This window comes from Melospiza georgiana, chromosome 26, assembly GCF_028018845.1.
Source record: "Melospiza georgiana isolate bMelGeo1 chromosome 26, bMelGeo1.pri, whole genome shotgun sequence".
NCBI classification, from domain to species: domain Eukaryota; kingdom Metazoa; phylum Chordata; class Aves; order Passeriformes; family Passerellidae; genus Melospiza; species Melospiza georgiana.
In genome coordinates, this window is record NC_080455.1 from 3142943 (window position 1) to 3203890 (window position 60948).

General features: G+C 48.0%; 2 protein-coding genes across 3 annotated transcripts in view; both read right to left on the reverse strand.

Annotated features, from left to right (window-relative positions):
- MOB3A (MOB kinase activator 3A) overlaps positions 1-7691 on the reverse strand; it is a 13490-nt gene extending 5799 nt beyond the window's left edge. Inside the window, exon 1 of one of the 2 annotated variants that reach the window (XM_058040662.1) lies at positions 7604-7691. The gene's annotated coding sequence lies outside the window, so the exon portion shown is untranslated. Of the gene's footprint in view, positions 1-2881; positions 3173-7603 lie in introns of those variants that run through there. The other variant, XM_058040663.1, reaches the window with a different exon arrangement.
- A 2970-nt stretch (positions 7692-10661) lies between these two features.
- AP3D1 (adaptor related protein complex 3 subunit delta 1) lies at positions 10662-57030 on the reverse strand. The gene is made up of 32 exons (XM_058040666.1): positions 56890-57030; positions 41476-41571; positions 40589-40669; positions 39909-39989; positions 37988-38095; positions 37513-37642; positions 35697-35836; positions 35363-35436; positions 33655-33704; positions 32151-32200; positions 31704-31752; positions 31119-31264; positions 30278-30426; positions 28274-28504; positions 26604-26835; positions 26071-26216; positions 25805-25946; positions 24979-25050; positions 24065-24140; positions 23135-23334; positions 22415-22488; positions 20039-20249; positions 18784-18846; positions 18073-18168; positions 17192-17341; positions 17022-17069; positions 16521-16710; positions 15387-15475; positions 14390-14475; positions 13933-14054; positions 13124-13203; positions 10662-12964 (listed from the first exon to the last, which is right to left on the reverse strand). The coding sequence occupies exons 1-32, from the start codon at positions 56983-56985 to the stop codon at positions 12869-12871; spliced, it is 3654 nt and encodes a 1217-aa protein (XP_057896649.1). The 5' UTR covers positions 56986-57030; the 3' UTR covers positions 10662-12868.
- Between the last annotated feature and the right edge of the window lie 3918 nt (positions 57031-60948).

The window sequence follows — 60948 nt, forward strand, 5'->3', positions numbered from 1 at the left end:
AAACAAACACCAACCATTTTCCTCATATGAGTGGGATGGAGAGACTTTTCACAGAATTCCAGAATATTCTGAGTGGGAAGGGACCCTCAGGGATGATCAGTGCAGCCCCTGTCCCTGCACAGCCACCCCAACACCCCCACCCTGAGCAGCCCTGGGAGCTCCTGCAGCTCTGGCAGCCTTGGCACCATTCCCTGGGCAGCCTGGGCAGTGCCCAGCAGCCTCGGGGGGCAGAACCTTGCCCTGAGCTCCATGCCAAGGCCTGGCACAGCTGCAGCCCTTGCTGGGCTCCTGTCCCTGTGCCAGAGCAGAGCTCAGCCCCTGCCCCTGTGCCTGCCCTGGGGAGGAGCTGCAGCCCCCGAGGAGCCTCCCCTCAGTCTCCTGGGCTGCAGCTGAACGAGCCAAGTGCCCTCAGCTGCTCCTCAGCCCTTCCCCAGCTCCGTGTCCCTCCTCTGGGCACTCTCCAACAGCTCTGGGTCCTTCTGATCTCGTGGTGCCCAGAGTGCCCCCAGCACTGGAGCTGAGGCTGCCCCAGGGCAGAGCAGAGTGGGACAATCCCTCCCTGGGCCTGGTGCCCCCAGCACAGGGTGGCCCTTGGGGCTGCCAGGACCCAGCAGTGACTCAGATCCAACTTGCACTGACCAGGACCCCCAGGGCCCTTCCCAGGGCGCTGCTCTCCAGCCTCTCATCCCCAGTCTGCCCCTGCACCCAGGGCTGCCCCATCCCAGGGCAGGATCTGACACTTGCTCTTGTCACTTGTCCAGCCCCCATATTGGTCAGGGTCTCTGTGCAGGGCAGGTTACTCGGTGTTGAGGCAGTACTTGTCCTACAAACAAATCCCTGATCCTATGGAGACATCATCCCTGAGAACTGGGGAGCTCAACACAGAGCAATTGTCTCTCAGACGATTCAGCATCTGTGTGAAGCATTAGCAAAATGAGTAGCTGAGACATCAAGCAGATGCAGCCTATTTAATTATGGTCTCTGACTGCAATGAGCTAAAAGAAACATTTAGCTCTAGGAAAAAAATAAAAATAAAGAGGCACAGAGACCAAAGCATCCCTGACATTGCTCAGAGATGATATCATCTGTACAACACCTACTTCCACAGGCAGGAGTCACAGCTGACACCGCCCCCGCACACGAGGGAAAGGAAAGGTTAGAGACAATTGGGAAATGGGACATGCAAAGCACCTGGATGCTATCTGCAAGCTTTAAAGGTGGGGGGAAAAACCACTCCCCCCCTAAACAAACCACCTCAGTACATTTTGTTGCCTCCTCCTTTGAGCCAGCCAAGATCACAGCAGACGTCACTGGTGCTCTGAGAGGACCTTGGCCAGCGCTCAGGATCAGAGCCCTGACCCCCGTGGGCTGCCCAGGGCACAAACACACCTCCAGCTTATCCCAAGGACACGGAGGAGCAGCCCCTGCTGGGCTGGACCTGCCTGCCCAGGGGGCTCAAGGCCTGGCCCTCCCTTCCCCTCCCCTCCCATCCCAAAAGCTCCTTTTCCTCCTTTTCTCTGACTCCCTGCTTGTGCAGCTCCAGTGCTGGGCTGGTTTTGCTGCCAGGGCTGTTGCCATTCCTCCTCCTCCCTCACCAGGATCACGAGGAGCTGCCTTGGTCTAACAGCAGGCTCTGGGCAGAGGAAGGAAGCCCAGGCAGCAGCTTCCCAACTCTTGGTCACTTGCAAAAGCAGCTGAGAGTCTGGAAAAGGGAAGAGTCAGCTCCTCCAAAACACCAGGAAACTGCCTCCCCCTGCACCCTGCTGAGCCATCCCGAGGTTTTCCAGGAGCCAGCAGAGTTCCCGACAGAGGCAGAACGGCCCAAAAAGGACTCCAGGAGTCCCATGACTGCTCCATCAGTGCCAGCCCCAGCAGCACTCCTTGCTCCCCTCTGCTGCCAACACTGCACAGGGGTTTAACAACAGCCAGGAAAACCAGCAAGGCAGCAGTGAGCAAGCTCCCACCTGTGCTCCTGGCCTCAGCAGTCGCTCCTGCAGAGGGTTCAGCCCTGCTCTGCACTCTCTGTAGCACTGGCAGGCGCTGAGTCCAAGCTTCCTTTTTCAAAAGAAGGGAAGAAACCTCCCTGTTGGTTCCATGGGCGGCACAGCCCGGCGGCTCCGCGGCTGGGGAGGGGTCAGACACGAGGCCGCCTCCCTCTCCCTCCTCCATAACCCCAGCGCTGGGCCGGCCACATCCTGCTGCCTCTGCTGGAACAGCCCTTCAGCACAGCCAGGCAGCTCCTCAGATCAGGGATTGTCCACTTTCCTGTCCGGGAAGCCAGGCTGCTGTCCTAGCATCGCCTGTAACCCTTGGGTGGGCAGCCTGTGACAGCCACTGTGTCCCCAGAGATCCCCAGGAGAGGAGAACCACGATCCTGCTTCCCCTGAGCCATTCCCAGGGCCCTCAATGTCAGGCCAGAGTTCCCAACACAGGACACAACCCCCCCCCGCCCCGACTGATAAAGCAGCCCTGATAAAGGTATTTTGCATGCAATGAGCATTTAAAGTAAAATCTTGAATTTACAGAGGAAAAGCAGCTTCAAATAGGCAGCTTGCACAAAACAGCCAAGAGGGAGCACACGCACATTTTTTCCACAATTCCACCCCCTCCTCCTTTCCCAAATCCCCTCCCATGGCCACTGTGCACCAGCTCAGTGTCTCAGGACAGGACGATCCTGGTTTGCTCCATCAAAGGAGAGATTTCACTCCAGAGAGCAGGGAGCAGAACAATCCTGGCAGCCACACCACACTAATGGCAGCCAGTTCCTGCGCCTCCAGAGCCAGTCTGGCAACAACCCAGGGCTTCTCTTCCTGGGACGAGACTCCCAGCTGCTCTTTCAATGGATCTGTGATAAGAGGAGCAAAGGCTGCCCCGTGCTTACCTCGGGCAGGGCAGGGCAGGGCTCAGAGGGCTCGGGGTGGCTGGAGGCACCTCTGGCCATTCATAACCCCGGCCAGCCGGCACTTCCACGTCAGCCGCTTCCTGTCTGGCACTGCCTCCAGCCTCCCGGCCCCGGGAGCTGCCAATGTTTTCCCAAAATTAATCCTTCCCCTCTGCAGGCTCTGCCTTTCCTCCTGCAGATCACTCCATGCTGCTGCAGCAGAGCTGAGCTGTTCCCTTCGTTGCCTTCCCTGCTCAGCCCCTGCAGCTGAGGCTGCCCAGAAGTTTCTGGAAAAGGAGCAGCTCGACCCAGCCCAGCTGCACCCCCAACCCCACTTCATTCTGCTGCTCTGCACGACAACATCCACGTTTTTCTTTTAGCAGCAGCCTTCGCAAGCAAATCTGAACAGGGCACACTGGAAATGCTGAATTCCCAAGGTTTGGGCAAACAAAGAGCCTTTTGTCTTTCACCAGAGTCAGCTTTAAGAAGGTTCTGCCTGTTGCCAGCCACCCCCAGGCCTCGCTATTCCAATCTGCTGCACAATTTGGAAATTCCCGAGTAAGAAATGGCACAGCTCTCCTGGGACTTCCCACGTCTCCAGGCCCTTCCTGGAAACAGGGTGGCTTAGGGGAAGAGGTTGGTTTAGGAGCAGGACAAGGCTATTTGCATGAGAAAAAAGCATAATAAAAGGCCAAAAATAGTTATTCTGGGCTTTAACTGGCATCTCCTTTGCTCCTGCGAGGCCAAGCATTCCAAAGTTGAGTTAGTTCATGGAATAAAGGGAAAAGCCCTGTTAAATTAAGCAGTATCTGGGATAGCAGAGGACCCACCCGAGGTGAGGGGAGCTCTGGCAGAGCCCACCAAGAGCTGCAGGTGGGAATGCTGCTGCTGCTTGGAGCAGAGCCCAGGTCAGCCAGCAGTGAGACACCAGCATCCATCCCGGGCAGATGGATGAACAGGGAGTTTATTGCTTGGCTCCCAGATCAGGATTGACATTCAGGAGGGATGTCATGGGTGACACTGCTCACACTGCACAGGGATGCTGAGGCAGCGAGTGCTGGGGAGGCTGGAAAACCCAGCCTGGCAAGGGAGAGGGAAGGCAAGAAACCCAAATTTCCAGCGTGGTTTGTCCCCCTGGCCCTTCCTCCCCACAGCCACAGAGGGAGAGAAGCCACAGGAGAAAGTAAGTTCTGCAAAAGGTCCCCTCGTGCTTCCCTGCCCAGAGGGAAAGGTCAGGCAGCAGATGCTGCAATCCCCAACTGCTCCCAGTGACTGCAGGGAGCCCCACGGAGCCCCAGGTGTCACTGACTCAGGGCCAGCCCTGCTGCTCTTACGTGACAGCTGCAGCCACTGCAATGTCAGAGCCCTGCAGAGCTGCTGGAAGGTGTCCACGGAGCCTGCAGGGCTGGGGCTGCGTGTGGAGGCAGAGCTAATCCTCCGTGGCTCTGCAGGGCTGGGCTAAGCCGACAGGCTGGGTCACGACTCCAGCACAGGTTAACTGCACCCACAGGAATTCCCAGGGAAGAGCCAGTGATGGAACAGCAGAAGCAGCTCCCACTTTTCCAGGAGCCTCTTGCTGTCCCCACTACAGGGTGGTGTTTATGAAGTCCCAGCTGAGCTGCTCACCTCTCCCTGTTTGTGCAGGCTCTGTCCTGTCCTCAGTGGACACGGATATTTCTGGCCCCACAGCAGTTCCACTTCCTCGAACTTTGGGATCTGCCCCCACCCAAGTCAAAGCTAACATCAGTTTGGAGCATGAAATTTGCATTAGGATGATAAAAAGACCATGGCACCATTGTAACAGCGGGCTGGGATCCCAGGAAGTGTGGGATCACACCCCAGGGCTGAGCTGGAGCACGAGCTGGCCACACAACCAGCCTTTCCCAGAGCATGGATAATCCCAGGGACAAACATCCCTTTTCCCTATGCTCATGTCACACGTTGGGATGAATGGCAGGATTGTTTCTTGCTGATAGCAGAGGCCCACGAGGCCTCTCCTGCCCTGGCAGGAGATACAGGAATAACTCAACCCCTCAGCACAGCTCCAGGCACAGAACAAGCCCACGGACGTGGAGCTGGAGACCACCTCAGCACCAACCACATCACACAGGCAGAGGAAAGGGAGCAGGAAGCAAAGGCAGCCAGACAACAGCCCCAAGAGAGGCCTGCAGAAAATACAGAGCCTTTCAGAGCAGCCACAGGCCCAGCTCAGCTCCTGCTGCAACCTCAGCCACAGCCTGGGTGGCTCCAGCTCACCTTCTGTCCCATGAGCTCCCTGGAGCAGCACAGGGTGACACATGGCAGTGTCTGCAGCACCACCACGGTGGCCTCGTCTCACTCACTCTGAGCCAGCACCAGCAGCAGCCCTTTGGGAGCTCAGCCAGGTTTTCTGGAGGAAGTCAGAGCTGTCAGATGTGATGGATTGTTTTGCTCTGGCTTTGCCCACTTGCAAATGTTGTTGTTTTGCTGGAGTTTTTTTTTCTGACTTCCACTGCCTCCATCCCTTCCTCTGCCCTCCCTTCTGCAAAAACCCACCCCATTACACCAGGAGCAGAGCAGCAGCACCTCCACCACACCACCAGCTCCAAGGGAAGCAGGCAGCAGAGCAAACCAGGCCCCAGGGACACCTCTGCCTCTGGAAAAAGGAGGATAAAGGTGCAGCCTAAGGTGCACTCTTTATTGACAGCATTAGCTGGTATTACATATTCCTAAAGATAAGCTGATAAACCTCCAGTAAAGCTGGTTCTGGATCCACTTACAGCAGCATTTATGGCTCAAGAATCAGAAGATACTTCCCTGTCTTACTAGAAATTAAAATTCAGAAATTGAAAGCAATTCCCTTCCCAGCCCTGTGGACAGGGCTGGAAAGGTTTTGCAATCTCTGTGCTCTGACCCCAGATACTTTCACCACTCACATGGGACATTTTCTCTTTCATTAAGTGGCCATGGAGATCCCTGGCCCGCACAGAGGAGGAAGTGACCAAGCACAGCAGAGATCTGGAGAGCCCAACCTCCAAAATGGGATTAAATCCCCCCATTCCAGTGTGGGAGAACTTTTCACCCCATCAGCAGAAGGGCCATGTTAGAGGTGGACAAGGAAGCAGCTCCAGAGGCAGCTGAAAGAAGCAGGACAACTTTGCTCAGGATGCTGAGTCTACTCTGAGCTTCCCAAGCCTTGGCCAAGCACAAGGGAGAGCCCATTTCCATCTCTGATGATGGCACAGGTGACAGAACAACAGAGCTGCCAGGTGAGCCAGGCACAGGGAGCCAGCTCCCTGCTCAGCTCCTCGCTACAAACCAACAGCTCCAGGTTGGAAAGAATTCCCACCCTGCTCTCCCTCTTTTTGGGGATTCTGAGGATTCACAAGCTCACCCCAGGTTCACCTCACAGGAAGTGACTAAGACAGAAAGTGAATCTGAAACATGGGAGACACAGTGCAGGGGACAGTGACAAACAGGGAGCTGGAAGTGAGCCTGAGGTTGGGAAAGGAAGCAGAGAGCAAGGACAAAGCCCTGGGGACTGTGATAAACAGGTGGCTGGGGAAGTTTCACATCTCCCAGCAAAATCCCTCCCTGCCATGCAGCTTGGCAGAAGATTTCCAGTCCGGAAAGGGACTTTTAACAAAGGGATGGAAATCTAGAAAGTGTGGCCACTCCAAGCTCTAAGAGGAGGGAATCCTGCCTTTCAGTAGCACTGACACAAAAGCTTTTCCCAAACATCTGTGCTGGACACTGGACAACTCCAGATCCCCTGTCCTTTCCCTCCAGAGGACTTCCTGCCCTTTCCTTTTGCCTGTCCTTCTCACACAGGTTTCTTTGAAGGAGCTGAGCTCACTGTGCCCAGATCAGAGCAGAGGCAGATCTGTAAGATCAGGATTCCTGAGCCTGCAGCAAGAGACAGAAGCAGAGCAAGAGTTTGCTTTCAAGTTCTCCTGACACGTTCTCCCTCATGACAGCTGAGCCGTGGCTCACCATGACCTGAAAAAAATGGAAAATTCCCCATTCCCCGACCAGTTTAGAGACTGAAAGGTTGGCACTTCAGGGCTATGCCTTTAGCTATAGCAGCTAGGCTGCAGAAAGTCGAGAAGGAGAGGTGGGATAAAATAGGGAAGTTGAAAGCTGTAACTCCACAGTTGTGCCACCAACCCCCTTACTCTCTGCGGTATTTTTTTTTTCCTCATTATGAATTTCCCGGTTGCTCATGAATCCTGCAGCAGGTCCGATCCCTCTGAAGGGAGGGGGCTGTGCCCAGCAGCCAGGGGACGTCCCATGCAGGCGGTTTCTCCTCCGGGCCGGGCCAGCACAGGCAGATCCATACCCTGATCCATACCCGGATCCCTGCCCGGATCCGTGCCCCGGTCCCCGCCCTGCCCGCCCGGGGGGCTCCGGGCCCTCCTGAGGGGGCTCAGGCCGGGCCGCGGCCGCCATCGCCCCCGCTCAAGCAAACACAAACAGCTCACGAACGCCCAGAGCGGGGATGCGGTGGCTGCGGCTCAACAGGTCCCGTCCTGTCCCGCCAAGGCCGGGGAGAGCCCGGCCCGGCCCCGCCGGGGGACCGCGGCCACCGGGGCTGAGGGGACACGTGGGCAGGGCTGGGGACACGCGGCCCCCTCCCGGCCCCTTTTCCCCGGAGGCCCCTCCGAGCCCGTCCCGCAGGGCCCTCCGCCCTCACAGCCTCTCCCGTGTCCCCCCACACCCCCGAGCCCCTCACAGCCCCCGCACCTGCCGGACGCGCTCCCTCGCCGGCGGACGCGCACCGCTCCCCGGGCCGCAGCACTCCCTCGCCGCGGGCCGCAGCACGCCCCGCGCGCCCGCCGCGCTCCCGCCGCTCCCGCGCCCTCCCGCGCGCCGCTCGCGGCCGGCGCTACTTCCTCTTAAAGGGGCCGCCCCCGCCTGAGCCGGCCCCGCCCACGGGAGGAGGGGGAAGGGGCGAGGCACAGTGGCTGTAGGGGGGCGCCGTTCTTGTTTTATCGTATTTTAAAAATTTTATTCTAGGTTATTTAACTCTATGTTCTTTTATTCTATTTCAATATTTTATTCTACTCATCAGAATAAGTAGAATAAAATATATTTTACTTTCTTTTATTTTCTTCTATTTTCTTTCATTTTCTATTTTATTTTATTTTCTACTTTACTTTGTATTGTTATCTTTATTTTATTTTCTAGTCTATCTTAATTTTATTTTGTTTTATTTTCTATTTCATCTTTTTATTTTCTCTTTTATTTTTATTCTATTTTAATTTTCTATGTGCATTTCTTTTCAATTTTGTTTTCCTCTGTTTATTTTATTATTTTCTTTAATTCTATTTTCTTCAATTCTATTATTAATACATAATTCTATGTATTTATTTGTGCAACTGTATTTATTTTTTCATTTATTCCATTCCAGTTATATCCCTCTCTTCCCTTTTATTTATTTTCTTCTATTCTGCTTTATTTTATTTTTTAAAAAATTATTTCCCCATTTTATTCTGTTCTCTTTGTTTTCCTTTATTCCCATTTATTCAGTGTTTGTGTTTTTGGGAGCAGGGACAAGGCAGGGGGGTCCAAGAAGGGCATTGGTCCAATGGGGGCAGCTGCAGGGACCTGCCCAGACCTCAACTTTAAGGTCATAAAAAGGAGAAGTGGCCGGAACCAGCCCCTGGTTCAAAGGGAACTGCTCACAAACGTCAGGATAGGGAAACTCAAACCCCGCTGGGAAATCCCTGGGAAGCCCAAAACCAAAGGTGCCAAAAGCTGAACCAGGGCTGGGAGCTCCTGCCCGTGAGGGGTTTTCCAACACTCCTGGCTGGAGCCGGCAGTTCTCCAGCCCAGGTGCCCCAAAACCTCCGCAGAGCCCAGTTCAGTCCCTGAGGCGTTCACAGCCCCCAGCCCACACCCAAACTCACAGAATTCAGAGAAGGAGCTCAGCTCACTGTGAATCACTGGGTTGTCAGAGACCTCCAAGGTCATCGAGTCCAACCCAGCCTCAACACCTCAGCTGAACCCTGGCACCCAGTGCCACATCCAGGCTCTGTTAAACACACCCAGGGATGGTGACTGCACCACCTCCCCGGGCAGCCATTGCAGAACTTTATCACCCTTTCTGTAAAAAACCTTTTCCTGATATCCAAGCTAAGTTTTTTTCCTAATATTCCTATATTTCCCCTGGTGCAGCTTGAGGCTGTGTGCTCTGGTTCTGTCAGTGCTGCTGCAGACAGAGCCCAGCCCCAGCTGAGCACAGGCACCTTTCAGGAGCTGCAGAGAGCGATGGGGGCAGCCCTGAGTCTCCTTTTCTCCAGGCTGAGCACCCCCAGTGTGTTCTCAGCCCTTCCCAGCCCAGCTGAGCAGCAGAACCTGGGCTGAAGCCTCAGCTCCTCGGGGGTCTCTGGCTGCCCGAGCTGGCCCCGGCTCACGGCAGCTCCTGCAGAGCAGCTGATCCCGGTGCTGCTCCGGGAAATGGCCGGGCCCGGCTCCAGCAGCCCATCCCCTCCTGCTCCGGCAGCCCAACCCCTCCTGCTCATCCCCTCCTGCTCCCGGGAACAGCCGGGCCCGGCTCCAGCAGCCGCGGGGCCCCTCTGGCTGGATTCCTCCATGAGCAGATGATGCTGTGCCCCAGGGCAGGAGCCTGAGTGCCAGGCTCGTGGGCAACTCCCGGGCACAGAACCGAGCTTGGGAGGCACCACTGGAGCTCACCTGGCTCAGCAGGGGCCCCTGAGCACATCAGGATTGTGGCCAGATGGCTCTTGAGGATCTCCAGGGAAGGTGACTCCACCATCTCTGGGCAGCTCTGCCACACACAGGGCAAAGTCCTTCCCCTGCTCAGGTGGAATTTCCTGTGTTCAGTTTCCTCCCATGACCTCTGCTCCTGTTGCTTGGCCCCAGCCTCATATATCCATATATATAATATAGATATCTATGTTGTCTATATCTATATTCATCTCTGCTCTTCCCCCTGCCCCAGCTCCCACAGCCTTTCCCCACAGGACATCGTCCATCCCCCCATCATCCTCATCCCAGAGGAGTCCAGAACTGGACAGAGCACTGCAGGGCTGAGGGAGGGGCAGGATCAGCTCCTGGTCCCCCAGTTCAGCTCCTATGGCTCATTTCACACTCCCTAGATTGGGGTTTGTTTTGGTTTCCATCCCATTTGTTCAGTCCCAGCCCATGGCAGGTCCATGTGGGATTGCAGTTCTGGGAAGAGGACCTGGATCCTTCATGCAGCAATGAGGCCAAGAAGCTACTGGGCAATTCCCAGGGCAGAACTGGTGGCTCCTGACTCTCAGCCCCAGGGATTTTCTGTCCCAAGATGATTCTCACAGGTTCTGGTGTGACTGGAAACCACTGGGGCTTCAGCCAAGCCCAGGCCTCATTCCTGCTGTGGCAGGACAGGGCTTTATCCTCACATCAATGTCACCACGTTTGTCACAAATCTCACTGGAGGCCAAGAGGAAGAAACAGCAGGGGCTGATTCCGGCCTCACTCACACCAGAGCTCCCATTCTTCCAAGAGTTGAATTTCAGCTGCAATCATGATCCAAAACATAAAACAATTAATGGAGATTTAACAGAGATAGTCTGAATTATTTTTTCCTGTAATTTCAGTGTTAGTGACAGCTGCTGTTGCAGAGCTGCCTTTCAAGAGGGGGGCACTAGGAATTCCCTACCTCCTTTAGGAAGGAGATTCCTCTTACGTCCACTGAAGATCCATTATTCAGCCCTGGGGTAAATCCATGCCTTGGTTTTGGGTCCATCCAAACTGGAACAGTCTTATGAAAGGACCATTTATAAAGCCAAAAATTTAACTTTGTTTTGAAAGTTTATTGGATCATCTTGACACAAAATCATTACAGCAGCTTGTGGTATGTTGTTTTCTTTTTCTTTTCTTTTTTTTTTTTTTTCCAGGGAATGTTGATAGCAAATAAATTTGTGAATGTAACACATCATACAGTTTCAAAATTCTAGAATCACTGCACAGGATTCTGTAAGAGACTCTACATGCTAAAGTGACAGTTTTCATCCATGAATTAAAAAACCCAAACACTAATTGAGGAACATTATCCTTTAAGACAATTTTAATATGTTCAGTTTCTAATACACAACTGGCTAACCAAGGGAGGCTGACCAAAACCAAACCCTCCACGTCGTGGCAGCGCGGTCGGACACGGAGCTGGGCCTGGCAAAAGGAACCCAGAGCACCAGAGCAGAGCCTTTGCCAAAATACCTCCTGTGGGAAGAGTGTAAAGAGCACGAGACACGCATAAAGTACAGGACATCACCCAACAAAGAAGATCAACACTTTATCCTGCTCCCTGCATGGGGGTTTGGTGTTTCAGGAGTGGTGGTGGTGCTGGAGACATGCAGACCCAGGCAGCTCCTCCCTGGGCACCTTTTTGGAGCAATCAACTGCTCCTGACCTGTGCCTTGAAGCAAAACCCTTCCATGGAGTTTTGCTCACTGGGTGTGGAACTGCGAGGAAAGAAACAGAGCTGGGGAATAAAAAATAAGTTGAAAGCAAGGGATGTTGGAGAAGGACATCAACTGAGCATCTCTGCAGGACACTGTGACATCCCTTTCCTGTCAGTGACTCCACAAGGTTCCAATAGTGCAGAATGGGCACTTCCCACACTCTCCCTTCTTCCCCCTAAAGCGACTGCTACAGTCCCAAATCTGCAGCTCCTCAGCCCCCTCCCCATCCTGCACCCAGCAGGGAGAGCAGCTCCTCATGGCCCCTCTCCTGTACCCTGGCAGGGAGAGGGGATCATCATCATCCTCCTCCTCCTTCCTGCACCTGGGACAGGGGCTCCCCATCCATCCTTCTCTCCTGCACCCTGGCAGGGAGAGGGGATCATCATCATCCTCCTCCTCCTTCCTGCACCTGGGACAGGGGCTCCCCATCCATCCTTCTCTCCCTGGCAGGGAGGGCTCTGCCACAGGGACCCAGGAGCACTTGTGCTGCCAAATCTGCTCTCAGTGCTGCAAGGGCAGGGCTGGGGGACACTGAGGGGACACACAGAATGACCCTGCTGGTTTCAGAGCCCAGAGGGAGGACATGGACCTGCACACAAGGGGCTGCACCCATGGCTGTTTCTCTAACCTGGTAATGGTCAACCTCAGCTGGTGAGCGAAAGAATAAAAAAGCAGGAACAGACCCCTTTGGATTTCCAGTTTCTTGCTACAGCTTAACTGTTCAGGAATGTGAAATTGAAGTGGACTCATAAAACACATCAGCAGAGACAGCTCAGAGGGGAGAGGCCTGACAGACTCCATGTGTGGGGCAGTCGAGGGGAGCACAGACCCAAACAATAACACTTCCAGCCCGTTTCATGCTTCCACACTCGACTCTTCCAGCTGTCACTAAAAGAAGGTTAAGGCTCAAGGCAACTACTATAAACAGAAACTCAAACATCCCAGTTCCCACAGGGCTCCTTTGGATTAGCTCAAGGAGATGGAGGATATTTATATGCTGATCACAATAGATCTTGAGATAATAATAAATCATATATATATATAAAAAAAAAAAAACCAAAAAGAGGCCTTCTGGTCCAGCACCAGCCTCTGCTAGAAATATACATCAACTACAGCAGCCCTGAAGACATATTTCATGGCTAAGGATTAAGTCAACCTTCCCTGGCATAAGCACAAGCAACAAACTGTGCTACTGTTGATAAAGTCCTGCTCAGTCGCCGTCCCACACAGATGAAGGTCATGGGATCATCATGAGCTGCTGAATAAATAGTGCCCACCCCTCCCTCCCTCCCTCCTCCAGTCATGTCACCAGGATCTCTTTGGGCTAGAAAGGGTTAACACCACAGTTTGTAAAAAGTTCTGGAAATAAAAAGGTAACATACAGCCTTAAAATGTCTAAACTGCAACCAATGGTGGAGTGAACTGAAAGCACGTGCCCCAGGGTAGTACATGCGTACGAGGGAGAAACTTAACACTTGGGTCTGCTCGTCTTTACACGTTGGGTGTGTTTCTGCTCATTGGAATATTGTATAAGGAATATTCAGCACTTGGACAATGTCTCTTTCATCTCATCCAACAAGTTGCTAAGCAGGGTAGAATCATTACATTTCCCATCTATGGATACAGAGTTCTCTCCCTTGGAAAGGAAAAAAAAAAAAAAAAGAAAAAAAATAATTAGCTTCTCTTCCAAGTGGGGATAAATGTGTTCCCAGCCAAACTCAGGGGCTGGGAAGAGGCAGAGGAAGGCAAGGAAGGCTCCAGGTTTAGCTTCTCTCAGGGGTTACAGTGCTCTCACCTTTTTTACCAGTAGGCAGACGTGATGGCCTTGGATAGAACGGCTGTACATGGATGCACACGAATCAACGCGTTCCACAACTGCAGAGAAACAGCAATTTCATTTCATTCCAGTCCATTTTAATTCACCCCTGCTTCCCCTGGAGAGCAGCCCTTGCTCTGCCTGGCCTTGAGGAACAGAGGCTTCTACAGAGGGGAGGAGGAAGTCAGGGTTAAGATGTGCCTGGCTCCTCGTGGCTTCTCTCTGGGACGTTTCACAATAATGAGGTGAGTCATTTGTCTGCTAAGCCACAAATGTTCTGTGGCAAAAACACTGCTCAGAATGTAGATTTCTTCCCCAGAAATACTTCCAGTGAGGCAATGTCTAATGCAAACACCAGAGCATGATGAAACAGCCAGTTGTTTTGCTTCAGCCAGCGCTTGTGTTTTAATTAATAAACCCAAAGCTGAATAGCTGGGGCTCTCCCTCACTGAAAGGAGGCACTGGGGAAGGAGTCTGAAGCCCTGCAGATCAAACCCACCCTCCAGAGAACAGTTACAGCCTGAACTCCACAGCAGCTGCTCCCATGAGAGCTGTCACATGCCTCACTGGGCTGCAGGAATTCCACAGGGACACAAGGAGAATTCATTTTGAAGAACACTGCATGCTTTGAGTGTTGCAAAACTGGAGAAAACTCTCCCAAATGTATTTAATCTGGACATCACCTGCTCCTGTGGTTGCTGAGCCCATGGAGTGTTATGCCCACTAAGCACAGCAGAGATTTTAGAATACAGAATTCTGCAGAAGGTTCTGCATCAAGGCAGACTCACCTGAAAAATGATGATGAAAACAGATCTTTGCCAGTAGATGTTGGAAAGAAATGCTAATTCCATCTACTTTAATAGAACTCATGTGCAGATCTCCAGACTCTAGGAGCTTGGCAAAAGCATCACTGCAGAGCAGGAAGGAAAGTAAATGTTTTATTAGAAATGCAAGTGAAATCTGTCCCATCAGCTCCATGAAACATGCCAGGATACAGAAGCTTAAGTGCTACCAAGCTTGAGGAAAATAGGTTTACAACAAATACAGAAACCACACTCCAGAGCCCAATGGAGCAACTTGTGCCCTCTTGCTGCCAGAGCTGCCTCTGCCAGCCTGCAGGGCACAGAGCTCCCCCTGCAGAGCCACTTGAAATCAGTCAGTGGATACATCTGAGCAGCCTCCCCTTACAGAGACACTGCCCAAGCCCTCAGGAGCAGCAGGGCTCAGCCTGCCAGGGGCACTCACCTGTAGCAAGGCGTCGTGATCAAGTATGAAGCACAACTGAAGTGCAATTTGAAATCTAGTTTTTCATGGGTTGAACCTTCATCATCCTGCAACAGAGCAAAGGAGAGCAGGTGAGTGGGAACCACCCACCACAGAGACACCAGTGAGGAGCTGAGGGCTGAGTTCCCCCTGAAGGATCAGTGTGATCCCACCACAAGACCAGCCCACTCAAAGATTTGGCCAGCTGGGTTGATAACTGCACCCACAACAGGTAAGGGACACTCTGGGCTGCAGTTCTGCCTGCACTCTGCTGAAATGGACTGAGCAGACTGAGTTTAAACTAACACTTGGAGATGTGGTCTTACAGTTCATTATTTCCTGAGCAAAATAAGAAATTAATAGTTCCCAGATTCTTAGGTACTAAAATAGGACTAGCATGCTATTTTTAGGAAACTCTTAAAATAGAGATAATGGCTGATTCAGGAGTAGCCACAACTGTCTCCGTTCATTTCCTCTGAGCATCTCTTTCATTAATAACTGTACTGAAATAACATCAGAGACCCACACAGTCTTATCCAGTCAATACCTATTAAACAATGCCTTCCTCTGACCTCACTCTTGGTCTGGGTTTCCACTCTTAATGACTGCACCTAATTCTCATTTTAGTTTTGCAGCCTTGTAGCAGGCTGCAGTGTCCAAGTGAGATGAGAAGGAGCAGAGCCTGGTCCCCTCTGTCCCCTCCCCAGCAGATCAGGGTGATTTCCTAGCTGACAATGTGGCACATGTTCCAGGCTGCCTTGCTCACACGCTGACAGCAGTGACAATCCAGGACGTGCTGACGCAGGGCTGGGGGCACTCTTTGCACACGATGTCATGTGAAAATGTTCCTCACAGAATGGGCTGCTGCAGCAGGGATGAAATGATGTCTAAAAAAAGCTCCAGAGCAGAGCTTCCCACCCAAGCCCGGCTCCCTGACGCAGTTCCCAAGGAAGCAGAGGCAGTTGAGAGCTGCACTTACTTTGACTATAAAGGACAGTGTTCCTTTTAACTTCTGAGCCATAACAATACTCTGAAGTGTAAACACAAACTGGGCTTCATTAGAGATTCCTAGTGTGAAGAGAGGAGAGGGAAAAGTCAGGTCAGAACATGGTTTCCAGATCTAAATAACGGTTACAATAAACTGACTGATGTGCAGACTATTTTTGAACCAAATCTGAAATTCTCTGAGTTGGAATAGCTCTACAACTGCTGTGATGAGTCAACAATGTTACAGCACTTGGGTCTCTCAGTGGCAGCAATGGCAGCTGGCATTTGATGGAGGTTATTGAGCAAGTGCCTGGGCAAAGTGTCACAGTGTCACAGATTTAAACTATTTGCATAACTGGAATTATATCATAAACATTTCAGAGTAGCTTTCAGAGCTAATTTGAATTCTAATGTTTCTATGTTTTGCTTTTAATATACAAGTCTCTGTCAAGAACTGCCACATAGAGATTTAAAACAAATCAAATACCCCACTGCTTTCCATGGGGGATTGAAAAGCTCCCTGAGGCCACTTCAGCCCTCTGTGAGCTGTTCCAGGATTCAAATTAAGTCCTTGGTGAAGGAAGGGAAATTCAGGGAAGTTCATGGATTTGACTGTACTACTGTGCTCTGTACAAAACCAATATCATTCATTTCTGTGCTTAATACTTCAGCTGCCCTCCTTGCACATCCTTATCACAAACCTTCACTGCAAAAGGCCTCTGCCATTCAAACAGTGGGACAAGAGCTCCAGAATAAATCCAGAGTGGATTCTAATGCTTCACAAACCTCCTATCTTGTTTTATTTTAAATCTCATAGCAAACACATCATGAATTTTGCATTCCTGTAGTCAAAGGTGTGCCAGCCTGCAGGCACGTGGAAAAGGAACTCAGACATTTGGACTCCCAGCCCTAGATAAAGGCTTTGCTCTTGCTGTGCAGAACCACCTGCATTAGAGCCACACTGGGAGAAGGCTTATCCTCTCCAGGGAACTGTGGGAAAGCCCAGCAACAGCCAGGCAGAGATGTTTTTTTCTGGAAAACAGCAAGAAGTTCAAGCAGCTCTTTCCACAGGAGGGCAGTGCAGGGCCAGCCACACTCCAAGAGCCCTGTGCAAAGCTGTGCATACCAGGGGGGAGCTGGAAGGGCACAGGGATCCCATCGTGTACTGATGATCCTTCTGGTCGGAGCATTTTAGTGTTGAGAGAGTCCAGGACATTCAGTTCCATGCTCTTAAGGAAGCTAGTGCTTTTGTTCTCAAAGATAACAGACACTGTAACTTGGCTGTCATACTGGAGGTTTCCTTGGATATCATAGGTCTGCAAATGAAGGGAAAAATATCACAGGAAAGAGTCAAACTTCAAGAAACAGAACACAGAACACATTTATCCCCATTTTACCCAGGGATAAAACCAGGTTCAAAAGGGAGGTAATTTGATATGGCTAGAAGATTATGGAAGCACACTGGGATTGGGAAAATATCAACTTAGAAATTAAAGTGGGCCACCCAAAGGAAAGGAAATAGAGCTTGGGACTGAAACAGTCCTTCAGTTGTGTGATGGCTACATGAAGTCACTCCCCATCCCCAGGACACCCCTCTCTCAGAGCACACAGAGCAGCCCAAACTCACCATTTTAATGTAGGGGTTTTCAGCGAGAAGGCGATAACTGGACATGGGCTGCAAAACAAGAGAGAGCTCACAGTGACACCAGAACTGCTGACTCTGGGAAGAGCTGTCACTGCCCTCCCTCCCAAACAGCTGAGCTCTCCCTGTCCCCAGGCCTGGGCACAGCTACTCACTGGTAGTGGCTCATCCTCTAGTGTCCCGTTCTGCACCGACTCCGGGGGCTCCTCCTCGCTGTGATGACTCTTCTTCTTGGATTTCTTTTTATCCTTTGATTTCTCTTCTTTCTCTTTCTTGTGCTTTTTCTTCTTATGCTTGGAGGATTTCTACCAAGAAGAACAAGAAACTACAACAACCCTTAAAGAAACCCTTGATTTCTAGCAATGACTCCTCCACCACACTTCCATCTCTAGACTCTCACTCTCTACATTTCCTGGACTGTGCAGAGTTTCCTTTTACAGCAGAACCCAAAACAGAGCTACCATTCCTTAAATCCCAAAAGTAACTCCATGTAACTTAAATCCTTAAATCCCAAAAGTAACTCCCAGTAAACCCTGCTCCCCACACCTTATCCCAAAGTAACCTGGGAACAGCACAGGGCAGAACCTCTCCAAGTGTTTGGAAACTTTAACTGGGACCTGTCCCTTGGCTCAGGGACATGAGGTGGTCACAGCTCCCCAAGGATGTAACATTTGCAGGCAGTCACTGCACTGAACTGATGCTGTTGGTAAATCCTTTGGGCTGCTTTTTAAGGAGTTTAAGACAGCAGAAGAATATGGCTGAAAGGTGACAGCAACTTCATAGAACCAGAGAATTGTGAAGGTTGAAAAAGATCTTTGAGATGATCAGGTCCAGCCATCAGCCCAGTGCCACCACATCCACAGGTTTTCTGAACATTTCCAGGGACAGTGACTCCACCACTGCCCTGGGCAGCCTGTCCCAATGCCTGACAATCCTTTCCATTAAAAAACAATAACAACAAAATCTTTTCTAATACCTAATTTAAGCCTCCCCTGGTGTAACTTGAGGCAATTGCCTCTTAACTTGAACCACTTACCTTTCCTTCATCCTCCTCCTCCTCATGTTCTTCCCTTTCTTCCTTTTTTACCACTTGGGGTTCAGCCACCACAGCAGTGCCCACTGCAGGCTCGCTCTGAGGAGAGGAGCATAAGGATTCTGACACTCATGGAAAGCAGCTGGAACAACCCAATCCCACAGCAAAAGAAACTCAACAGTGACAACTCCCCACAAGTGTTATTTCAGAAATGACATTAGGCTAACATGGCTTTCATTTTATGCCTCAGAAACCCAGCAAATATGATCACCTGAGGACTTGATTCAGAGGATTTCCTCCAAGGAATCCATCCCCTTCTATCTTGGTCTCTTCCTCTAAAATTTCCCATCAAAATTCATGAGAATTTTTCTTTCACACTCTGTCTCTCATGTCTATTAATATTGCCAGAGTCTACCTCATACTGGGAAATAAAACCATACAACTGTATAACATTACACTCATCAATAACAGAATCAACCAAGGCTGGAGCTGCATCTATATTTCTATTTCTATTCCTTGATCTGCACAGAATGAGCCTCAAGTCTCCCATTTCAGCTCCTGTGAACTGGGCAGACAGTATCTCTGCTTCCCAGCAGGAAGGTGAGGAGATGGAGCTGATGTTCCCCTCAGTGCTGCAGCATGACACAGCACTCCTGCACAGCTCAAGGCAAGGAATAACCACAGAAGTTTCTTCTGATGGGAGAACATTCCTACCTGTGGCTGGGGTGTGGGAGCAGCTGGTGGAGCAGTGGAGAGCCAGAAATCCAAGTCTTCCCCCTTAATTTCAGGAGAAAAAAAAAAACATTATCATTGTTTTTAGATATTTCTTAAAAATCAAATTAAAAATCCAACAACAGCAACAAAAGAAAACCAAAACAAAAAGATCACAAGGATGGAACATCTGCCTTATGAGGAAGTGCTGGGAGAGCTGGGGGTGCTCACCTGGACAGAAGAAGGCTCCAGGGACACCTCAGAGCCCCTTTTGGGGCCTGAAGGGGCTCCAGGAGAGCTGCAGAGGGACTGGGGACAAGGCCTGCAGGGACAGGACACAGGGAATGGCTCCCACTGCCACAGGGCAGGGCTGGGTGGGAGATTGGGAATCAGGAATTGTGGAATCCATCCCTGGAATGGATTTCCCAGAGCAGCTGTGGCTGCCCCTGGATCCCTGGCAGTGCCCAAGGCCAGGCTGGACAGGGTTGGAGCAGCCTGGGACAGTGGGAGGTGTCCCTGCCATGGCAGGGGTGGCACTGGATGGGCTTTAAGGTTCCTTTGAACCCAAACCAATCTGGGATTCTGTGAGTCTATAACAATTAAATTAAAATTTGAAGTTCCCATGGAAATGCAGCACTGCAGAGTGCTCCTCATGCTCAGATGCTGTGACACATTCAGGACCAAACACACCAAGAAGTTTCACTTCAGTTTTTGAGCACTTGCAAAGGCAGGCCCAGCTGACCTGCCCAGCACCCCCACAGCAGGGCAGGGCACCCCTGGCATTCCAAGGGCTGCAGGGCAGAGGGAATGAGCAGCTCTGCAGGGGATTAACAGGAGGATGCTTCAAATCCTGACAGCAACTGGCAGCCATGGGCAGGGTTTATAACTGAAAGGTTCTGGAGCACATGGGAGTCAGGATGCACCACAAATGACACAAAACCAGTTCCAGATATTTTGTTAAGGAGTTCCCCACTTGGAGAACAGACAAAATATCAGCAAACTCAGCTCCACGTGAGCTCTGGCAGATCTGCTGTGTAGGCTGCAGTAAGCTGAATTCTGCTAGCTAAGGAGGCTCAGTGTTATTTTTATTAACAGAAATCTTTAAATACCTGCTGCTACAGTAGTAAAAATTGAAGGAAATAGAGGGTGAATGCATTGAGCTGTTTGAACTGTTAAATGCAACTGTTCCTAGGCAACAAAATGAACTCAGCAATAAATAACAGCAGGAGCTAAAATAATGCAAATCTTGGAGAATTACCTTTTTTACTTCTTCCTCCTCCTCCTCTACCACCTTTTTCTCTTTCTCTTTCTTCTTTCCTTTATCTCTCTCTTTATCTTTATGTTTCTTTTCCTTCTTTTTGGGTTTCTTACTCTTCTTCTCTACTAGGGGAACTTCTGAGTCTGGTGACTTCAGGGTCTCCACATTCCTGTGTCTCTGCACTGGCAGCTTCTCACTGTCTGCTAAAGGCCTTGAAAAGAAAGAGCCCATTACCTGCTGCACACAGCTCCCTCAGCCACATAACCTGGCCAAGACAAGCTCTGCTTTGTTCTTAGGAGCTGGGCCCCCAAGCCTAAAATCAGTGTATATTTTCATACCTGGAGTTTACTTATGCACTGCAGACATTGCCCTTGTGGGTTAGGAGTCAGAGGAAACAATCAGAAGGTGACTGAGAGCCAAGGTTTTGCTGTTTAACCCTTAGAGGTGCCACCAGAGGCTGAGGAACACCCCCAGAGGAACAGCTCCATGTTCCACTGTGTTTCCATGGAATCCCTCTCCAGGGAAAAGCAAGGATGTGGAACAGCATTTCCAGCAGAGTGGAAATTTCAGCAGTGGAATGTCAGCATGGCTCCAGCAGCCCTTGAAGGGTGTGGGGTTTGTTGTTCTTGATGAATAGATCAGCCTAATTGGGAATTATTCTAAGTAATTTTTATTTTGGAAGTTTGCACTAGGAATTTCTACTCCACTATCACATTTTGTAAGTTAAATGTAACTTCAAACACCTGTTTGCAAAAAGCACCAACAGCAGGTGATATTTACACTGTATCCTAAATGCATTACTTAGGAAAAAAAAAAAAACCACAAAAATTTCTCTCATTCTTGTCAAACATTTCCAGAAACCAGCAAGAATTTCATCAACTGCATATTTTTCTATTTATTAGCTTTTATTTAATGTTAATTTTCACACTGGCACAGCAAACATTACTTCAGGAAGATTTCTAATGGCCTTAACTGCCTCATTTTTTTTGCTTATATTGCAATAAGAACCAGAACCAAATAATTTTTCACTTTCAGGGAAGATTGAACAACAAACAGGCCTCATCTTTTACTATTTCATATATATCTGTACAGGAACAGCAATGGTGCTGAAAGCCAGGGACAAAACAGACTCACAAATGTCAGAGTCTCTGAGTTAACAGTTCCACCACCCTTCAAGGACTTGCCCTGTCCAAAATCAACCAACCTGACAAAGGTCAACACTCAGGAGATATTCTTACCTGGGAGGCTTCCCTGAAACCAGACTGCGTGTGAGCGTGACAGACAGAGCAGTGCAAGCACAGAAAGAAAGAGAGAGGACACAGACATGAGAAACCATGACAGGAGAGCACAGCACTCATGGCACAGGGAGGGAATGGATGGAACAATCCAGCAGCCCTGGATGCCTCCTGAGCACAGCCCCCAGGACCTGCTCTGCTGGGTGTGCCCAGTGCTGCTGAGAATCACCATGCAAATACAGGGGCTACAGGCAGAAATTAATTTCCTTTTATATATTTGTCACTGCAGACTTTGGCCTTCCAAAATAGGAGTTCCTCAGAAAGTGTTTTATTCATTTTTCACAAGGTACTGAGAGGCCAAAGCCCTATAAATTTGGCACTGCAAAGAAAGGCACAGACCCAAGTATCAGAGGAAGAGAGAGATCCCACACACACCCACATGGGCCTGCACAGTCTTCAAAAATTTACAGGAGGCATCCCTGGACCATAAATCAGCAATTATTTTTAGCATGGTGATTTTGTAGAAAATTCCAACCCAATCTCCCTGTGCAACACTGCACAGCCCAGGGCTCATGGGCATGAAGGTGCAGGGGCTCAGTGCTGGCACTGGCACAGCCCCAGAGCTGGGCACAGGGGTGACACACAGCTCAGTCACAGCAGACAACTTCACAACAGTGGGACACACTGCAGGGCCACAGGGCAGTGGGGTGGGACAGCCTGGGTGTTTCTGGGCAGTGACACAACACAGGCTTGCCATGGACACAGAGCTTCTGAGGGGGACAGATGGACACAGCTCACACTCAGTGCCAACACAGGTGACAGCAGAGAGACAGTGGGACACCCAACCCTCAGAGTGATCCCCACCTGATCCAGTGACACTGTCTGTGCTTCCAGACTCCTTCAGTCACATCACACTACATTTAGTGACTCCCCAGCCCCTCCCAAACCTCTCCTACTCAGGAGTTGAGATTTTATCATCCAGGCTGCAGTGGGAGCCAAAGCTGGATGAGCACCTGTGGTCTCAAAGCCATGGGGAGAGCCTTCAGCCTCTTCCCCTCATGGCCTGCTGTGCTTTGCCTGCTCAGCCCCAGCCCTGCCCTCAGGCACTCCCTCAGTGAGCTCACACACAAACTGCACTTACTTATCCAGGTCTATGTCAAGTGCTTTGTAGGGATCATTGGGATCTTTGTCATCTTCATCACTGGGCAAAGCATTCTGCAGGAGAGTAAAGAGACACCCACTGAGGCAGCAAACTACTGCAATTTTCAAACTCAAGCTTAACACCACCCAAATTAAAATTTTTTTGAGCCTGTGAACCCTGCAGAGGCCAGCTGCAGTCAGGCTCAGTAAGTTATGGGAACAATGCACTTCAATGCAGCAGCCAGTTTCAAGATTAATTTGGAACAGAAACCCCTTCTTCATAAACAGCAGGACTTGAATTGCTGCTGCTCAGTTTTGATTAAAGGAAATTTTAGCAACAAATACAGATTACATCATTAGCATCTGCAATTAATTATCATCAGCTGCAAAGCTGCTGACTAGACAGCAAGTTACTGTCAAAGTGAAGCAGCAGAGCATAATAAATGCTATTTGGGCAGTGTTACTTTTAGAGCAGGGATGAACATTATTTGGTTGGCTTTGACTTTTTTAATAGCTTCAGTGGCAATTTTTGTCTTTTTGTTAAAAAAAAAAAAAAAAAGACAGTAATTTCTTCCCCTGCAAAGAACAGCCTGGGATCATCTCAGTCACTTCTGAAACAGCTCTGGAACTGCCACATCACAGACTGGTTGCAGCTGTGGGGGCAAAAACCTCTCAAGAGCTGCACACAGATAAATCCCAGAGCCCAAGCACAGGAGCTGACCTCTGGCATCTCCTCTGTGATGATGTCAACGTGGTGAGCTGGAGCAATGTCCTCCTCACTCTCTGTGTGCAGGGAGTTGTGCCGATGGTGTTTCCCTCTCTTCTCCTTTTTCTGCTTTTTCTTTTTCTTGTCTTTCTCCAGTTTCTGTTTATGCCTTCTCTCTTCTTCCAGTTTCACATACTGGTCTGACATGGGCATTCCTGGGGGAAGCCAAGCTGCTTTCAGGTACAGAGCACATGGACTGAGCACTGACACACCACAAGAGGAGTGTGCCCTGCTGCTGCTTCCAGCTTCTCAGAACCAGCTGGATCCACATCTCTGTGCTTCCACACCACCTCACACAGCCCCCCAAGCACCAGCTTTGCTGTGCACTGCATCTCTCCAGAAACAGGACAGAGCTCAACCCTGCTCTCTCATTCTTGGCTGCGTTACTGCATTACAAGGAGCACCCAAACATTGAGATTTTAAGGAGAATTGGTGACATTGCTGCTGTACTTGTAATGTAAAGAACTTTATCAACAGCTTTTCAGTGCTGTATCCAACCACTCCTTAGATACACAATCACTTTTGATAACTGAAACAAGATATTCAAACAGTATCTCTACCATTAGATTCTATTTCATGTCTCCTCCATCAGACCTCCAAGATATTTTCAAGGTGACTGCTCCCACACAGAACAGTGGTTCCTCTACATGCTACAGACCTGGCTGCATGACATTCCTAATCACAGAACTACTTCTAATATTATCTTGAAAGGAACTCAGACTGCAAAGTACTATTTTCAAATGTAAATTAAGGAGATACTTTTAAGACTCTAATGGAAGTGTGTTCCTTGCCCTTCAGAACCTCATGTGGAAGACCCAAGAAAGAATTATAACTTTTGTTAAACTGAATTTCTTTAATTAATTGTAAAAGATTAGCTGTGCTTACCTGGAACTTTTAATGGGACAGAAAGGTCAATCTGGACCACAGGAATGTGTTCCACCCCTGGAGTGTCTTGGTATCGCTGGCAAAAGAAAGATTTGTTACTTTCTGAGCACTGCCAGCACAAATTTCTGTAAATAGAAATATTACAAAACATCAAGCAGCTCAATCCCTTAAGTGAACATTTTCAAAGATAGGAATGGAACAACTTGTTAATAATTCTGTGTGGTAGCAGAGGGTGTTTTAAAGCCAGTTGATAACTATTATAAAGGACCCTACTCTTAGCTAGTTTGTTAACCCCACTACTGCCCTGAAGAATTACTGCAGCTCCCAGAATGAAGAATTACTGCAGCTCTCAGAAGAATTTTTGGTTTGTTTTATTGCTAATAAACAATATCAGCAATACTGTTTGTTAGCAATAAAACAGACCAAAAAGGAGCCCAGGAGCCCTTGCCACTTGAGAAGATAAATTTGGAGATTGGAGTTGAGCAATATGGGGCAGTCCTTCAGATATAGAGAGTTATAGAGGGAATAAAGGAAGTTCTTTCCCTGAAAAAGGTGTTCAGAGAACACAACAACTTCCTGATCCACAAAATAAAGTGTGAGTTCCAGGGTCACCCTCTGCAGGGCTCTGAGTGAGGTGCCTGGGGATGTGAATGCTGCCATCACCCAGGGCTGGGACAAACTGCACAGACTCTCACAGGCTGCCCTGGGGGTACCAGGTCACTCAGGAGATTCTCAGCACAAACAGGAGTTATAAAAACAGTTGTAGGCAGCCACTCCAGTCCATGCATTATAAAATGGGAAGGGGAAAGTGCAGGGGAAATATCAGAATGTGCCAGAGGAGGCTGCAGCTCTGATATTCAGGGATCCTTCACAATGACAGCAGAGTCCAGTGAGATATTGCAATTCAGACTCACCTTCTGAGGGGAAGGAGAGCTTTTAATATAAAATGGGTTGTTGGCCTGTTCTTGTTTCCGGGCTTCTCGACGCTAAAAGCAAAAGAGAATTTGCAGTTACAATGTTTGTTTGTAAGCAAAGAGATAAAAGACACTAAAGTGCAAAACAAAGGCTTCCTGCATTTTTGGAACAATACATAACTACTGTGAAAAGACAAGAGCAGAACAGCTTGTGTGTGATAAAGCAGTTCTGAGTTACCTGACATGCTAGGATAGAACTGCAGGCACCATTAATAATTCCCAGCCCTTGAGGAGTTCAAGGCCAGGCTGGAAAGGGCTTGGAGCAGCCTGGGATGGTGGAAGGTGTCCCTGCCCTGGGCAGGGGGTGGGATGGGATGAGATTTAAGATCCCTCCTGTCCCAAGCCATTGTATATGATACTATGACTAATATTCCTTAGAACACCATTCTTGGCTTTTTAATTATAGACTAGAGATAATAACTTCCCAGACTTCAATTTTTTATGGCAATTGGAATGTTGCTGCTTTCATTTCTGCAAGGAGAGGAAGAAGTGAAGATTCATATAACTACAAGCTCTCTCTGTGAAAGCAGAGAGGTCAGAGGCAGGAAAGGTGGGATCACTGCTGAGCACAATCATGTTTCAGTCATTCACAGAAGCTGCTCAGGCCAATAAACATCAGCTCACATCAGAGAACAGCTTTCCTGAGCTGTGGAGAGCATCAGGGCTCCCTGGCTACATGGAGAATCCACAGCAGCCCCCACTGCTCCAGCACCACTTAGATTACTACTGAAATTATGTAGGGAAAGGCATTTTAACATTCACTCACTCTGGCCAGTTCCTCTTCATCTATTTCTGGCTGTCTGTGTCTGGAATGCCTTTGTTCCTCCTCATGAAATATTGTTTTGGGCTTTTCATCTTCAGACTCGCTGTCTGATGGAGGCTCATTGATCCAGGCATCAAGGTCCAGGCTGGGAAGAATTGCAGCAAACAAACAGCTTGACTCAGTACACTGAATATTTCATTGTCTCGTCATATACTTTGTTTTATTATTCAAAGTTTAAATAAAGGTTTGGGAGAGAGAAGGAACTTTACCCCTCTGGAACAGGGACTTTCTTCTGTGCTTTAGGAGCCACAGGGTTCAGCTCACCAGCAAACAGGGCTATCACTTCCTCAGCTACAGGAACTTCTTTTGCTTGTAGCTTCTGAATGTATTTTATTAGCTGCAAGATGCAAGAAGCCTAAAAACAAATAAAGTAGTGGTTTCAGAGTAATATTTAACAAGTTGAACCAACAAATCAACTGAAGTCAACAGAAGGTGTTTTATTTCATTAAGGAACTTAAGAGAAGCAGCATAAACTGCAGGTTTATAGCAAATGTAAAAAGTCCATATTAAGCTTCTCTTTTAGCTGGATCCTTGTTGCGCCCTTAAGTGCCTGAATAATTTTAAAATTAAATTGTTTTGAGTGAAGATCTTGCTGGCAGCCTTCAGAGATGGCACCAAACTGCAGTAAGATCTGGCCTTTGTCATTGATAACAGCTGATAGAAAATGTGCACAGCCACAGAGAACCAGAGACCTGCTCCAAGGCTTCCTATGATAAATCCCGAAGTCATTTCATCCTCTTACCCTCTCCTGAACCTCCAGATCTGCACTCTGCACAAACTGAGGCAGGCGTTCGATCATCAGCTGTGTGATTTCCTGAGCTGCCTCCTTTTCCCCAGCCTGCTCCTTCTGCTGCAGGATGGATGCATAGAGCTTCACCATGTTCTGCACATAAACAGCCTGGATGTGGCCTGGCAGGGTGGTCACTTTGGGCCTCAGCATTGCTTCCAGGGTTTGGTTTGCTTCCTCCAGGTGTCTGTAAGGACAGAATACACAGATGAAAGGCAAGCAAAAATAAAATCCAACAGGCAGTGCTTAATACAAAAAAGAACAGAGATCACAGCACTTCAACAGACCTCATGCTCTTACTCAAAATTATCTGCTCACAACTAAATAGAAGATGCACAAAAAAGTATTACAATAATAAAAGTTGTAAATAAAGCCAAGTTGTTTCTAAGTAAAAATGTGATAACACTGGAAAAAGAGTATATTTTCTTACTTCTTCAGCTGCAGTTTTCTTTGTACAACTTTTTTTTTTTTTTAAAGAAAGTGAAGATCTGAGCTGTACCAGCATTCCCCCAATATCACACCTACACTGTGAACTTAAACTGGAGCCAGTGTTCAGAGAGGCAATTCGAAGGAGACACAAAATTAGCTGGTAAGAGGAGATTCCAGTACCACACCCGTCCAATCTACCAGAATAAAAGCTGGGTAACAGCTATATCTGCACAAGCAAGAGATAAAATCACCTGCAGAAGCTAAAAAAACATACTGGTACAAGAACACTGAAAATTGTAGTACTGTGGGCATTGAAAAATTTTGAGCAAAAAGACGACAACTTTTAATTCCCAGGAAGGTGGGGCTCTGCAAAAACCCTTTAACAAAAGCAAAATAGGGAGGAGAGAAAGAACTAATTCAAACATAGTGAGTGCACATGTTCCCTATAATATAAATGGGAGTAGACCTTAATGATTAAGGAGTTCCTTCAACATCTTAAGATCTAAAAGCTTATACCTACAATACCAGAATGATCCAAAGCTGTTGGAGAGGGCCCAAAGGAGGGACACGGAGCTGTGGAAGGGCTGAGGAGCAGCTGAGGGCACTTGGCTCGTTCAGCTGCAGCCCAGGAGACTGAGGGGAGGCTCCTCGGGGGCTGCAGCTCCTCCCCAGGGCAGGCACAGGGGCAGGGGCTGAGCTCTGCTCTGGCACAGGGACAGGAGCCCAGCAAGGGCTGCAGCTGTGCCAGGCCTTGGCATGGAGCTCAGGGCAAGGTTCTGCCCCCCGAGGCTGCTGGGCACTGCCCAGGCTGCCCAGGGAATGGTGCCAAGGCTGCCAGAGCTGCAGGAGCTCCCAGGGGTGCTCAGGGTGGGGCGGCTGTGTAGGGATAGGGGTTAAACTCAATGATCCCTGTGGGTCCCTTTTGACTCAGGATATTCCAGGATTCTATGATTCACTACTATGGCTTCCTGCATGAGTGGGCAAGGCTGGAGAGACAGGAAAAATGATCATCTAGTTAAAAATGTCTTGGCTAGAAAGAGCTGAGGAGTCAATAGTGTGAGGGAACAAGAGAAAAACAACCACTTCGGTGGCATTAAGGCACATACTCTGAACCTCTCATAAAAACATTTCAGTGACCAAAAGCTTTAACCAGCAGCTGCCCCTCAGAGCACACACCAGGCCGTGCCTGCACTTACTCAGAGAACTCCCCGCAGATCCAGGCAGCAGCATAGAGCACCTCGCAGATGCCGTTCCTCTGGGTGTTGCTGGCGATGAGGTGGGCGTTGTCCAGCAGCATGGCCATCTGCGACACCGCGAACTTGCGGATGGCCTTCACCCTGATGGCCACGTCCAGCATCTGCGCCGCGATCAGGTGCCCGTGCCTCGTGCCCTCCAGCCGGGTCAGCTCCACCAGGATGCTTATGTACCTGTGGGAAAGGGGAAGGGATGGGTGGGTGTTGTGGTGTGCTGTAATGTCCCATTTTGGCCTTCCAGGTCACTTCCCCAGGTGTGCCTATACCTCTCTCCCTTCCCCCTTGCCCCCATGCTGAGTGAGTCCTGTCAATCAGGTTTAACATTCCAGCAAGGCGTCGAGTGGTTGGTCAAGTTCAAAGGATGCCCCTATGCCCAGAGGTCATTGGCCTGTCTGGGTGTCACCTTCCCCTGAGACCCTGCCCCTCTCACCTGGTTGGTGGCCACCTGTACCTCCCCTCCCCCTGTCCCTGAGCTTAAAAAGTGATCAGACCATGCGGGGGGGATTCTGTTGGAGCAGTTGCTCACATTCAGACCTCTGTAACCATGGAATAAACCTCTGGACATTAAACCCTCCAGCAGAATCCTCTCCTTTTTCTCTTCACCATCGCCTGAAGCCATTCCTCCTGAGGTAACGGGGTTCCTAACAAGCCTGGACTTGTTCAGTGCCCAGCTGCAATCTCCAGCAAGCCAAGGTATCTCTGGGGTGACACACCGCAGTTGCTGCCTTTGGCCCAGCAGCGAGGGTCAGACTGGCCCAGGCACAATCTAACTGGAAATATTGGGAGCCTTTTTCCAATAGGTGGGCATCAGAGAACAACCCTGCAAAAGCCTAAATGGGGGATGTGGGACTCCAGGCAGCTCTCCAAAATGCAGTTTATTACATCCAAGAGGTTAGAGCAGTCCAGGGTGGTGGGCAACAGAGCCTGTGCCTACAGCTGTGAGCTCCAGCTGCAGGCAGGCCTGGAGGCCCACATCCCTCATTCAGGCTCTTACTAATGGTGCCCCACATTGGGCGCCACTTCAGAGCCTAAATGTGGGATGTGGGACTCCAGGGGCTCTTCAAAATGCAGTTTATTGTATCTAAGCTGTTACAGTAGTCCAGGGTCATGGGTAACAGAGCTGTGCCTACAGCTGTCAGCTCCAGCTGCAGGCAGGCCTGGAGACCTGCATCCCTCATTCAGGCTCTTCCTAATCGTGCCCCACATTGGGCGCCACTGTAGCAGCCTAAATGAGGGATGTGAGACTCCAGGCAGCTCCCCAAAATGCACTTTATTCCATCCAAGACGTTCCACCAGTCCAGGGTGGTGGGTGACAGAGCTGTGCCTACAGCTGTCAGCTCCAGCTGCAGGCAGGCCTGGAGACCTTTTGGTTTTGGTTACATTGCATGATATACTTTTCTTTTGGTTAAATTGCATTATAGACTTTTCTTTGCTGAGCATCTTCATACAGTAGAACCAATCTATACCTTAACTATTACCTATAGCCTATCATAACTACTTTAATTACCATATTCATGTTACTGTTCTCCTATCACTAAAAGTTAGTGCATTACAGTTTAAGCTAGAAGTTGCTTTTCAGTTTTCTTGCAGTAGAAAATTCTGAGACCTTTTTTCTACTTGCAACTTTGCTGACTTGTTTGCCTGTGCTATCTTTCTGCTTGGTAAAAACATCTTCCTGTTTGAGGTGGGTTTACCCTTTGCTGTAAGTCAGAAAAACCCCTTCTAACTAACACACCCTTTGCCTCCATGGTTATCCACTAAGGCTGGCTCTGCAATTCTTTTCTTCTATATCAAAACTTGCTTCCAACTCTATTCCTTCATCAGACTCCACATTCAAAATCTTTCTGCTAAGCACACATATCTGTGAGACTTTCTTGTCAAACTTTCATCCTTCCCAACACAACCCTGCACTGCCTTTGTGATGAGCTCCAAGCTGGCAGCACTGACCATTCAAAGTTGGTGATGTACTGGTAATTGGACTGGCTGCAGATGTCAATGATTTTGGTCAGCAGCTCATCGCGGTACGTCGTCCCTTCGGCTTTATCCACATGAATCATCAGCTTCTTCACAATCTCCATCAAGTTCTTCTTGGAGACCTGTTAAAGAGGTGGTGAAGGGTTCAACCACTTTCCTACACAGCCAAGTCCTTGCAGTTAAACAGCTGCTGGCTCTTTGCTGGACCCATATAATGTTCACAAGAAACCAGAACCATCTCTGTGGGTCCCAATCCAAAAATCAATCTGTCTCATATTTTTCAGTGTTTTTGTTAAAGAAGATCCAGCATAAGTTACAAGGTGTTTAAGAAAAGACTGGATGTGTCATTTAGTGCCATGGCCTGGCTGACAATAGGTCATAAGGTGGATTTGATGATCTCCAAGGCTTTTTCCAACCAGCTAATTCTGTGAAGACCTTGCTGTGAGAGAGCTGAGGATCAGAATTACTATCAGCAATACAGAAATCCAAGAGAAAGTGACTCTTCTACATCCAGATTATAAAGTTTAAAACATTTTTGCTTATAAAGGAAACAAATTTAAGAGTCATTAACATCCAATGGAATTGATTTCAAAATGGGTGATTTCTAACAGGGCCTGAACTGAGAAACTCCATCCAGTCTGAATCAGAATTTTTAAAGCCAGATATTTTACTTGTCCTAAGTGCCAGAAAAGATATAGAAGTTGTTATTAAAAGTCTTGCTGTGGAGTGGGCAGAGAAAGTTGCATGTTTTCCTTAAACATCACCTTCCTACAGGGTCAGTGGGGCTGCTGAGGAAATAAATGCAGGAACATACCATGCCATAGAGGAGATCTAAAGCTCTGAGTCGGATGGACTCATCTTTGTCATCCAAACATTGGAGAATGAGATCCTTGTGAGACTGGACTGACTTGGGGTGCGTTTTCAGGATTTTGGACATAGCTAACAGGCCCAGGTACTTCACTGTGAAAGACAAAATAAAACTTCTTTCCAAATATAGAAACACTGTTTTGGGCTGAGTATGAAATGTTAAAGTTAAAAATTTCCCAGTATTCTTTGCAGTCACTAAAGTAAGTCAACACTCTTGCATTTTACTATTATGCTCACTCTGCTGAAAATAGCTGGCACTGCTTTCCAAGCAACCAGTCTATAAAAAAAGAAATCCCAGAGCATGGAAAGAACTGGTTTAGATTTACAAGACCACAAACAGCAGTAACAACTGCTGTCATTTGTTTTTAAAAATATTATTATAAAGAAGTGCTCACCATCAAAAATTATTTCCACATTAAACCCCCCAGCAACTGTTTACAGCACACCAGGCACTACAACCCCTCTGAGGCTGCTGCAGCATCTCCCCAGGGCTTGGGGGCCAACAGCTCCATGAAGAAAGCACCATACTTACAGTTCTGGTCAGAATCTTCTATCAATATCCTCAACTTCTGCACACAAAGCTGGAAAAAAAGAGCACACTGTGTTTATTACAGCTCTTAATTAAAGTAAGTCTTTGTGAAGTTTACTCAATACACAAGGAAGTATCTGACCAAGACCTGAGGCCTCCAGGTGAGAGGGTTTTGTTGCATTAACAGATTTCCAAACACAAGGAACCTCTGTATGACTGTATTGATAACAGGATATGAATAAACATTTGGGAAAACTCTGAAACTCTGCATTTTGGAGTGAATTAAGTAGGAAAATTTATATAGGGAATGCTTCAATCTGCAGGATTGTACAGAGAAGAGCACTTCAGGGAGCTGCTGCTGTAACTGCTGGCAGAGGAACACAATCCCATTTTCCCTGGCCCTTGGAATCCCCCAGCAGAGCAGAACAAGCCCCAAACCCAGGGTCCCACCTGGATGCTGGCGCTGTGGTTGGGCATCCCCGAGGACAGAGAGATCAGAACTGAAACAGAAGCACAAATTCCAGTCAGAATTTCTGTGCTGGAATGACTGCAACAACACCACCCAACAGCCCTCACCCAGCTCAGGGAAAGACTGTTTGTTTGTTTGTTTATTGCTAAATTATTGTTTGTCTATTTGTCTGGACTTTTGAGGTCTGGAGGAAGAATAGAAGGTTGTGACATAAACTTGTAATGTCATATACCATAACAGTAATAATAAGAGGGCAGGAAAAAAAAGTGTAGAAAAGGTAGAAAAAGCTGCAACAGCCAGGTCAAACTGCTCTTTTTTGCTCTCACTAGGGTTTATTTCACTGACATCACATAGCAGTCAAGGCTATTAATATATCAGCAGCTACTGTACAGCTGAATTTTTAATTGTGCACTTTCCTAATGCAATGGGATGCAGCAATGGATCCTGGAGTTTAATGTGATTAGATTGGAGCTTTAACCAAGCCAGCCATTGTTGATTATTTGGGACACTTGCAAGCTCTGGCAGCACACAGCCCCACTGCAGGAAAGGTGGGCTCACCCTGGTAACTGCTGCTGGCACTGAGCAGGTGCCATGGGCACTGTCACCTCCAGAGCTGGCAGGTGCCAGGGGCTCCTCTGTTGTTTCAGGGCTCATTTGCTGGCTCTGAGTTTGACATCAGCATCCCTGAGGTGTCCTGGGTGGGTGAATTCCCCCTTACCCACAGGATGACCCCACTGGATCTCAGTGGAGGGCACTCTCACCCACAATGGAACTCCCCTCTGTGTTATTTTCCCTCCCATCACGACACCTCCTTCCCTGAAGGAATAACAGTGAGTGACAGATCTCTCTTCCCTCTCTGAACTGACCCAGCACAGCAAGTTCTGCACCATTATCCAAGGAACCCACAGGAGACAGACAGACCAACTGTAAATGTCAATAACCCAGTGCTCCACACTCTGATACTGCAGCCAAGCCTGAGCTGCAATACTGTGTTATCCCTTTTTGCCTTTGTTTTCTCTCACCCTCCCAGCTATGGAGTTCATCTCCTTTCCCCAGAAACTGAAACTGCCAATCAGTAATTCCAACTGCCTCCTCTAAGGAATTACACCCCATTTTTAAACTGCAAAGTTGCAAAATTTAAAAAAAAAAAATCTGATCCATCATCACATCAGAGAACTTGGCAAGGAGACATCACTTGTTTTAATTCTGCTGCTGGTACATTTTGTAGTTGTAGCAACACTTAGGATCTGGCATATAAATAATTTCATTGTCTGTACCTGCCTTCAGCAAACACAACACAGCTGTAGTGGCTGTGCCTCACCCACTGACAACAAAGGATTTCAGCCCCACAGTAACACAAAATCTGCCAGGAGACTTAATGTATTCTAAAATGCAGTAAGTTAAAGAATAAAGCTTTACAGATGGTGTCAGTTGATAACAAAGTTCATCACGTTTTTTTTCTAGGTTCCAAGTTTCAGTTCTCACCTGCTATTACTGTGTTCACACATTCATATAGGAGAGACATGGCTGAGGTGCTGAAACAGAAATCAGGTATATTAAATAAGGAATAAACCAGCACATTTTGAAGAGTTGTCAGCACTATCTTGGAGCTAGTTAGCACCTTGAACTTCACAAGACATTGTCAATATTCTGCTCCATATCCCTTCAAACAGATGAAATGATTCTCACTTAAAAACTGTTGGGGGGAGGAATTTTTGAACAAATGTTTAAAAGCTCAAAAAAATCTTCCTGGAAAAGCACCAAGTAAGAGCACTGTGACACAAGGAACACGGAAGGAAGTGGTTACTCAAACTCCAGTCACACAATACTGAAGCAATCTTGTCCAAGAATCAAATTAAATCCTCTGCCCAAGGTCAAAAACTCATGACAAGGCAGATGGAGAAGCTCAAGTCTCTCTCCAAGCGAGTGAGTCACGCCCCAGCAGCAGAGGACTGGGGTGCAGGAACACACTTCCCATCCCTGGAAATCATCAACCCATTCCCAGTGCCTGATTTCCCCCAAACTCCAATTCAAGGCTGCCTGTGCCAGCTGAACACAGAGCAGTTCTGAGATTGCAGAGGTCCCTACAAAGCCTGATCTGTACAAGAGGGAACCAGGAACCTGCCAGACCCCAAAGGAGCAGGCTCCAAGCACAGGGCACAGGGAAGGAGCACAGCTCCAGTGGCACAGAGATGCCCTGAGGGTCAGCTTGGGATGCTGAGAGCCAAAACCAACACTTCTGCTCCCTGGGCACTTGGTGAGACAGCTCAGGGTGCTGTGACTCATTAGGAGACACAAAATGACTGAATGGAGACCAAGCCAAAGAGGATTCAGTCCCCACAACTCAGAATTACTGATGTGGGAGCTGGGATTGTCCATCCTCCTGCTTCTTCTGGTGGGTTGTACCTATTTGTTACTGCTGACAACTCCCTGGAGATACCTGGATGCTGGTCTGTTCTGAGCCTGCCTTAAAGGAACATGAGGATGGACAGAAATCCTCTGGCTAGAGCTGCTCTCAAGGCTACACAGATTTCTGCTTAAAACCTTGCTCTGTCACTCAACAAGTCCTGCATAAGATCACACTTCCTCTTCATATCAGGGAGAATCCATGTGTTCCCCCCAAGGCATCTATTTCCTGATTTCAGTTCAGAATTAGAACCACTACACCACCACAAACCAGCAACAGACAAGGGACAAGGAAATAACTTCAACTTTATTTAATCTACATTTAGAACATATAAATTGTAAGAGCCTCTTTCAAAACCCATCTGAGCTGCCAAATGCATGAGAAAGGGCTTTAATATATTCCTTGTCATGCTGCTTTGGTGGGTAAGGCACTCCCAGAAGTCAGGAATCAAATGTGTGAGGTAAATAGGAGAGGCAAATACACAGCTGAGCCTTTTTATACATCCTTCACAGTCATCTCTGGCTTGAAATGCAGTGAAAGGAAAGCAAATTGCTCCAATTTTCATCCATCCATTGAAGGAATTCATGCTGACAGTCAGACACCCAGAGATTTTCCTTTAAGGTATTTTACCCCACTCAGGTTTTCCAGAAATAACCCTTATCTAAGAATATCTTTTGATACTTGAAACCAATACACCAAAAGTCAATAAAAAATGATAAAATGTATTATCACCCCAGCTACTGACCCACCCACCAGGCCTCCCCCAGCAGGATGTGTCACACAAACCTGTGGATGAGGTTGGTCAGGGGCTCAATCAGTTTCTTTCCCAGTCTTGGTTCTAATGGAGTAAGAGCACCAAACTATTCAATAAGAAGAAAAGTGAGTTAATAGCTGCTTTTCAACAGCTTCAAAACATTATGTAAATTGCAGCTCACTGTATTTAAACCAAGCTATATTAACATATTTTTCTCTTTGGTTACATTCAAACATTAGAAGATATTCCTGGTTTCTTTTTATTCAGATTGAATGGTAACTATGCCTCCCAGCAAGAAATCCATTTTCACACCCAAGGTAATTTAATGAGAACTTTAATCTTGTAAACAAGAAGCAGAATACTTGCCAGTTTTATAATTTTAATGAGAACCCAATTATTGGTTGACGACGTCATCAGCTTGAAGAAGAGGGGAGCAAGGGAAAGGTAATTCTTGGGATTGCGTCGAGCCAGCTCACAAATCACATTTACTGCAGCAGACTGCACACCTGGGCCAAACAGGAGGGAGAAGCACAAATCTCATCAATGCCTTCATTGTTATTGAAGTTTCTGGTGCACAACCCCCACAGCAAAAGCAGCTGAAGCTTCAGACCTGTGTGTGCAATGGTTTGGCCTCATTGCCAAGCCTGAGGCAGTAAATACAGGGATGCAAAAACTGAGAAAGGGTTTTATTTAATTCTGGCTATTTTCTAATAGAGCAGCAAGCCAGGTATCTGCTTTGGTCCAGCATGAGAAAAAACAGCACACTGCCACATCCCTGCCCTGGGCTGTGGAACACAGACAACACAATCAATAATCAGCCAGCAGAAAGTTTCCAATCACTCCTGACTTCTCTGATATGTATGTCACAGACATCTTTTGTGGAAAATCCTTTCTTTAGGATTTTTCCTTCTTCTGGGAAGCTGAGGCCCCAGAAAGAGAATGTAAACAATAGTTGTCTGCTGCTGTGGAATGTAACAGGTGCACCTGTAATTAGTCCATGTTGCTCATGTACAATTAAGAGCCAATCAAAGACAAGCTTTCTCTGAGACAGTATCAGAGAGAACTCCCTTGTTTATTGATTCCTACTCAATTCTTAGCTTAGCAGCTTCTGAACTTCTCTCTCTATTCCTTTTAGTGTAGTCATAATGTAACATATATCATAAATTAATAAATCCAGCTTTCTGATCATAGAGTCAAGATTCTCGTCTATCTCTCTCACCCTGAAAGACCTTTGCAAGCCCAATAACATATGTATTATTTAAAAATGTTTAAATAGAAAACAGAAATAATTCCTTAAGCAATCTGACTGGACACGTTCACTCCCTTCTCATTGCCCAGCCCCTTACAGGGGTTGTTGTCAGTTTGGAATGTTTTAGTCTAGACAGGCTGGGTGTCCCAGCACAGAGAAATCCTTCACTCCACAAAGTTCAACAGGCAATTTCTTCCTCTCTCTGCAGGTGAGGGATTTTGCTTTCTTTAATAACATTGTCCCTGGAAGATAAATATTCCATGGCCACAATAAAACAGTTGGGAAATGCAATTAAATTTCTCCCTGTAATTGCAGATACAAATCAAGTGAAGATCAAATACACACCACACACAGAATTCCTAAAACAAGTGTTTTAGTGCAGTGAGGGAGCACCAGCACCTCCTAAAGACTGAGCAAAAATGTGAATATGATACTGAGCAATGGCAGACTTCCTGTGCTGCTGCTGACCTGCACTGACAACAGTCCTGAGGACCCCAAAGAGCAGTCTAGACCCAAGTAAATAAAAAATATACTAAGGCATGTTAAATAATTTTAACTGCAAGTCAACAGTTGCAGCTTGCTAAAAAGGCACAAGTAGTAACAAAACCAGAACCCCAAACTCTGAAATCAACTGAAATATTTTCAATAGCCAAGTTCAACAACAAATCAGGAAAAGCTGCTTTGTCCATTAAGGTTTAACCCAATGATATACTTTCAGTAGCTGTGGGTTTGAAGAAATGGACATTTTAAAGAATGTATTTTTAATATGGCAACACCCATCAAAACTCTCCTATGCTCACCTACCCTGAGACAGAGGAGTCAGTGCCCAACAGATGATTACAGCATTTTTCATGCACTCTTTTCTCCACCAGCTCCACAAGCACATGGATCTCTACATGTGAGATCAGAAGGAATTCACTAAAATTCACTCACCGGGATCTGGATCTTCAAGTTTCTCTTTAAGGCGAGGAAATGCAGGACGGAGGGACTCAGGGTACTTCAAAAAAACTTTGTACATGATTAACACTGCCTTCTTCCTGATGTAAGGCTTTGTGTGAGACATCTGGGAAGGAAATAACTGCAGTCAGGCTCTGAGCACATCTGTGAGCTCCTGGGCTCACACTGCTGTCACCAAAGCTCTTCCTGGGAGACTCAACTGCTTTTTGAAAACTCAGCTTTGAGGCAAGAGCAAAATATTGTTGTTTATCACCAGAACTAATGAATGTATTTCAAAATGATCCTCTAGACCTAACTAAGATCTGTAAAAGCTCCCCAGAACCCCACAAGAACGAAGCAGCAGGTTTCACATTCTAAATTTATCAGTTCTAAATTTAAGATATTTACCAAATTTGAATAACTTAACATTCTGTAATTATAAAGTAAAGTTATTTCAACCTTAAGAACTCACCAATGTCATGATGTCATTTGCCAAGTCCCTGGCAAGATCTGGAGTAACAAAACAGGACAAGCCAGTCAGTGCAACTCCAGTATCATACTGGTTAGGGCTACTCAGATCCTGAAAAAAGAGAAACACGCTCAAAAATTTAAGATCACACAGAATGTCAAGAAACAACTTCCTCAGACTAATTTTATTCAATCAACATAAATGAAGCAGAGCTTCTTCTTCATGGGAATATTTATCTATCAACTACTAACACCTGCTAAACTACAGCCAGCCTGGGGTTTAATGATAGGCACAAAGAAGCATAATTAAACAAGAGATGGATGACTGCAACATAAAAGTGATCAGAGTGATCATACCTTGGTGGTGTTTTGGGAATGGAAATCGTTTTGAAACACTCAGTACTTATTACAAACATATTTAAAGTGCTAAAAAACTGGTATTAAACACTAACCCTGCTAAGTCCAATTCCAAATGTCAACTTCACTGGGAACAAGCACTCTTGGTGAGTGGAGTTCCACCTTAATCTAGCAGAGAAATGAGATTATTTTTCTCCTGAGCTGCTGGCAGCACCACAACTTCCAGTCCACAAAGACAAGACACAATTTGTGTGTGGAACACATTTATTGGTCAAGGTCTCTTGGATCTATTTGTAGTCATCCTACCCAGCCCTCCATACTCTTTCAGGTCTTCCAAAACTTAAGTCACCCATAGTAAAATTAATCTATGAGTAAGTTCAAGTACAGACTATAAATGGTGTATCAGGAAACACAAACATGAAGAAGCTGCACAGAGCATTCCCACATGGACTGCTGAATTAAGAGTCCAGATTCACATGGATACTGAAGCTGCTTCAGGAGAGCTAAACATAGTCAGGCCTTTGGGGTTCTGTGCCATTTACATCTCATTTAAAAACCTGCTGCAGGTGGTGGGAAATTAGAGTCTACTTTAAGGATAATGCAATCTACTTCTTAAGGAGCAAAAAACTGCAATTCATCCTGGCTCTAGTGTGTTTTTAGAACTGATAAATCCTTCAAATCTCAAGTTGTTGGATCAATGAAACATGAAAAGGCATGAAGAGATTTTTATCTTTTATGTAAAAACTTGAGCATAAAGTGAAAGTAGCCAGTAAGTGACTGAAATTCAGTAAAATAATGAGTCCATAATGAAGACAATAGATATTCCCATTCAGCACAGAATAGTTCAAAAGATAAAGGGAAAAGCATTAGCTGTTTAGGAAGATACTGGCTAACATCCCACTGCTCTTTTTTAAGCAAGGAAAACACATTTTGGTTCCTCAGATGGTAAAAATGTAGGCAGATCTTGTACTGGATCAGTCAAGTTTTAAAGCAGTGATACTTAAAAAATGAAAGTTAAGCACTTAAAAAAATATCTGTAACTTCAAGAATGGGAAAACAATGCTGCAAACCAATTAACTCCAAGTGATCAAACTCTATGAAAATGAATGCACATGTGGGTACATGAATACAGAACAAAACTTTCCATACTTTCCTCACCATTTTTACACCCAATTCTGCCAGAGAAGAGAAAGTCAGATGTGGAATTACAGACAAAAAGATCCCTCACAAGTAGAAGTGCTCTGGAGCCATGTCACTCCTGAGCCACTGCTCATTTTACTTCAGGAATGGGGACATTTTTCCTGCCTGTTACATTCTTATAAGCACTGCCTAGAGACCAGTAAAGTTATTTCTGTCCCCATTCTCTGTGCTGAACAAACACAGAGCTGGTTTGAGACAGCACAGGGAGGGATGTGCACAGCTCCTGAGTGTTTCATTAATCCCTCTGCTTGTGGAACAACAGGAAACTGCAAATCAGGAATTCTACTGCAACACCTCTGTATTTCTCATGGAGAAATACTCAGTGCAGATGTGAGAGTGCAAGAAGAAATGAAGAACTGAACATTTACCTTTCTGATCTGATTAGTTGTCAGCATAATGACATCAGTCCCTTCATGAAAGCACTGGGAGGCAGCCAGGTAACCAATGCGCTGGGAAAGGCAAGGAGGAAAACAAGGTTTGGTTTTAAAGTCAATTTAGACAATGTTTAGGTGGAAAACAACTGGTGGCTCTATAAGGAATATTAAAAAGGTGAATGAGTAGGTTTTACAAGCAATATTAAAAAGGTGAATGAGTAGGTGATGAAAAACCCCCCTAGAAAAGGGGGTTTACATCAAAAAAGAGAAAGTTCAGACAAGTAATGTTCTTCTGATCATTTATCTGTCTTAGGGATAATAAAAACCACCTCCACCTTCTCTATTTTGTTACACCACAGTTCAGTGACCACAAAGCTGCAGAAATAAGGTAGGATTGGCTACTACAATTATTTTGTTTGTGTTGACTCCCGAGTTTCAGGTATAAAGCCCCATTAGGGAATAATTTCTTAGGAAGCAACATTCCACCATGTTTGGTGAAAAAGGTCTGCAACAGAACATAAAACAAATCTCTCAAGAAAAATTTTAAAGCTATTAGAGAACAAAAAATGCTTGGTACTAAGAATCTCAGGTGGTTTTCACATAAAATGACCCTGGCTTTTCACAAAGGGTATCTGACAGCTTGGCCAGGACAGCTGCATTTACAGAGAGCTCACCTTGAATGTAAACTTGGAAGCACTCATAACTTCAATAATGTTGAAAGCAGCCCAACTGATGTCATAGCCCAGCATCTGTAACTGTGAGCAGAGAAGCCAAGATAAACCTCTGAAATAAAGAGACTCAAGGAAATAGGTCAAGACATGTCCCAAAATCAAAGATGCAACAGGAGTCTGAAAATGAAACTGCAGGCATCACAGGTTTATGAGCAATGTACCACTCACCACTGCACCACCCACAGTAAGTGAAAGACATCACAACTTTCCAACAGTTTGCATCAGTTCCAGGCTGTCCAAAGCAGCTGTGGCTGCCCCTGGATCCATGGCAGTGCCCAAGGTTAAGCTGGATGGGGGTTGGAGCACCCTGGGACAGTGGAAGGTGTCCCTGCCATGGCAGGAGGATGAGCTTTAAGGTCTCTTCAAATCCAAATCATTCTGTGATTCTATAATATGCACTTATATAAGCACTGGTGTGAGTGGGTTTCTTCCTGATTTTCTTTTAATAAAAACCATAACAGAGCCACAAAAAAATCTTTACCAAAATTTCTGTCTTCGCCTTGTCAACAAAGGACTGAGCAAAGAGAAACAAACCCAGTTTCAAGTGCTCATGTCACTATACCATAAGAACCAATCCAGCTGAAAACAATTTCTTTTAACTTGTTTGCTTTAAATGAGACTCATTTCCTGCCCCATCACAATTAAATCCAGTTGTACCAAACAGAGCAGGAACTGCAGCCTCTGACGTCAGAGCTGGGGCAGTGACATCCCCACAGGCTGCACTTAGAGCAGGGGAGGCAGAGCAGGCACCCAGAGGCAGGGCTGGCTCCAAATCAGCAGGAAAGAACAAAATGCAGCTGCAGCTGCAGGGGAGCCCAGCAGGCACTTACATAGGTCAGTTTGCAGACTGCGTTTGCCTTCACTGCGATGTTGTCCTGCTTCAGCTCCTGCTTGATCTCGTCGATGCACTGAGAGATGTATTTTGCCTGAGGAAAGCAAACAAAAATTTGAGCTCCTCCACCAGTTTCTCAAATTTCCAGCACATTGGTGGGGAGAAGCAGCAGAACTCCATTTGCAAATATCAATCACACACACAATTGAGTAAGCACTTAATTCTGACACAATTACTTATTAAAAAAACCACCACAATTCTGTTACAAAACCAAAAGTATGAGATGTTTCTTTGGTGGTTGTCCCTTCTGCTCTCCCTCACAATTCCACCACTCACTCCAAAGCTCTAGATTCAAAAATCTGCAAACATGAAGTTGTTCAATGGAGACTGAGTAGGCAGATGTCTGCACAAACCCAGAGTTCACCACTGCTGGAAATCACTGCCTGCAGAGGGACGTCAGAGAACACCCGCTCAGTGGTGACAAGGACAAACTGTCACACCCTGCTAACAGCCCACAAATCAAAGGGGACTGATGAAAACACCCCATTTTGGACCTGCTGCCAATGATGACACTGTGGGTGCACACCCACAACACAGGGACACAACACAAGCCTTGGAAGGGACACTGGTGCTTCCTGGATCCCCCCAGCCATGGAAACCCCCATGGAAAATCACAAACCCCCTCTCTGGTTCTCAACTTCCATGAGCCCTTTTGCCATTTACACATTTTGATAAATAACAGTTATTTCCATGAATCCCTCAGCAATTCAAAGAGCCAAATGTCACAATGTTTACATTTAAGTATTGGTGTTTCACATCTTTCCAAGCAATCACATCTGTGCTTGTGGGAAGGATGTGGCAAACATGTGATTTAAAATTATCTGTACAGATTTTACTTTATTCACAGAATTTGCTCAGCCAAAGATTCTTCCAGTTCCCAATTAATTGTTATTTTAATAATGAAAGCATCTGCTACAGGAATAATGAAAATTTAAATCAAAGAAATAATCTCTCTTTTCAAAGCCATGCATGCAGCAGGGTATTTCACATTCCTAGCTGCCAGAGGAACCAGGTCAGAACCGGATTACCTAATCCCTGCCTGAATACCACCACCTTCCTCCAAAATGATATTTTCAGCATAGAAGTGTCTAGTGGCCTGACTTTAATCAGTATTTTTCCCCTTTACACTAATTTTTGTGTATTAATACAACCATTTTTTAGTCTTTTATAAATGTCCTGTGTCACAGACAGCTTTTAATGAAAAATCCTTTCCTTAGGATTTTTTCCTCCTGAGAAGCTGAGAGGCCTCAGGAACAAAATGTAAACATTGATTATCTGCTGCTGTGGAATGCAACAGGTGCATCTGGGATTGGCCTCATGGACTTGTTTGTAATTAATGGCCAATCACAGTGAGCTGGCTTGGACAGAGAGTTGAGACAAACTTTTGTTATCATTCTTTCTTATTCTATTCTTAGCTAGCCTTCTGATGAAACCTTTTCTTCTATTCTTTTAGTATAGTTTTAATATAATATATATCACAAAATAATAAATCAAGCCTTCTGAAACATGGAGTCAGATTTTCATCTCTTCCCTCAAGCTGAGACCTCTGTGAACACTGTCACAGTCCTGGAGTGACACAATGCAAGTCATAAAAGTTTGGTGCTATGGATGGAAATCAGCCCTGGGGGAAGGACTTGGGCTGTTGGTGGGTGAGGGGCTCAGGCTGCCCCAGAAACCCCCCCTGTGCTGGGCTGAGCCCCAGCGTGGGCAGCAGGGCAGGGGGGGATTCTGCCCCTCTGCCCCTGGGCTCAGCTCAGACCCCACCTGCAGAGCTGCCCCAGCCCTGGGCAACAGCAGCAGGAGGACGTGGGGCTGCTGCAGCCAGGCCAGAGGAGCCACGGAGATGCTGCCAGGGCTGGAGCCCCTCTGCTCTGAGCCAGCCTGGCACAGCTGGGGGGGCTCAGCACACAGATGAATGAATTTAAGGGAATTTAAATTGTTCCTAAGTGCCTGTGTTTGGATAGAAATACCATCCTTACAGTGGGAATTTTCATGTTAAAGGAGGGCACTGTAAGCACCAAACAACCCTTTCCTGTACACAGATCCCTTCTGATCTCCTGGATACAGGTGAGTGGATCACATCTGCCAAAACTGCAGACAGCATCACCACCAAACACTTAAAACACAGTATCCAGGGGACTTTACCCAGAAACAGATTTGGGATTGTAAACCTTCACCTGAGAGTGATTCAAGTCCTGACAACTCACATGGGAAGTTTAAACTCTTGAGTATAAACTAAAAAACCCTTTTGAGGGTAGAAAAGAAATACTTCATTAAAAATGCTGGAAGAGTGACTTACACAACATGCAACTGATCCACAAATATATTGTACTTGGCCTTGAATATTTTATGCTCCCAGAAGAGCACACTGGAACAGTGTCACAGAATCCTTCATGTGTGTATCTTGTTGCCAGTGATGGCTCTCAAGGCAGAAGGACACACAGACAGGTTCTCAGTCTTTACATCCATAACCAAAAGCCTCACTCATTTCCCACTGCATCTATCCCCACACTACTCAAACATCAGCTTAATCTTCTGGCAACCTCTTCAGAGCTGAGCACAAACTGTGTGAGCAGGAGAGGTGGAAAAAAAAGAGCACAGGGAAGTTCAGTAGTGCCCAGCCTGGCACAGCTGAACAAGGCTCCAGAGTCACCAGCCCCAAAGTCCCACAGGTAAATAAATCCCTGCCCACCAGTGAGTTCAGCTTCTGGAAAAGGACATTACAGAACTCAGCATCAGATCTGCAACTGAAAAAGGGGATTAGAGAGAGCAGAAAGAAGTCCTTCTGAAACAGCTGTACTTCAAATCCCAAAACACTCCAAGGAATGACAGGCACTATAAATAGAAAGCTTTACAGGATCAGCAGGTATTAACTTTTTGTTAATCCTGTGGAGTGGCACTGCCATGAATGAGCAATATGAGGAAATCTGATCTGTGCAGTCTCCATCCTAAATCTGAAAGGCAAGCACCACACCCAGCCTGATCTGCTGCCACATCTCACACCCACAGAGCTGGGAGGAAACCTGGAGGTGGGAGCAGATCCTCAGTGAGGCTCTGGCTGTGGAACCCTGACCTGGGCACAGCACTGGGCACTGACCCATACCCACAGCCCCCAGTGCTGCTCAGTGGGGTCACACCACACAGCAAAAGAGAGAACAACCCCCTAATGCAATGAAAAAATTCCAGTCACTCAACAAGGCCTAAATACTTGGAAGAAAAAAACCTTTAACATTTACATACTGACACAGCAAAAAAATCTGGGTATCTTGCCCAGCACCGATTATGTCTTTGCATAAATGCTTCTAATATAGGAATTTCCTAGTGTGGTAATTAAAACCAAATCTTTCCCAGGATATAAGTAGCTCTGTTTTTCCTTAAATGCTTTTGAGGTCCCACGAATCACAGAATCACTGAGGTTGGAAAAGCCCTCAAGGACCAACAAGTTCAGCAGTTGTTAGTGCAGCACTGCCATGTTCATCACTCAAACATGTCCCAAATGCCACATCCACACGGTTTTTTGAACACTTCCAGGGATGGTGACTCCACCACTGCCCTGGGCAGCCCCTTCCAATGCCTGACCACCTTTTATGAAGCAATTTTTCCTAATATCCAATCTAAACCTCACCTGGTACAGCCTGAAGCAGTTTCCTCCTGCCATGTGCCTGTTCCTGAGAGCAGAGCCTGATCCCCCTGGCTGTCCCCTCCTGTCAGGAGCTGTGCAGAGCCACAAGGTCCCCCCTGAGCCTCCTTTTCTTCAGGCTGAGCCTCCCCAGCTCCTCCTCATCATATTTGTGCTCCAGATCCTGCTCCAGCCCTTCAATGTCTTTCTTATCATGAGGGGCCCAACTCTAACCCCAGGATTCAAGGCAGGGCCTCAGCAGTGCCCAGAGTTCATTTATGCTCCCAGTACTCATTACAATATCAATTTATTGCTCAGCTATTAATTCCTCACTAATCCTGTGACAGTACAATTTGCAGTTTTGTGTTGATGGCTCACACATCCTGGCCAGTGGCCTGAGGAGCATTTCTAAGCCCCAACACTCACAGACCTGTGTGTGCCCAGCCTGATGGCTCTGAGGGGGCCAGGCAATGCTCAGGAACCCTCTCAGGAGGAAGAGTGGGAGCAGGGGCAGAGCTGAAGGCTCTGGGAGCAGCAGCCAAGGAGGTGAGGCTCTTTTATTGCTGCCAAGAGGGAAAGGAGCCTTCCCTGGCTCGGTGGAAAGGCTCCTTAATGAAATGCTATAGCAACCACTCTGGTAATTGTTCTCTCTGCCAAGGAGCATTACAGGAACACGCCTGGAGCAGCCCAGCTAAAACCCAAGTGCAGCCTGCAGATGTGAGCAGGGAGCACCCAACAGAGCTGTGGGAACAGCACAGCCACAGCTGCATTTCTCCAAGTATGTCACCAATGAGATGCTGGAGTGTTTTATATCCATTAACAAAATATATGAGCTGTTTTTTAAAACAAGCCCAAATTCCTCAAGGATTCCAAGATCTCACCTAGAAAATATGTGCATTTAAATGAATGTGAGTGGTTAAAATAAGAAAGAAGGCATCATGATCAAATACACAGTCTCTCTGAAATGGAAGGAGGAAGGGCAGAGTGGTCATGGTAAGAAGCCAAAAATGCCATTTTATAGGAGTTTTCATTTCCCAGCCATGTTTTTTGACTTAACTTTGAAAAACACTAAAGCTTTATTCCAAGACAAGACAGAACTTGGGGTTTGCTGACAATTTCAGAGATGCTCACAAAACACTTTTCTTTCTCAAGCAAGCAGTATGTGAAGTTTGAGAAAGTCCTTAATCTGTACAACAATTACATTCCCAACAAATGTGATTCTCCATGCTGTACTTGCTGTGATTACCTGGCAGGAAGGAACACACCAATGATTGGGATGAAGATCACTGCAGAACCTTGACATTAAGTTTAATCATGTAAACTACTCATTTCCTGTAGTCTTTAAGAAGCTGTATTTTCATTTTCATCTCAACCAAATCCACCTTCTAAACTCAAGAGGAGGCAAACTCCCATTCATACCACTTTGGGTTGCAGCCCAGCAAACCAAATTCACTTGATCTGAGATTCAAACCTATCACTGCAACATCCAAGTGCTTCCATCCACATGAAAGAGCAAAACGTCAGTGAACACGGTTGTTATTTCTCTGGCACTTCCAGGGTTAAATACAGTGTTTTAAGGAAAGAATTATTTATTAAGAATTATTTATTAACTGTTAATTATTTATTAACAGTTCCACATGGAACAAGATATTTTCTGATATGTCTGAAACCACACCATGGTGAAACAGAAATGTTTTGAATACTTGGAACATAAAAAGAAATAAGCACAAAATGTAACATTTCTTCTGTTTTAAGCATTGTAGGATTTATCAATTTTTGGTAGGACTTTGAGACAAACTCCATGAGATCACACTGAGCACAAGCACATGATGGTCTCACATGAGAGGGAGGTGCCCACTGCTGCAACTTCCCAACACAAAGGCACCAAAGGCACTCACACCCCAGAACACCTGAGGAGGTGAAGGAACTTTCAGAGCTGTTCATGCTCCAGGCAGCAGAGCCCATTCACAGCACAGATCAGCTGCCCTGGAAGGAAGGCTGGGAGGAAATATTTATCATTTGTAAGGCTTCTCTCAAAGCCCCAAATGCAGCACTGGATGTCAAACAGCACTGAACCAGTCAGAGAACAGCTCTGGTGTTTGCAGTACCTGCACAGTATGGAATGAATCAACTGAAGTAACAGACAAGGGCATTAAAGGCAAAATGTGCTGCTTTCTACTGACTTGGACACTGTGGGATCTCAGCACCTCAGGATGGAGGTGCAGAGTGGCCGAGACCACCCTTGGGGGGCTCGGGAGTCCTGGAATGTTGCCAGCAGTGTCTGGTGGCTGGACTTTGATCCTACACAGGAGACGACACCTGTATGAGGATGGGAGGATTTCACTGGGTGAATGGTGAAGGGATAAGTTAATTAGAGTGAAACACAGGGTTTAGGATTTCTGTACAGGGGGGTCTAAAGAAGTAAGATGGAGGAATTGGGGCGTGTCCTGTTCTTCTTCTTCTTCTTGGCTTCCATCTTCTGTGGTGATGTTGGCACTTTGGGATTGGTTATTACTAAAAGTGCACTGGTTAATAAGGGTAGAAGGTATTGGGGAAAAATGATAAATATTGTATACGTAATTTTGAGTATAAAGATAGGTGACCGCCCCGGGGGCTCTCAGTGTGCTCATGGCTGACTTGCTGTGCAGACCTCTGTTGGGCTGAGAGAAAATCTTTTAGATAAACAATCAATAAACACCGAGACCGAGAAAAGATCACAAGTCTCTTCTCGTCCTTTGAAGCGCCGGGCTGTCCAAGGCCACCCTGGGCCTTTCCAGGCCACCTAAAAAGCTGAGAAACCGACAGGACCCAGCATTAGAGATCAACACATTACACATTAATGCCCATAAAAATACTGTATTATTTAACTACTGTAGAAAAAGCTATTTGAAATAAACAACAGCATCTTTTGTTTAGGCTGCTCCATGGCTGGACAGAAAGAATTCCAAGGCATGTGCTCCCACACATGCTCCTCACAAGAAACTTCACCAAAGCCATGGCAAGCAGCTGAGAACAGAGCAGAGGCTCAGCAGTGAGTGGGAAGCTGCACAATGCTCATCCTGGTGGCCTTGCACAGCCTCAGTCCAGCAGGGCTGAGGGCTCTCAGCTGCAGCAAAGGGCTCAGGAACCTGAAAGGCATTTTCAGAAAGCCAAGCTTATCTTGCACCCAGCTGCTGATAAACATTGCTGTACATGTTTTAACCTGCCTTAGTCTTGTCCATGAAGCTTTCCAGGGATTTATTTGCTCATCCTGAGGAAGGCTTAAGGTCCCAGCCCAATGTTCTGAGTGACAACACCAGAGGCACGAGGTTCTGCTGGTTCATTTGCAGCAGACTTCTGGATTATTTATTAGAAACACGATGCATTACCCACTGCCCCTTGTCTGCTACAAGCACAGGGAGGTCACAAGACTCCTTGGCCAAACAGCACAGAGGAAGGAATGCAAAAGTAGGTTTACAGTTTTTCCTTTTGTTAATGTTTGCTGAAGTTACACACACCAACTGAGAGCTGGAATGATCCATGCACACATCCATCCTAAAGTGACTCATAAGCCAGTTAAAACCTTTGAATCTTATTCTAAAAAATCAGAGAAATGCTATCTATGCACCAATTTCAGGGCAGATATCCAACCCCAGACCAGCCACTAGAGCCCCTTAAGGCACCACAGAAAAACACACAGGATCTTCTGAGCAGGGCTGGAACACAAAGATTGGGTTGCAGGAAAGAAAAAGCTGTAGAGCTGCAGCTGCTTGTCCAAAGTGACTCCAAGCACTGGGATGTTCTGGCAGGCTCCCATGGACAGCTCCTCTTTGGTGGTTTACCCAGAGACAATTCAGGATTTCACACTGAAATGCCCACAGAAGGGCACTGATGCAGGAAGCTGAAGCTAAATGTGCCATCCTGGCCCCCTCCCAGTGGGCAAGGCCAAGATCACTGCTGGCACCTTGGGAATCAGGGAAGTGGCAACCAGCAAGTCCCAACACCAGTAAATCAGCAAGCAGGCAGCAGCAGCAAGGGTCTAGAGATGTCCCTTAATTATCTCCAGTCTGATCAGTCACTTCATATAAGCACATCTCCAGTCTGATCACAGTATTTGTTAATTTAATTGCACAGCAATTAAACAATCCTCAGGGGTCTGTGCTGTCTAAGCCATATCCGAGCAGACAACTTCTAAGCCTGGAGAGATGTGTCAGATAAAAGTGTTCATCCTTGCAAATACAAGATGTACCCAAAGTTTTATTTTTACATCACTGAGTAAAAAGCTATGCAAGTGTTTTTACAGTTTTACAGTTGTTGCAGACATCTCTGTGCACTTTCAGGCTCTGATAAAGGCAGGCTTCATCAAAGCACATGCTTTGCTGGATGCAGAGGAAGCAGGCACTTCCTCCTGGGAAACTAAAGTAGCTATTGTTGCTGAGACTCAGATGACTGAAGTAGTTCAGACAGAAACCAAAAAAAGATGCTTAGTGACGTATTAATACCAAATAAAAATGTAACACAAAGTACTACAAAGCTCCAACACTGATTCATGCACAGCTGTGAGCACTGTGCAGTTATGGAGAGGTAAGGAGGACAATGAAAGAGATGGTTCATGGCCATTCCTGACTTCTTCAATTCAGCACAAACATTTGTATAATTAAAGTAAGTTTGTTCACCTCCTCCCTGCTGTACAATCACACCACTCACACTAAACAAACATCCACTCAAGGCTGAAGCTGATTAACACTTGAGGCAATATATTTTATACAGCTTTGCCATTGATTGAGCCAACCAGAAGAAAGTTTCAACATTCCCACATTGACACCTCCCTCCATTTATACAGCTTCCAACACGGGGATTTCTCAGCAGAACTTGTCAGGTTTGAACACCAGGTCATGATGGAAATAACAACAAAAAAGAAACAGCTAATTCAAAAACCAGCACTCAACTATGAGGTTTACAAACTGCTCAGCCTGCTGGGCAGTGACTGAGGGGGGAACCAAACATTTCTAATATCCAGTTACACTCAGGATCCAACAGGGCTCACTTATTTCAGTTACTTTGAACATTTGCTTTTTATTAAAAAAAAAACAAACAAACCAAATAAACCACCTCAATCACCTTTCTGAGCTACCACCAACAATGTTATTTTCTGCAGCTTTTACTCTATTCAAATATTTTTATGCTTCCTGACACCTGGATTTTAGCAGATAATGAAGCATTTCAATTTCCCAGTGTGAATGATCAGCAGTTTTTAATAACCCAATGAACACAAATGCTGCCTTGTAGCCAGTCCCATGACTTGGTTCTTCTGGAGCCTGCCATGTAATGCTGCCCTTCACAGGGCACAGGAACAGGATGTTCTCCCAAGAACACTTCAAGTGAAAAACCTAAAGGTGCTGTCTGTACACAAATGCCATCACTAACCCACACTGTGGAGGAAGAGGTTTGCAGTCACTTTCATAGACAATGATGGCAAGAAACCACAAAAAAACCCATTTTCTGCACTCAGCAGCAGGACAAAGATCTGCAACAAAAAGCACCAAACAACTCTGTGCAGTTGATCACAGTGCAGAAATGTAATCTGTATCCATATTTCACTTTGATTTCTCTGGCTGTTTTTCCCTGGCCTCAGTAAAGGAACAGTGGATGGTCACTCCATTTCTTAGGTACCAGTTCTTCCTCTCCCCTGGCCCTGCCTGGGCACAATATTCACTTCCACATGTGCCAGCACAGATCTGTCTGGAGCATTTCAAACCCTCAGCAGAGGCAGCTATAAACGCTCAGGACTGGGAACAAAGCTATTATCCCCACTTATGCCACAGTCAATTAAGTAATATTTAATAGAGGAGAAAGCAAGAAGCTAATGAAAGGCAGCACTAATGCAAAGCCTCAGCTGCTCCTGCAGTAATCACAGGAGAACATTGCCCACATCTTGGCTCGTGTGCCATGCCCCAGGCCCTCTGTGCCCGTGACACAGCAGGTAAGGCAGGGCACCCACACTGGGCCCTGCAGGCCAGCCCCAGACTGGTTTCTCACCAAATGCTGTGAGGTCCTCATCCAACCCTCTTTGTGTATTGTTTCTACTTCCGACTTTGTCTTTTGCAGTGATTCACACACGCAGAATTAACAATAGCAACTGGAGATGCACTTGGGAGTGGGTGGAATAATGAGCTGCCTTCAAAGACACCAACACGTATGTGACACACAGCAAGTGATGGAGCAGCAGTGCCTGAAAGAGCTGTCTGTCATCAATGAACTGCAGTGCCCAGCAGTTGGGCTGCTCTGTCAGGCACCAACAAGCTGTTCAGCATTCCTCAAAACTCCCTGATTGTTGTGGTGTGCTGTAATGTCCCATTCTGGCCTTCCAGGTCATCCCCCCAGGTGTGCCTATACCTCTCTCCCTTCCCCCTTGCCCCCATGCTGAGTGAGTCCTGTCATTCAGGCTGAACATTCCAGCAAGGCGTCGTGTGGTTGGTCAAGTTCAAAGGATGCCCCTCAGGCCCAGAGGTCATTGGTCTGTCTGGGTGTCCCTTGTCCCTTGAGACCCTGCCCCTCTCACCTGGTTGGTGGCTCACCTGTACCTCCCCTCCCCCTGTCCCTGAGCTTAAAAGGTGATCAGACCATGCGGGGGGATTCTGTTGGAGCAGTTCCTCACGTTCAGACCTCTGTAACCATGGAATAAACCTCTGGACATTAAACCCTCCAGCAGAATCCTCTCCTTTTTCTCTTCACCATCGCCTGAAGCCATTCCTCCTGAGGTAAACGGGGTTCCTAATAAGCCTGGACTTGTTCAGTGCCCAGCTGCAATCTCCAGCAAGCCAAGGTATCTCTGGGGTGATACACCACAGTTGCTGCCTTTGGCCCAGCAGCGAGGGTCAGACTGGCCCAGGCACAATCTAACTGGGAATATTGGGAGCCTTTTTCCAATACCTGATTATGTTCCATCCCACGTCCTTGACCATCAAATACCAACACTGCACCAGGGGCTGAGGCCAGGCTGTCAGAAGCCACAGCACGAGGAGGCCTTCAGCCTTCTTCTGAGCCCAGAAGAGTTTTGGGATGTGAAAAGATTCCTCAAAACTCCCCACATCATTTCATCTGAAAATGTGTCAGAAGAAGCTGGAAATCAGCAGTGGAACACAGCCGTCCTTTATTTAGAGGAAAAAGCTTTTTTAACAATACAAGTGCCCTGTCCTCAGGTAACACTCAGTAAGCAGCAAAGCCACTGGCAGGTTGGGAAGCCTGGGCTGACAGTAAATCAGACATTTCACAGCATGACACACAATGCTGCTCCCATTCAGCATTATACCAGTAACTGAAGTTAAGTTCTTTCCCAACCAGCAGCACTGAGAGCTCCTTTCACTCTTCTGAAACAGTTTAAGAATAAACCAGCAATGAGATACTTATCACCCAACACCAGAGACAAGAAAAGGTGAATTTTTCAATATGATTTTTCCTGAAAGTATCAATTACCAAAACCATGAAGGCACACACAGCAGATTTTCTGAGAAAAGAGGGGGACAATCTTCTCATGTTATAAGAGAAGTGCACAGATATTTAGTACAGGACTTCTTGAAATCCCTTCTCTCTCCTTAAGTGTCCTGCAGTAAATCAAAGCCACCTGAAATAGAGGGCTACTGTCTGAATGAGCTAAGCACACTCATTAATACCTGTTGCTGTTACTTAATAATTTCAGTTTTCTAAAGGAACATCTCACATCAGCATCTGACAGGAGCTTCCTTGTTGGGAAAAACAAACTTTTAACTGTGAATGAAAAACACTGTGCAAGGGCCAAACAGCATCAAAGAAATATCCTGTCCCTTGTTACACGTTTAGGAGAACAGATATAATTTATCAGGTTGGATTATCTTGGCAAAAATCCAGTATATTTAACAGCCTATGGTACAAGGCAGTCCTCTCCTGAGCATGCTGTGGAGCAGATCCTGAAGCAGTAGGCACAAAGCAGGAGAAGTTATTTCATGGAATACAAAACCACCTAATAACTGTTGAAAAACACCACTTCCATTAGCAAAAGCATCCCTTTTCCAAAAGAAAGGGAGAGAATGAGGTATTGGAAGTGAAAAGGCAGGAAAGCACAGTAGGATCAAGCCTGGCTTTGAAGCGGCACTGGGAAACAGCACAGGAACGAAAGCATCTGGTGGAAAGTAAACACAACGTGTCAGAGCTGGGAGGGAGCTCAGCTGCTCTGCCACCTCATCCCTGCACACAGCACTGACCCTGCAGCAGCTCCAGCGCTCCCCAGAACAGCAGAAATGGGCACAGGGAGGGGGCACAGGGCAGGGACTGTGTTAACCACCTCCCCTCTCCTGGTGAACCACCCCCCCCTCTCCTGCCTCACACCCTCAGGGGCATCCATCCCTTCAGTTCCAGGATTTAAGCTCAAAATAAACGGGTCACGATGTTGTGGTGTGCTGTAATGTCCCATTTTGGCCTTCCAGGTCATCCCCCCAGGTGTGCCTGTACCTCTCTCCCTTCCCCCTTGCCCCCATGCTGAGTGAGTCCTGTCAATCAGGCTTAACATTCCAGCAAGGCGTCGTGTGCTTGGTCAAGTTCAAAGGATGCCCCTATGCCCAGGGGTCATTGGCCTGTCTGGGTGTCATCTTCCCCTGAGACCCTGCCCCTCTCACCTGGTTGGTGCTCACCTGTACCTCCCCTCCCCTGTCCCTGAGCTTAAAAAGGTGATCAGACCATGTGGGGGGTTCTGTTGGAGCAGGTCCTCACGTTCAGACCTCTGTAACCATGGAATAAACCTCTGGACATTAAACCCTCCAGCAGAATCCTCTCCTTTTTCTCTTCACCATCGCCTGAAGCTTTCCTCCTGAGGTAAACGGGGTTCCTAACAAGCCTGGACTTGTTCAGTGCCCAGCTGCAACCTCCAGCAAGCCAAGGTATCTCTGGGGTGATACACTGCAGTTGCTGCCTTTGGCCCAGCAGCGAGGGTCAGACTGGCCCAGGCACAATCTAACTGGGAATATTGGGAGCCTTTTTCCAATATCACACAATGGAAATGCCTCTGACAGGGAGTTAACATGCTCAGAGGGGCTGGGAGCTCCAGGGCCAGGCAGCCTCCAGCACTCCCAGCTCCTCTAATGAGCTGAGCAGCACAAAACTCATCAATGAAGGGATGTGGCCTGCCCTGACCTCAGGACACACCCTGGGGTGTGAGATTGAGGCTCACAGCAACAGAGGAAGAACACAAAGCCACCAAGCAAGAAGACAGTGGGGCTGTCAAAGAGCTGCAGTGAGAAACCCACTGTGAACTGGGGTGCCAGGCACTGGCACAGCCTCCATGGGCTGTGAAATACCAAATGTGCTCATGGGGTACCTGCTAAGAAGTGGAAAGGAATAAAAGTTTCCATCTCAGATCTACCAGGAGACATGAGGGAATAAGTGATGGCAGATTTTTCCATGTGATTAAATTCCAAAACACAAAACCCAAGACATGGAAATAAACCAACCTCCTGTAAAAAGCACAAGTAAATCACAAGTCCAAACAACAATCTTGCCTTCATTTCTCCTCATATCATTGCTACTTAACAACCACAGGAGCTCCTTCCCAGAGACAACTCTTCCTGGAGAAACTCCTGTTGAGCCAAGACCAACAGCCAACATCCTCCCCACTAAAGCACACTGTTTGTTTTAAATAAATTTGCTTTTCTGAACAGGATAGAGTGTCTGTCTAAGGCACAGACACTTATCTTGAGACACACAAACGTTGGTGGAACTACAGCACTGGAGCAACATTCAACAGATACAATGAACAATGGAAACACTGTAGGGAAAAGAGGAAGAACTTTTGCAGCTAGTTCCTCTAAAACAGCATTCTGATTTTGTAACATCACCTGAAAATTAGCCAATGTCCCTGGCCACTGCCTGGGAAGCTCTGAATCCACACCCAAAAGCTCAACAGCAGCTTTACAGCTCTCCCCAGCTGAGCCAGGAAAAGGCACAGTCCTGTGCTGTTTGCAGCCACCCTCTGGAATTGAGATAAAAGTCTGAAGGATTCCCAAACACACAGGTTTTACCAGAGCAGTGTCTTAATCAGCTGAACACATCCTGGTTTGGGTTGTAATTTTTGCTGTGCTCGTGAGGGTATAAAAAGGAATTATCCCTGTAGTTATCTATTTCCAAATCTCACCATTTGTACTCCAAAGAGAAGAGTTTAAAATCACTTTATGCAAATCACACCCAGCTGTTCTGAGACAACACTTTGCTCTGACTTCACTGAATCCCAGAGTGCACAAACCCCAGAAACAGCTTCCTACAAGTACACAGAACCCTACAAAACTGTCCAAGGAGTGTTTTTTCCTAACTCCACAAGGCACCAAAGCCAATGCATTTTAACCATTTCTTGTCACAGATTAGAACAAACTCAGTGTGGTTCTTAATTCTCTTTATGAAGCTGTTTGTCACAAAATTTTAGAAAGAACATTCAATTCTTCTCAAAGAACTGGTGCCACAAAGGCCTGGACCTTCACCAGAGGGATCCTCAGGGCTTTGACAGCTGATGAAACACTTTCTGTCCTATGCACAAAGGAATAAAGCAGATTTACTAAAAGCAGCACAACACATTGGAGGGGCTCCATAAGAATACTGCTCACCAGGTCCTGCTCTGGCAGAACACACTAAGCTCATAAATTCCATACAAATTTGCTGTTGCTATTTCATGGTGTTTCCCACATTTCTCAGGGCACTGAACAGCAGCCCTGCCTTCCTCTGCCACCAAACCAATACCATAAATTTAACATATGCTGAAATAAGTTGGATTCAACCATCCTGGTGGTTCCCTTCCAACTCAGCCTATTCTGTTAAAAACAGAAATTTCCCAGGTATGCCCACTACCAAACAACCCCGTGTCCTGTGCACAAGGGGCTTCACAGAGATTTTTGGAAGTTGTATTTTCTGTTTCAGTTCAATAGCAGCAGCAAGTCAGATCAGTTTCCCCAGTAAAGCTCTCCATTTAGTTACATGTTTACAACTTTGCAGCTTTTGATAGCTGATATTGACTCCACAGCCACCCCCCAACAAACCAGCACAGCCCAGCTGCTAGACCAGCATTAGGAACGCTTCTCAGGCTTCAGGAGTTACTGGAAGATGAACATAAATGACATTGGGGCCCGTTACTTCTCAATTACCGTGTGACACTTCACTGTGGAGTCTCACATAACACGTTCTTGATGACTAATTATTTCACCTATACTAATTTCCTGATCACGTGCTTCTCACACAAGAGCGGATAACAGGCCAGCACGGAGAACTGATTGCTGCCCAGAAAAGCTCTGAGAGAAGGACGTGTTAGTCAGGAGATACTAAACATGAAGGGTCTGAAAGCTGAATTAGGAGCTTACTTCTGTGTAACAGCTTCAGGGTGAAGAATACCTGGCTGACTACAGCACGTGACTGAAGAGCTGGAGAGGAAGGAATTCCTCAATATTATTCCTCTGTAATAATCACGTATACATTTGCGTGTATAGATATATTTATATATATCTCCATATGCACATCACAGATCGCAACACCACAAGACACTGAATGGAAAGGTAAGCACCAAGCATGACCCTCCCTTATTAACTCTCCTGCTCTCACCCAGCCTGTCCCTCCTGCCCCACACCCCAGCGTCACCTTCCTCGTTCTGACTCCGCTTCCCCCTTCCCAAACCAACATTCCCTTCCCAGCCCCGGCCCCGGCGGTGACATCCCCGGGCCGGAGCGCGGGGAAGACTCCCCTCACCTCATCCTCCTTGTGATTGCGGATGCCGCGCACCAGGTCCTGCAGGTTCTTGTCAAACATACGGTCGATGCTGCCCTTCACCATCTTCAGCGCCATGGCGGCGGCGGCGGCGGGGCCTGCGCCGGGCTGAGGGGCCGGGCCCGGCCGGGGGGGCCGCCGCGGTGCTACTGCGGCTCGAGCCGGGTGAGAGCAGCGGTGCCGGGGCGCTCACATGCCGAGGGGAGCGGGAGGGCACGGGCGGAGCTGCCCTGGCTGACGGGCGGGCACGGGCGACCCCGGCCGCGGGCACAGCTCCAGGCGGCGCTGGGGATCCGGCACCGACAAAATGGCGGCCGGTCAGCTGAGGGCTCGGCCACGCCCCCGGCATGGCCACGCCCCGAGCGACCGGCCACGCCCCCGGGCCAACGCGATCCGCTGGGCCTCTCTCCAGCCCCGCCCACTCCGTCCGGGGCACGCCTCTGTCTGGCCACGCCCCCGGAAGGGCCCTCGCCGCTCTCCAGCCACGCCCCAATCACCTTGGACACGCCTCCAAGTGTCCGGACACGCCCTCTGACCCCGCCCCTGCCCCTCTCTGGCCGCGCCTTTTTCACGATCTCACGGCTGCTCTGCAGCCCCGCCCATCCAGCTCAGGCCACGCCCCTCGAGTCTGATCACGCCCCGAGCCCGCCCCCTCACGCCTCTTCAGCAAAGCCACGCCCACTAGGTCCTGTTTGCCCCGCCCACTCGCCCCTCAGGAGGCTGCAGGCCCGGGAGGGGGATCCTGCCCCTCTCATCCCATGGGATGGAAACAACATTGGAAACAACAAATTCACGAAAGAAAACCCCAACCCTGGAAGCGCTTGGAGCAAACACTGAGTATTTAATGAGCTGCTGGATCTGAATTAGGGGCCAAGAGGCCGGTGGGATCCCGGGTTGTGTTAGGAGGAGCATCCGTAGTAGAACATGGCAGCTACTCCTGGCCCTTCCTCAGCCCTGCTGGGGCTCAGCTGGATGCTGTGTCCAGCTCTGGGCTCCTCGGGATCAGCGAGACGTGGAGCTCCTGGGATGGGCCCGTGGGGGTTGATGAAGGACATGATGGAGGGACTGGAGCGTCTCTCGTACGAGGGGCTCGGCCTGTTCAGCCTCCAGAGCAGACCCAGCTGAGAGGGGCCCTCAGCCCGGTGTGCCTGAGGGAGGCTCAGAGCAGGGCCCGGCCTCTGCCCCGTGGGGCCCAGCAGCGGCACCAGAGGGACGGGAGGGAAATGATGCCCGGGAACTTCCACCTGGACGTGAGGTAGAACTTTGCTGTGCAGGTGACCAAGCACTGAATAGACTGCCCAGGGAAAGTGTCCCTCACTGGGGACATTCCAGAACCATCTGGACACAATCCTGTACCCTGTGCTCTGGGACAGCCCTGACGGAGCAGGAAAGTGAGAGCTGGTGGCCCAGTGTTGTCCCTTAAACTTGAATTATTCTGGGGTTCATCCCCCCCCCACGCCCCGCGACAGCCGCGTCACTGCTGCCACGGCTGCCGCCGCTGCCGCCGCTGCCGCCGCTTCTGACCACGCCTCTTTGCCGGCCACGCCCCCCTGCGCGCTCCCGCGGGTCCCACGTGGCAGCGCGGGCGCGCGCGGTAGGGACTCGCTTGGGGACGGCGGTCCTTCGGTGGGAATGGGGGTCCCTCCGTGGGAATGGGGGTTTCCCCATGGGAATGGGGCTCCTTCCATGGGGATAGGGGTCCCTCCATGGGAATGGGGCTCCTTCCATGAGGATAGGGGTCCCTCCATGGGGATGGGGGTCCCTCCATGGGAATGGGGCTCCTTCCATGAGGATAGGGGTCCCTCCGTGGGGATGGGGGTCCTCCATGGGGATGGGGTCCTTCCGTGAGGATGGCGGCCCTTCATGGGGATGGGGGTCCCTCCGTGGGGATGGGGCTCCCTCCGTGAGGATGGCGGCCCTTCATGGGAATGGGGGTCCTCCGGTGGGGGCGGCATCCCTCCATGGGGACGAGGGATGGTTGTAGGAGATGGGCGTCCCTCCATGGGGATGGGGGTCCATTTGTGGGCCTATGGGTCCTTTCTGAGGCTGGGAGTTCCTGCATGGGGCTGGGGGTCACTCTGTGTGGCTGAGGAACTCTCCATAAAGATGAAGACACCTCCTTGAGTCTGCAGGTCCTTTCTGGGGCTGAGAGTCCCCCCGTGGGGTCAGTTGTACCTTCGTAGGGATGGGGATCCCTCCATGGGGCTGCAGGTCCTTCCATGGGGATGGGGGTCCTCCCATGGGGATGGGATCCCTCTGTGGGGACAGGGGGTTGTCGTTGGAGATGGAGGTCCCTCCATGGGGATGGGAGTCCCACTGTGGGCCTGAGGGTCCTTTCTGAGGCTGAGAGCTCCTACATGGTGCCAGGGGTCACTCCATGGGGCTGGGGAGCTCTCCATAAGGATAGAGACACCTCCTTGAGTCTGCAGGTCCTTTCTGGGGCTGAGAGTCCCCCCGTGGGGTCAGGAGTACCTTCATAGGGATGGGGATCCCTCCATGGGGCTGCAGGTCTCTCCATGGGGATGGGGGTCCCTTTGTGGGCCTACAGGTCCTTTCTGAGGCTGAGAGTTCCTGCATGGGGCCGAGGGTCACTCCATGGGGCTGGGGAACCCTCCATAGGGATGGTGACACCTCCTTGAGTCTGCAGGTCCTTTCTGGGGCTGAGAGTCCCCCTGTGGGGTCTGGGGTACCCTCATAGGGGTGGGAATCCCTCCGTGGGGCTGAAGGTCCTTCCTGGGGCTGAGGGTCCCTCTGTGGGGTCAGGGGTACCTTCATAGGGATGAGGGGGGCTGCAGGTCCCTCCATGGGGTGGGGGTCCCACAGGGTGGGGCCGGCAGAGCTCCACCTCTCCCCTCTGCCCATGGGTGTCAGCATTGGCTGCACAGCCAATAGAGCCAAATTTTGGGTCATTTTTTATTGGGGATGCCACACCCGAGCACCCACTAAACACCATCACCCACTGCCCCAGGTGAGAGTGTCAGTGTGGGAGAGCTGTGACAGGTGACATGATGTGATGTGTGGAACTTTGTGAGTGTCCCCACACGTGTGGGCACAGAATGGGCAGTGGTTTGGTGTCCCTGTGACCACAGCTTGTCCTCTATCCCCGTGCCCAACACCCCAGAACGAGCCCCTGCCCATGGGTGCCCTGTCCCCGCTGCAGGTGGGTGTGACAGGGACCAGGAGAGGGTAAACAAAATGTACAGAATCTGCTTTCCCACCCCACCTTCATCTCCAGAGCAGCATCAGGGAAAGGAGGGAACTGAAGAGAAAGGAGCTTGCAAACAAAAAGGAGACATGACCTTGCCAAGATCCACCTGGGATTCTCACAACAGGGGAAGGAAAAGGATTTCTCTTGCTCCCACTGTTCTTCCCTTTGTTCTCTGCCCTCAGTCTGGGCTTTCAGGCTGTTTGTGTTGGCCCAGGGGCAGAGAGAGGAGCCCAGCTCGGGGGTTGCGTTGGTTTCATTCAGGAATAGCTGCACACATCAGCCCCTGAGCAGGAGGTTTCCCTTTTGAAGGGAGAAGTCAAAGGGAAGAGTTGTGTTTGCTGGAGTCCTCATGGTATGGAGAACATCCAGCTGCCAGGCTGAGGCTGTGGCTGGGAAGGGCTGACTGTGCCCACTGTGCTGTCCCTGTCCCCACACTGTCCCCACACTGTCCCCTGCCTCGGCCTGGGCTGCTCTCTGAGGGGATCCCCAAAAACCTTGTGAAAATCCCTTGTGTTAACCCAGCCCTTTGCAGTGGAGCTCAGCTACTGTCACATTGTCACGCTGTCACATTGTCACACTGTCACTTTGTCACACCCTCACAGCCCCAGGCAGGGAAGCCCAGGCCGGGAGATGCAGCACCCTGAGGTGTGGGGAATATCTACAGATGGATTTGGACTCAAGGCTTGATCCCTCCCAAGTGAATTTCCAAGGATTTCTCCTCCTGAGGCAGCCTTAGTTCAGCCTAAAGAATTAAATTTGGGACACAATTGACTTTTTCACTCTTCTTCCTGTGAATGCTGAAGGTTTGCAATCCCCTTATGATCCCCTTTAAT

What these genes read in the sequence shown, in the direction of transcription:
- AP3D1 (XM_058040666.1), bottom strand. Translation starts at nt 56,985, where the DNA reads ATGGCGCTGAAGATGGTGAAGGGCAGCATCGACCGTATGTTTGACAAG. An exon ending in AAAGTCCCTGTTCCAGAGGG is followed by an intron (nt 25,947 to 26,070) that starts GTAAAGTTCCTT and finishes AATTCTTCCCAG; the next exon opens with CCTGGACCTTGATGCCTGGA. An exon ending in TAGAGGATGAGCCACTACCA is followed by an intron (nt 17,070 to 17,191) that starts GTGAGTAGCTGT and finishes CTTGTTTTGCAG; the next exon opens with CCCATGTCCAGTTATCGCCT.